Source organism: Xenopus tropicalis, chromosome 1, assembly GCF_000004195.4.
Source record: "Xenopus tropicalis strain Nigerian chromosome 1, UCB_Xtro_10.0, whole genome shotgun sequence".
Lineage (NCBI taxonomy): Eukaryota > Metazoa > Chordata > Amphibia > Anura > Pipidae > Xenopus > Xenopus tropicalis.
The window spans coordinates 17,772,107-17,833,054 of record NC_030677.2 but is presented as its reverse complement, the minus strand read 5'-3'; the positions used below and the strand labels follow the sequence as shown (position 1 = coordinate 17,833,054).

Genomic DNA, 60,948 nt, shown 5'->3' with positions numbered 1-60,948 from the left:
TTAGTACACGACCCCCCCTCTGAGTGGAATGGTTCGGTCCCTGCAACACTTTCTGTGTGGGCTACGCATTTCCCATTATCAGCTGCACAATGTGCTCTTACGCCATTGTTTTTAATTGCTTTGACGTCATGTAAAATAAAATCATTCTCTGTTTATTATTGATAATGTCTCAGGGGGCAGGGATTGCTAAACCGGACGCCTCGGCCTGCTATGTTAGAAGGAGGACTCTTTTTTTTTTTTTATATTTAATTACTTAAACAAGTAGATAACCTTTAAGTTAATGTAACTTAGTATATTGTAGTACAGGTACCTTTTCTCTGTAATAATAAGACAGTACCTGTACTTGATCCCAACTAAGATATAATTACCCCTTATTGGGGGCAGAACAGCCCTATTGGGTTTATTTAATGGTTAAATGATTCCCTTTTCTCTGTAATAATAAGACAGTACCTGTACTTGATCCCAACTAAGATATAATTACCCCTTATTGGGGCAGAACAGCCCTATTCGGTTTATTTAATGGTTAAATGATTCCCTTTTCTCTGTAATAATAAAACAGTACCTGTACTTGATCCCAACTAAGATATAATTACCCCTTATTGGGGCAGAACAGCCCTATTGGGTTTATTTAATGGTTAAATGATTCCCTTTTCTCTAATAATAAAACAGTACCTGTACTTGATCCCAACTAAGATATAATTACCCCTTATTGGGGGCAGAACAGTCCTATTGGGTTTATTTCATGGTTAAATGATTCCCTTTTCTCTGTAATAATAAAACAGTACCTGTACTTGATCCCAACTAAGATATAATTACCCCTTATTGGGGGCAGAACAGTCCTATTGGGTTTATTTCATGGTTAAATGATTCCCTTTTCTCTGTAATAATAAAACAGTACCTGTACTTGATCCCAACTAAGATATAATTACCCCTTATTGGGGGCAGAACAGCCCTATTGGATTTATTTAATGGTTAAATGATTCCCTTTTCTCTAATAATAAAACAGTACCTGTACTTGATCCCAACTAAGATATAATTACCCCTTATTGGGGGCAGAACAGTCCTATTGGGTTTATTTAATGGTTAAATGATTCCCTTTTCTCTAATAATAAAACAGTACCTGTACTTGATCCCAACTAAGATATAATTACCCCTTATTGGGGGCAGAACAGCCCTATTGGATTTATTTCATGGTTAAATGATTCCCTTTTCTCTGTAATAATAAAACAGTACCTGTACTTGATCCCAACTAAGATATAATTACCCCTTATTGGGGGCAGAACAGCCCTATTGGGTTTATTTAATGGTTAAATGATTCCCTTTTCTCTGTAATAATAAAACAGTACCTGTACTTGATCCCAACTAAGATATAATTACCCCTTATTGGGGCAGAACAGCCCTATTGGGTTTATTTAATGGTTAAATGATTCCCTTTTCTCTGTAATAATAAAACAGTACCTGTACTTGATCCCAACTAAGATATAATTACCCCTTATTGGGGGCAGAACAATCCTATTGGGTTTAATTAATGTTTTATTGATTTTTTAGTAGACTTAAGGTAGGAGATCCAAATTATGGAAAGATCCCTTATCCGGAATACCCTTGGTTCCGAGCATTCTGGATAACAGGTCCTATATCTGTATGACCAATTCTTAGCAACTTTTCAACTGGTCTTCATTTTTTTATTTTATATAGTTTTTAAACTCTTCTGCCTCTTTCAAAGAGGGGTCACTCACCCCGGGAGCCAAAAACTATTACTCTGTGAAGCTGCGGTTTTATTGTTACTTTTTATTACTTATATTTCTATTCAGCTCCTCTCCTATTCATATTCCAGCCTCTTATTCAAACTGCTGCCTGGTTACTAGGATCATTTAGGCCATAGCAACCTGATTGGTGTTGAAATTCCAAACTGAAGAGTTGCTGCACAAAAAGCTAATTCAAATAATTAAAAAAATACAAATAATAAAAAATGAAGGGCAATTGCAAATTGTCTCAGAATATCACTCTCTACATCAGATAAAAGTTAATTTTAAGGTGCAAACCCCTTTAAATTGATAGCCAATGTAACCCAAGCATAAAACAGAAAAAATGGCAGATTTTTTAGGGTGGCACAAATCTGGGGGCGACATGCCGCCCAGCCGCACCAAAACGTGGACATTTTGCTCCCAAAAATTGCCCCAGCTGACACTGTCCTGCTAATATAATTACACTGATAGCTTAACTATGAATCTGCCTAGTATTTATACGCTAACCTTACTGAGCCAGCCTAAAGGTGCAACAGGCCTATAACAGTAATGATTCAGGCCTTCACAGTTGTCCAAAGTAGCTCCCCATCTTGTATCCTGTTAGTCCACCTTTTACCATGTCAGTGACTTTGACATGCTCAGTGTGCCCTGGGCGGCTCTTGACAAGCTAAGGTTATCAGGCCATTAAAAATTAAGTAGAGAATGATGTTTATCTGTCATAGAAGCTGATACTCTAGGGTTGGTAATTCAATTAGAGACCAGAATTCACTGTTTTTTGAGGCACCATGTAATTACCATTGTACTGTGATGCCCCTAAGCTCAGGTAAGTGGCAGCAGCCTAAAGTGCATGCTGGGCACAAGCAGAAAAGATGGGGGGCTACTGGGGCATATTAAGAGACACAGATCTTCCCTGCTAAAGGGCTGTTGGTGCCTTGGGCTGGTACAGAACCAACAAAACATAATAAATAGCACGTCTAGCTTTGGGGAAATCCAACAGGTGATGTAGAAGCGATCTTATGTTCTCAATAAACATGCCAGCAGCTTCAAACTGACCTTATCCAGCCACAACCATCACCCCACTTTACTGGAAGCTCCGCCCACCTCTGGCTTATCATTATGAACTGTCACACCAAACCAAGAATTTGCTACCGGCTTTCAGCCACTGCTGTGAATGACAGCCTTACATTTATCGTATATAAGCCGATCCGAATATAAGCCGAGGTACCTAGTTTTACCTAAGAAAACTGGAAAAACCTATTGACTCGAGTATAAGCCTAGGCATCCATTTCTTTTAACACACCTGCACACTAGCTTGTGTCCGAGTAGTAAGGGCAAAGTAGTAAGGGCAAAGTAGTAAGGGCAGCGCCGGATTACTTGTCCAACCGGCCAGCCATCTAAATGTTATCATTTAGATGGTTTGCATGTAGCAATACAGTGATATCCCGGCTCCTGCAATGGCTGCTGTCTGTACCACAAGCACAATCACACACAATCACTAAGAAAAGATAGGAAAGACAACTTATCTGGAAAAGTCCCAATCATTCTGGATAATAGGTCCTATTCCTGTTATGGCTGATTGTCAGTGAAGGAACCACACAACAGAATCTGTTTAGCAAACTGTGGCTTTCAAGTCAGAGCAGTTTCACTGAGGTGCTCCTCGCTCCTCTCACAGGCAGCCTAGTCAGTTGGAGGCAGACACTTTTATAACTAGGGATGCACCAAATCCAGGATTCGGTTCAGTATTCGGCCAGGATTTGGCTGAATCCACAGTCCTGGCTGAACCGAATCCTAATTAGCACATGCTAATTAGAATTTGGATGGGGTAAATGTCCGCGTGAATTTTTTTTTTTTACCCAATGCTAATTAGGATTCGGTTCAGTATTCATCCGAATCTTTTGGAATGGAATTGGGGGGTTCGGCCGAACCCAAAAAACTGGGTTCAGTGCATTAATATTTATAACACAGAAGCGAGGTTAATTAAACAGCATTGACCTTAAGGGCCCCATACACGGGCCGATTCTAGCTGCTGATATGGGTCCCTTAGACACTACCGACAGGACTGCCAGACCGATATCCAGCCTGAAATCAGCCAGATCTCTATCTCGGGTATAGACTTTGCCTATACCCCCAGGGCCAAATGATTGAATTAGCCTGGATTCTCCCAATATCGCTCCCACCCAACATCGCCAAGCGAGCGGTTCTTATGGTGTATAGGCACCTTTAGAGCTGCTGGCAGAAATATTGCTTCTCTTTCCCACAAAATCCCTCATTCTGCCACACTGTATAGAATAGATAGGTTATACAGAGTATATAATAATACAGAGTAGATATAGTTATATAGGTCCATGCCAGATTACCATAAGGGCAGCACAGATAGACGCCCATGGTTTCCAGGGGAAATAGTAATGTGAAGCTGGGGACTGGCCTGGGACAGATCTAGGGCATGAGGCCGGTATGGACTGGGATACAAAATAGTCCCTGGCATTGCAAGTACACAGAGGCACAAACAGCCCCCCCCCAGCCCAATAAATAGTGACTGTCTGTGGCACCTTACAGCCCCCCTGGCATTCCCAGTACCCAGAGGCACAAACAGCCCCCCCAGCCCAATAAATAGTGACTGTCTGTGGCACCTTACAGCCCCCCTGGCATTCCCAGTACCCAGAGGCACAAACAGCCCCCCCCAGCCCAATAAATAGTGACTGTCTGTGGCACCTTACAGCCCCCCTGGCATTCCCAGTACCCAGAGGCACAAACAGCCCCCCCAGCAGCCCAATAAATAGTGAGTGACTATGGCACCTTACAGCAGCCCCTCTGGCATTCCCAGTACCCAGAGGCACAAACAGCCCCCCCAGCCCAATAAATAGTGAGTGTCTGTGGCACCTTACAGCCCCCCTGGCATTCCCAGTACCCAGAGGCACAAACAGCCCCCCCAGCCCAATAAATAGTGACTGTCTGTGGCACCTTACAGCCCCCCTGGCATTCCCAGTACCCAGAGGCACAAACAGCCCCCCCCCAGCCCAATAAATAGTGAGTGTCTGTGGCACCTTACAGCCCCCCTGGCATTCCCAGTACCCAGAGGCACAAACAGCCCCCCCCCAGCCCAATAAATAGTGAGTGTCTGTGGCACCTTACAGCCCCCCTGGCATTCCCAGTACCCAGAGGCACAAACAGCACCCCCAGCCCAATAAATAGTGACTGTCTGTGGCACCTTACAGCCCCCCTGGCATTCCCAGTACCCAGAGGCACAAACAGCCCCCCCAGCCCAATAAATAGTGACTGTCTGTGGCACCTTACAGCAGCCCCTCTGGTATTACAGATTGCCAGTCAGACCTGCCATGATGCACTGCCCCAACCCCACGGCCAACGTTACTCTGCCCCCTGGGTGTGCTCAGGACATAGCTGGGGATTTCTCGTTGGGCAGGACTAAAACCCTTCAGAAAATCACCTCTGTGTCAGTGTGCTGAACCCCTTCTACCACCTTTCTGAAGAGTTACATAGTGCCATTGTGAGTGGATTAGTGGAAGAGTACATATGCTGAGGGCTTCCCATACCAGTCAGTTGAACTGAAGAAGCTGCTCGGATGAGTAGTGAAATGTCTTCAATGATCACCAAACAAGTCCAGTTGCTTTAAATTTATTTATACTAGATAACCCCTTCTAATGTTTTAAAACATGGTTGACAGGTAAAACAAATAAAACTAGTCATTTATTATTATTATTAATAGCATTTATTTATAAAGCGCCAACATATCCCGCAGCGCTGTATAATAAGTGGGTTCCATACATTGGCATACCTCCCAACTGTCCCGCTTTTCGCGGGACAGTCCCGACTTTCATTACTCAGCCCGCTGTCCCGGATTTTTGTTTAAATGTCCCGCTTTTCAATTGCCCGCTTGTGACTGTGACGTCATGATTAGACTGCTCCGGGAAGCACAGAAAGATTGTGATGTGAACGCTGCAACGGAGATTCCAAGCCGACAGGATGGATTTATTGCTGTTGCCCTCTGCTCTTTTATGGCTCCTTCTCCCCTGCTGCCAGTATGTATGTTAGTAGCAGCTCACTACAGAAGCCTCCCTGTCTCCCACTCCTACCAATTCCTCCCCCCTTCCCGGTACCAGGCCCGGATTTGTGGAGAGGCCACAAAGGCCCGGGCCTAGGGCGGCAGAAGTTTAGGGGCGGCATGCCGCCCCGCCGCAAAAAAAAAATTAAATTTGGCTCCCATACGGAGCAGTCGGGACCTCTCCCCACTGCTCCGTATGGCATTTTTAAAGAGCGCATGCGCACTGGTGGGGCCGCTTTCGCGCATGCGCACAGGAGGGCGCGCTTTCGCGCATGCGCACTGGGGGCGCTTTCGCGCATGCGCACGGGTGGGGAGGGGACGACCGACAGGGGTGGCCTCGGGGCGCCCAAAACAGAAATCCGGCCCTGCCCGGTACAAGTTTCACTAAGCTGTTTACCTGCTACCCCCTACACCTCTTTCACTGCTGAGCTCTCTTTAGCTGTCTCCTTCTGATAACCTCCCTACCCAGAGTTATCCTGAACCTTTAGGCCAACATTTCCTTAACCCCAGTCTTCCTTACTGGTACAGGACAAAACCCTGATGGTGGTCAGTGTATCATCTATAATACTACCTGCAGGGTAATTAGCTTAACCATGTTAGTTTGCTACAACTCCCTGCATTCATTAATATCTAAAATACATTTTGCTTTCTATTAAAAGTATTGCTGAAAGGATATTGCCTTATACTTCTCACTGTAATGTATGCCTTATACATACACTGTAATGCTTGTGCAACAATGAGTGTCATGACATGCTGTGCTACTGTGTATGGGGGCACTGTGTATGGGGGGCACCTGTGTATGGGGGGGCAAAACTGGTACATAGTTATAACTCACATATAACTCACTGCCTTCTCTCTATATTTGTATTTATATGTAGGAGTTGCTATAATGTTTCCCTTAGGCAGTACAGTATGAGAGTATAGCACATTTGCGTCTGATCCCGCCATTTTAACTATATAAAAGGAGTATTTTTTTAATGGGGTGTGGTAATTGGGGCGTGGTCACAAAAGAGGGTGTGGTCAAAAAAATTGCCGCGCTGCGCGCACCAAATCTTTTTGTCCCTCTTTTCATTTTTCAAATGTTGGGAGGTATGCATGGGACATACAGAGTAACATATAAAGCAATCAATAACCGATACAAGAGGTGAAGAGGGCCCTGCCCAAAAGAGCTTACACTCTACAAGGAGACATACAGAGTAACATATAAAGCAATCAATAACCGGTACAAGAGGTGAAGAGAGCCCTGCCCAAAAGAGCTTACACTCTACACAAAGTTATTACAGAAACAGCTGTGACTTGTGAAACTATGCAAAGGATAGTTCTCTAGGTGTATCAGCTGCTTCTGCTACATTGCTGTGAGTCAGAACCCGCGGTGCACAGACTGTAACCAGGCAGGCACTGCTTTCAGCCATCACAGAGCTGCACAGAGAGTGTAAAGTTTATTTTAACCACATTTTATTGCGCAAAAGCCAGTTTCATGGTGAAAGTCCCCTTTATTAATACGTAGTGCGAAAAGTCATGTGGTACAAACTCTATAACACTGCGATAAACCACAACACACGATATCCCTGTTAGGAACTACAAGTACCAGCATGCCCCAGCCATGAGACCCGTATTGGATACGCAAATCCCTATCTTGTTCTCAGAAGTGTTATTAATAAAGCTGTTGAATTAAAAAAAAAATCAAGCTGTCATGCCATAGTGGGCGTACCCCGGCGAATGACGTAGGCGGAGCTAGAGGTGCTACACGGACCGCGCCTCCATTCATGCCGTACTGAGAGCGCTCCCGGAGCTTGCCCTCCCCATCACACCGGAGAACATGCTGCGGGTGTGCAGGAAGGCCCAGGCGGCGGTGCTCGCCAAGGTGAGTGGATAGCGCGAAAGAGTACACAGTGTTGCAGTGAGGGAGCTTCTAGTTGGGAGAATGGGCGGGGATGGATTCTGACAGGATATCGCCTAAAGGCCGGGAAACAGCAGTACTGAGCCTTACGAAGTAAGGGACCCCGGCTTCCAAGGCTGGGAGCCGTCAGCGGCGCCTAGGACTTCCTTTCACTCCAGCCAATTACAGGCAACCGCTTTAACAAGCTGCAGGCTGACCGGCCAATCAGATTCCAATGTCCTTGGCACTTTAGCCAATTACCCCTTGGTTAAATATATGACGCTGCTCGGGCGGGGCTAGCGTTAGATTGACGTCTGTTAGACCTATAACGTGGTTAGTTGTTTTGACGGACGTTCTGTGAAGCCAATGAGCGATGTATATTTTGGCAGGTAGAATGGAAAGCTATAGTGGCGAGGGACTGTGAGGCGGCATGGGGCTAGGTCACCGGGGCACACGGCCTGTATACGGCCTAAAGTTTATTTTAGCCTCAGTGGCTAATTGTACCCTCCTGCGAGAGCGCCCCTGTCTGCATAAACCCCACTTGTCTTTTGCCTGTAGGTGTGACCTTGCTTGGTGTCCCATCCCCAGGGCCTAGCTCCTATCTGGTGCCAGGGACAGTACAGAGAGTGGCAAAGAGCTTAGTTAAAGTTATTGGACCACAACTCCCAGCATCCCTTGACAGCCTTTTGCGACAGTTAAGGTTTGCTTTTTGATTGGGAGAAAATATCATCTTTTCATTCTTCCATATAAATTGTATAAAAGCGCTGCTTCACCTTCACCATTGTGTCTTTTTATTACTTATCTTTCTATGTAGGCCCTCTTCTATTCATATTCCCATCTACCTTTTAAACCACTGGCTGGTTGCTAGGTTAAATCGGACCCTAGCAACCATACAGCTGCTAAAATGTAAAATTGGGGAGCTGTTGAACACAAAGAAAAATATATCAAAACCTGCAAGTAATTAAAAATGAAGACCAATTGCAAACTGTTGCAGAATAGCACTCTCTGCATCATACTAAAAGTTCATTTCAATGTAAACTGCCCCTTTATATGTACATTGTGTTGTATGAAGCAGATCTAATGATGTATAGAGCGTTGGCACTCTGCCTTCTACTTTCTAATCTGTATCTGACCCCAGCCCAGGGTAGGAATCCTTATACAGGTGTACTAGGGACCTGGGGAAGGTATATTTCCATTATTTGGATCTCCATACTTAATAATTAAAAGCTGAAATAAACCCAGTAGGATTGTTTTGCCACTCACATGGATCTGTGCTGCTTAGTTACCATCTCATACAAGGTACTGTTCTAATATTTCAGAGAAATAGGAAATCGGAATTATTTGCTTATAATAAAGTCTGCAGAATATTAAAGATGAACTCTGGCTTCTGCGCCAAAATGTGTTACAGAGCCCCACACAGCACAGAAACCCCCCAAATCCCTATCACTGTAATCTGTTCCTTCAAAAAGTAGGAATAAATACCATTTTATATGCTGAAATCCAGCTGCAAAACAGTTCTTCTCTTTCTGCATCATTTGAAATCCTGGCAGGGGAGAAGGGACTAAAACATTGATGTTACAAATTGTAACAACTTCTCCACAGCTTACTGACAGCATGCAGGAACCCACAAATTCTCCGACATGGGGGCAATATCAACAGGAGCCAGTTAACTTTCCCCTATATTGCTGGAGGATGCACAGCAATGGCACAGAGGAACGTTACTCAGATGCCAAGCACACAGTGCCCAATCTGCACGTAATGCTCAGCAATGTGGGGCAGGAATGCTACTTAACGTGCCACCCTGCTCCCATTGATAGCCGTGCCCTTGGATGTTGATATGAATAGGTCACTATGCTATCTTTTTTTACCCACAATGCAGTTTTTATCCCCCCCCCCCAGCAAAATGGCAGGTACCCTCTAAGGCTTATGGCACAAGGGGAGATTTTCTGCCCATGGCTAAATCTGGGCTGCCGCGGGCAAGGAAATAAGCACTGTATATGCTTTCCCACTGTCAACTTACTTTACTGCTGGTTGCAAAGCATTTTGGGGAGATTTGTCACCCACAGTAACCCAGATTTAACCAAGGGTGACAAATCTCCCCTCAGGCCCAAAATGGCAGTCTATGGATTGCTGTAAGGTGCCACAGACAGTCACTATTTATTGGGCTGCTGGGGGGCTGTTTGTGCCTCTGGGTACTGGGAATGCCAGGGGGGCTGTAAGGTGCCACAGACAGTCACTATTTATTGGGCTGGGGGGGCTGTTTGTGCCTCTGGGTACTGGGAATGCCAGGGGGGCTGTAAGGTGCCACAGACAGTCACTATTTATTGGGCTGGGGGGGCTGTTTGTGCCTCTGGGTACTGGGAATGCCAGGGGGGCTGTAAGGTGCCACAGACAGTCACTATTTATTGGGCTGCTGGGGGGCTGTTTGTGCCTCTGGGTACTGGGAATGCCAGGGGGGCTGTAAGGTGCCACAGACAGTCACTATTTATTGGGCTGGGGGGCTGTTTGTGCCTCTGGGTACTGGGAATGCCAGAGGGGCTGCTGTAAGATGCCACAGACAGTCACTATTTATTGGGCTGGGGGGGCTGTTTGGGCCTCTGTGTACTGGGAATGCCAGAGGGGCTGCTGTAAGATGCCACAGACAGTCACTATTTATTGGGCTGCCGGGGGGCTGTTTGGGCCTCTGGGTACTTGTAATGCCAGGGACTATTTTGTATCCTAGTCCGGGCCTGTATCCCTGTGTGTCCTGTGAGCTGCAGCCTGTGTGAGGGGACAGATTATCATCCACTTTGGGAAATTGTGGTGCCGTGTGTGTTGCCAGTTTTTCCTAATTGCTGTGTGTGTGCCTTTATTTGTGCCAGTAATGCAGGGGGGCATCAGCTAGTTTGCAAATGGGTTGCATGTGTGGTTGCGTCAGTACAGCCGGCATGAAGGCTTCTCACTTACCCATGGGCCCTGTACCCTGGGCGCTGTTCCTCAGAGCAGGCTGAACTGCTGCAAAGTACAAGGTGTCGGTGTAAATAAGATTTAAGCACACAGAATTGCATGTGTATATGAGCCTTAATATGTACTATACATTTGTTTCACTAGTTGTACAGGTGCAACGTGGAGCTGTTTGGGTGAGGGGGCTGTTTGCTTTCTGCCCTGATCTGGTGGCTGCACACTTCCTTGTGCTGTATATATGGGGTACCCTTCACAGGGGTTTGTCCGGTTGCCATTGATCATTGGTTGTGTATAAAGGAAATATTTCCATTCATGTTCTACTTATCTTATGTGCAGTGTAACATTCTGCAGTATACTAATAGTATCTAATGATAATGATTTACAGACCGCAAACACACACTCTAAAGGTCCCCATACACGGGCCGATAGTAGCTGCCGATATGGGTCCCTTAGACCGATTCGGTAGCTAATCAGCCCATGTATGGGCGCTACCGACGGGCCTGCCCGACCGATATCTGGCCCGAAATCGGCCGGATCTCGATTGGGCGGGTTAGAAAATCTAGTCAGATCGGGGACTGCATCGGCTCGTTGATGTGGTCCCCAGACCGACTTTGCCTATACCTGTCATTATAATTCGATCATTTGGTCCCAGGGCCAAACAATCGAATTACCCTGGATTCTCCCAATATCACCCACCCGTAGGTGGGGATATCGGGAGAAGATATGTTGCCAAGCGAGCGGATCTTATGGTGTATGGGGACCTTTACTTGCAAATAAAAACTCTTGTGAGTTTATTTATTTACTAACTTTTGCTCCGGGTCTAGTAACTCATGGCAACCAATGATATGATTGCTTTCATGATTCTGACTGCTCTAGACCAGTACAAACTGCTACCCAATGCCCTGTGGGGAAATGCCTAATATGCAGTTGGTTACAAGGACATTCTAAGCACAATATTCCCTAAATTGGGGTTCAGGTAATAACCTTAGGGAAAGAATGGGGTAAAGCAAGAACATGTTATGTAGCTATTTTAAAGACTTTACTGAACTGTAGAGCTGTTCTGTTGTTGGAACTGAGGGGTTAATCATATTTTGTGCCGGCTGGTGTCTCTGCTGGATTTTCCTTTGTAACCTTGGTAACCCATGAATTGGCACCCTGTTAGTGGAACGTATTCCTGCCAGGCATCCTGCTGCAGCACCCTCTGCTCTTGCGGTTGGTCTCGGCCGGGCTGGGCAGGCGCCTTTGAGCCTCCGTGGAACCAGTGAGTCATTAGGAAACCAGGAAATGTATCTGGCTTGTCTGCAGCATCACTTGGCATCATTTACTTGCCGGGGCCTATGAGCAGTACTGATCTCCCATACTGACTGCACTGGTTAATAGGAAATATAATGTCCTGGAATTTCCATTTCAAAGGAAGTGCTAACAGTTACACACAGCCTCTATAATGTATTGGCTTTGATACCAGTGCTCCCAGTGCACCCAGATGTCACTTCCCTGCAAGTTAAACCTATAGTGATTATGCCACCGGGGGGGCTACTGTAAGATGCCATAGACCTGCCCTTTCTATTAGGCCTGAGGGAGGGATGTATGTGCCTCTGTGTATTTGGACTCTCAGGCTGTGCATAATCAATACATTTTCCTTGTTTGTTCTCTATTAGGAATGCCTGTGTAGCAGAGTATCCCTCCGTCCCTTGCGTGCAGCCAGATCCTACTCTACTGCTGAATCATCTGGGTATGTGTGGCTTTTTCTTGCAGCTTGTTTAACTGTTATACCCCAGTTTTTCTTTTAAAACCTCTAGTGGAATGGGAAATAATATACAGTTACACTTTTAGTCAGTGGTTATAGGCCTGCCCATGTAGCGTGCCCAATTTAGCCTCTGATATGTATAAGCAATCTATAGGCCTGTATAAGGCTTTATGGACAGGAGCCTTACTAATGTGCCTATTACTGCCCCATAAGGAAGGGTAGCAAAGCTGCACCGTGTGTTAGTAAATGGGCCCATGTTTGTATATTTTGGCATCAGATGACTTTGCTTTAGGGCACGTGTATTACTGCAGGGTGAATCATGTACATCCATTATCCATGATGGTTCCATTTGTAGCTAATCCTTTATTTACTAAGTCTCAGTAGGCATGCAGTCTGACCAATTTACTACTTTGTTTCTTTTTTCAGTCCCTCTGCTGCAAAGATCATTGGTGCCGGCATCTTGCTCACAGGCGGAGGCATCGGGGGCACTGTCCTGTACGCCAGCTGGGACCCACGATTTCGAGAGAATGTTGAGAAGACTATTCCCTACTCCGACAAGCTGTTTGACTTGGCTCTCGGGCCTCCTGCTCCAGCCAGTCTGCCTGTGCCAAAGAAACCAGTAAGACATATATCCTGCCTCTTATATTAATAATAATAATAAGGCAAATTAGTTTTGCATTTGCCGATTAGAGGCAAATTCACTGTACTCCAGTAGTCCTTCCAAATTCCTTTGCACAAAATAAATGCATTATACTTTTTTTCAGCTAAAATCGGGCCCACTTCAGATTTCCTCTGTGTCTGAAGTGATGAAGGAATCCAAGATGCCTAAGAAAGAGAAGGTCGAGGCTCGTCTACCAACTCCTCCTCCCCCACCTACGGAAAATGTGGATTTGGAAGGTAACGGTGCATATGGTGGAATGGGGGAGCATGGGAGAAACTGCTTTTGCATGTCAGCAAGGGGGGAAATCTATTGTGGGAGATGGGCAGACTAGGGTGAATAGTGGGACACTTGGCATTGGGTAAACCTTCATGTATGGTAAAACCTACCCACATTAATGTGTACATATCTGTTTGTGCAGCATCATCGCATGTAGCCCAAATAATCTCAGCAACTGGGGAAGCTCTGTCTGTTCCGGCTTCAGTCGTTCACGAGGAGGAGTCTTCCAAAGCCTCAGAGCCAGTGGAGCCAGCAGTCACTGCAGGTAGTAACGTTTCAACATAGCGGAAGTTACGGTTTCCAGGGTGGCGACCCAAGCTTCGAGTCTAATGCTATGGTACTTAAAGGCATTCATTTTAAATTAGATATCTTCTAACTTTTTAAAGAGGAGCACTGCAAGGAGTGTGAGCACGAGGCTACGCACAAGTTGAAAGAACGGCCTCCTGAAGAGGTGGCGGCTCGCCTTGTTCAGCAAGATAAGGAAGAACAAGAAAGGATTAAATGTAAGTGTGTGAGTGCTCGTTTGCTGCTATTGGCAGGCACCATTTTACCATGTATTCCCCTCTCTAGCTGTTCTGAATAACCATAAGTAGAAGAAATACAAATCCCCTTCCCAGTTAAACCCCCTGTAACTCCTATATTGGATTCCTTAACTGACTGCCTACGTTGGAATATGCTTATCTTTAGATTCCACTTTCTTATTTGGCCCTAATTAAATACAGAAGTAAGGATGCTGACAATCTAATATACCACAGTACATCACTTTCAGGGGAGACCATCTGACCAATCATTTTCATTCTATAAAGCACAGAGAATGAGCTCTCCATGACTGTATTCCTTATTAACCCATGAGTGGGACAGTGCTGTAGTGTAGCGTGGCCTCACATAAACCATGGGGGGGATTTAAACCAATCTTGTGTGTGTTTCTATATTACCCAAAACCCCTGCGGCAAATATCCATTGCTTCCTCTCCCTTCTTGCCTAGTGACCTGACTGATATTGTCCATCCCCACTGCACTTGCACATTTACGTATCATCAATAAATTGGGCTAGCATAACCTTATATCTGCAATTTCTGTAATGTATCTGCCCCAAAAGGGCCACGGAAATAATGTATGTGCTGTTACTTTTTAGCTATAGCTGCAGCGTTAGAGGATGCGCTGAGCAACACTGCCCGAGTTACACTGCAGGCTATCGGCACCCAGGAGTCAGCAGTGCAGGCTGTCGATTTCCATGCACAGAAGCTCAGAGAAGCCATGGATGAGACCCAGGTAAATACCCTTGACCCCCCTCCCCACACACAACTGAATAGTGACAATCATAATGCCGTGACTGGGTGTGGAAACCATTTACTGCTAAGTGTATTATAGACTCCTTATTCATCTGCTACAGATATCTGCTGACAAAAAGTCGTTGCAGTGGCGCGATTTGGAAGATGCCCTGAAGGTACGAAGCAAGGCTGTTGATGAAGCAGCTGATTCTCTACTGAAAGCAAAGTTAGTACCCATGTTCTTGTGGTTTTTTTCCACTATTACCTGTTACTAGTAAGTTTGTTTATTTTGTGTGTGAGAACTGCTTGAAATTCTGCCTCCTATTTGTGTGAATGTAAGTGCCCAAAAGATGCTCATTCGACCTTTTTCAGCTAAAGAGTAAAGCTGGCTACACGTGGTGATTTTTGATCTTTGTGCAACCATCGGTCGTTCCTACCCTCCAGTGACGTTTAGGGCTGAATTGTCCGATATGGAGGTAGAAACAATAGGATTTTTTACCTCCTTCTGCCGATTCAGCCCTGAACATAGATTTTGCCTTCAGTGGCACCCAATCAAAATCTTCTAACCCGCCCGAGTTGACAGATATCAGCAGCCTCCTGCAATATCTGTTGCCCTGCCGACTTGCCATACACGCACCGAATATCGTATGAAACAAGGTTTTGTACGATATTATCGGTGCGTGTATGGCCAGCTTATCTGTACTGGAGCTATGGTTCTTTAGCTGAAAAGTGCCCTGTGTATTATTTTCAGCCTGAGTTGCTTAATTTTACATTGTGGACTAAAATGTGAAATGTAACTGACCCAGTGTCAATATGTTGGTGCTCCTAGGGAGGAGATTGAGCGGATGCAGAGTATCATCGCTGATTCTAAGAAGAGCCTTATCAGTGGAGCCAAGCCTCACATCATCTCTGCAGAGGAGAACTTGCACCGCATGATTGTTGATCTGGACAACGTTGTTAAAAAAGTAAATATAGATCCCAATAGCTCTATTCTTTTATATGTGCAATGAGAAATCATGGCCTCTGCAGCCACTGACAGATGTATATGCTAGCAAGTAGGGAGGATCTGCAGAGTTCTGTGTCGCTCATGTCACTGGGGCAGCATGGAATTTGTAACCTGAAGCGTATAACCAGTAGTCCCTGCCCCTGTACTTGCATAGCCCACAGTGATAGTGGATATGTGGGAGCAGAAACAGACCCATCAGTCACGCTCTGAGCATCCTACAGCAATATACAACTTTGCTTTATAGGTGCAAGCTGCTCAGTCTGAGGCAAAGATCGTAGCCCAGTACCACGAGTTGGTGTCGCTGGCCAGGGAGGAGTTTCAGCGCGAGTTGGACAGCATCACCCCCGAAGTACAGCCTGGCTGGAAGGGATTAAGTAAGTCTTGTTGTCATGTTGTGCATTGTGGCCTGAGCCAGTGCAAAGAGGCCCATCTGGATTTAGTGTAAACATTCGGTGCCCATTGATACAACTCAAACTGCCACAACCTGCACACAGATCTGTAGGTAATTGCCATCGTCAGCCATAGGCACTTCTTTTAGGATGCCTGCTAATGGGAAGCAATGTCAGCCAAAGAAGAACTATTTGCCTCTAAGTATAATAGCTTTGCAGAAGAGCGAAATATGGCCGCTCCCACGTGTATAAATCTGTACACAAACTCTTGTTGGAAATTACAGGGAAGTTCACAAAGAACGTACATGTACACATTCATTATAGATCAGAGCATCACTCTGTATGTAGAGATTAGCTGTGCTGCGGGGCAGCTGTATTAGCGTAGGTCTCACAGGCGCCCATGAATAAGTACTGGTGCTTTCGCTTATAAAAACATAACCACAGTAGGGGCTGGAGTATGGGGCATACCTGCATATGGGATATAAGGATTCTTCTTTGGCTTCCAAACACCAGGCTGTATATACCTTAGTGCTAGCCTTTACATTCTGTCCTTTCCTATAAATGGCTGGGGGGGTGGGGTGAGTCATTCAGGGCACACTGAGACATCAGGTAAGTCACACGATGGCAAGTGGATTGGTGTTGACGCCTTTGGCTTTTGCAGCCTTTGCCATATGCCTGGGTGCTGGGTATCTGAATATGACTGACGTGGCCCTGCTTCATGTTCCTTTCATAACCGCAACAGAGCTTCCTCCTGTGCCGCTTCACTTGGCCACTTCTGCCTAAGGAGGCTTTGTGCTAATATTACAGCCTTTTTGCTGGAACATTTTTTAAATATGTAACAGATATTTTCATAGGGTGTTCATCTGCCATTACTAATTTGCTTTTCTCAATGCTTGCCGGTTTCCTCCACGCTGTGTAGGACCTTCTCTGCTGGTTAGGTATCAGGCTTTCCCTGTACTCGTCCTTGTACTTCTTTAGGATGATGCCACAATGGGGACTTGCCCATAGCGATTACATTGCTGCAGACTGTCATGCCATGGGCAGCTGTGTCCGTACCTTTCCTGGAACACCAGCTTCTGAAAGGGAAGGGGCTGTCATGTTATTGTGCCACTGGATAATCCCATAATAAAACACTATGTCCAGTACTAAAGGCCTTACCTCTGGCTCATACTAGGCACTTATTGAATCTAAACATTGGCTACATTCTCTTCATTTACCACCGGCATTCTGTGTGTGCCTTGGTGGGAATGCAGCCATAAAGCGGAGTCATGAGTTGGTTCTGTGTGTGCCTTGGTGGGAATGCAGCCATAAAGCGGAGTCGTGAGTCGGTTCTGTGTGTGCCTTGGTGGGAATGCAGCTATAAAGCGGAGTCGTGAGTCGGTTCTGTGTGTGCCTTGGTGGGAATGCAGCCATAAAGCGGAGTCGTGAGTCGGTTCTGTGTGTGCCTTGGTGGGAATGCAGCCATAAAGTGGAGTCGTGAGTCGGTTCTGTGTGTGCCTTGGTGGGAATGCAGCTATAAAGCGGAGTCGTGAGTCGGTTCTGTGTGTGCCTTGGTGGGAATGCAGCTATAAAGCGGAGTCGTGAGTCGGTTCTGTGTGTGCCTTGGTGGGAATGCAGCTATAAAGCGGAGTCGTGAGTCGGTTCTGTGTGTGCCTTGGTGGGAATGCAGCTATAAAGCGGAGTCGTGAGTCGGTTCTGTGTGTGCCTTGGTGGGAATGCAGCTATAAAGCGGAGTCGTGAGTCGGTTCTGTGTGTGCCTTGGTGGGAATGCAGCTATAAAGCGGAGTCGTGAGTCGGTTCTGTGTGTGCCTTGGTGGGAATGCAGCTATAAAGCGGAGTCGTGAGTCGGTTCTGTGTGTGCCTTGGTGGGAATGCAGCTATAAAGCGGAGTCGTGAGTCGGTTCTGTGTGTGCCTTGGTGGGAATGCAGCTATAAAGCGGAGTCGTGAGTCGGTTCTGTGTGTGCCTTGGTGGGAATGCAGCTATAAAGCGGAGTCGTGAGTCGGTTCTGTGTGTGCCTTGGTGGGAATGCAGCTATAAAGCGGAGTCGTGAGTCGGTTCTGTGTGTGCCTTGGTGGGAATGCAGCTATAAAGCGGAGTCGTGAGTCGGTTCTGTGTGTGCCTTGGTGGGAATGCAGCTATAAAGCGGAGTCGTGAGTCGGTTCTGTGTGTGCCTTGGTGGGAATGCAGCTATAAAGCGGAGTCGTGAGTCGGTTCTGTGTGTGCCTTGGTGGGAATGCAGCCATAAAGCGGAGTCGTGAGTCGGTTCTGTGCGTGCCTTGGTGGGAATGCAGCCATAAAGCGGAGTCATGAGTGTGAAAGTGTGAAAGAAAACAACCTGTGTGCCATTATACACAAGCTTGCTGCGCAATCAGATGTTAATCCACACATCGGGCCACATTGGACTGATCCAGTTGGTTGGCCTCTAGGTTTGAATAAGTCACGTGATATAACAACAATAAAAGGAAAACCTGCCTCGATATGAGCAATGTGTGTCCATCTGGACTGGGTGGTTAATAAGGAATCACATTGTAACCTGCTGTGTAGCAAGCAGAAGCCTGTGTGTTACACATCTGTGGTTTATCCCCATGTACTATACTGACATATACAGTCTATACCCTTAAAGCTGTAACCTTACCCTTTGGTGGATGCACCCTGTCGTTGTGTCTGTGTTAACCCTATGTTGTGCATTGGCGCCGGTGCTGCCTGCATTGTATTGCTGCATGTACAATGTCCGTTTGCCCGAGTTGACTTGCATTAACCTTTCCAACCCTTCCTTTTTCTGTTTCAGAAATATCCGATATAGGTGAGTTTTGTTTCTCTTTGACAACAAACATTAATTCACCACTAGGAGGCGCTTGAATGGTCACTTTCCCTAAACCTCTGTGTGTTTGTCTAAACCCACGCATGCCATATGTGTGTACCCTGTGTAACTGTGCTCCTACGTTTCCTCATTATTCTCATCTGCTGTCTCCTCATAGCCGGGCTTCACTTCATAAAATAGGGATAAAGTCTGTGCATTGAAAGATTGGTGTTTAGTAAGGCCGCGAATAGTAAAGGTGCCCATACACCTTCAGATCCGCTCGCTTGGCGATGATGGCAAGTGAGCGGATCTTCTCCCGATATACCCCACCTACGGGTGGGCGATATCGGGAGAATCCAGGTTAATTAGCCCTGGGGCCAAAAGATCGAATTATAACGACGGGTATAGGCAAAGTTGGTCCGGAGACCGTATCAACAAGCCAATGCGGCCCCCGATCCAACTAGATTTTTTAACCTGCCAGATCGAGATCTGTCCGATTTCAGGCCAGATATCGGTCGGGCAGGCCCGTCGGTTGTGCCCATACACGGGCCAATTCGCTGCCAAAACGGTCTAAGGCAGGGGTCCCCAACCGCTGGGCCGTGTACTGCTTGGCACTGGGCCGCCGCCGTTCCCCCGGAGCCCAATGCGGCGCACATAGAGAGGTGGAAATGCAACGCGCTTCACATTGAAAGGCATGAACGAACGCGCCGTAAGCAAGAAAAGCGAACGCGGCGCGTGCATTAAGGCGCAAATAAACGTAAGACCGCGCCTGCAAAACACCACCCCCTAGGGGACTAGGGGCCAAGTTCTGCCATCCAGAGATGAATGCATAGACTTGTAGAATGCTTAACTATTTAATCAAAGCCATAACTAGTAGCAGAGACCCACTGGGCTCTATAGAAGCATATGAAAGCTGCTGGAGTCCCTAAAATGTTATTGCAAATCTTTGCTTAATGTATTTGTTGTGGGCTCTAAACTGGGGTTTTAACTCTGCCTTTTCTGTGCAGCGGGGCGGCTGAGCGCAGACGACCTGAATTCCCTGATAGCCCACGCCCACCGGCGCATCGACCAATTGCACAAGCAGCTGGCAGAGTATAGAGTGAAAGAGCAGCAGCATATCGAGGCCGCCTTGGAGAAGCAAAAACTGGAGGACAAAAAGGCACTGGAGGCTGCCGTTACCAAGGCACTGGAGCACCACCGAGCCGAAATCCACCTGGAGCAGGAAAAAAAGGTCAGCAACGGCCAACTCTTTCTGTAGGTCACAAAGAGACTGTTACGGGAAATGTCATTACCCTTGTGGCTATTGCAGGCGGAGGAAGTGCGAGAGGTGATGGAGGCAGAGATGAGAACCCAGCTGCGCAGACAGGCGGCCGCTCATAGCGATCACCTAAGGGATGTCCTGAATGTCCAGGAGCAGGAACTGAAGGCAGAATTCCAGCAGGTTAGAGGCTGCAACTTACAGTAACAGACCAACTGACTAAGCTGCTGCTATTTATTTATATGCCTTTGTCAGTAGTTTTAAAGGGCCAGGCACAGCAGCGTTTAATCAGCTGTTAATTAGCCGAGCAGCAGTGAGTTATATGGTAACTCAGAGCTTGGCCCATACAGTGATAAATTGCTCTAATCCCATCTGTTTGCTTGGAAGAGTATATTTGCTTGTATACATATATGTAATGTTGGCCACTTAACAGCCATGTGAAATGAGATGGAAAAGGTTTATGTATTTTAGTAGCTTTCTGGGGGGGTATCGGAGAACTTTCTTGCATGCCTCTAAATCATCCCCCGTGTTCTTATTGCATCAGACTCCTGGGATGTAATCCCCAGAGCCTGACAAATTGGCATATAAAAGCCAAGCAGTATCACTAAATTTGCCAACTGAACAGCAGGTGGCGCTGTTTTAAACAGAAAAACTAGAAAAATGAAACAAATCTAAATTGCAGAAGTGCTCAAAAGAGCATTGCCAGCAATTCTACATGAATATGCTCCGAGGGTTAACTTTTCCTTTACAAGAGGGTTACCACATTTATCCTAACAGCTATTGTTTCCCCCAGTCATTATCAGAGAAACTGTCCGATCAAGAGATGCAGTTTAAACGCCTGGCACAGGAACAGCTGGACGGATTCACGTTGGACATGAACACGGCGTATTCCCGACTGAAGGGCATCGAGCAGGCTGTCGAGGGTAAGTGTGGAAAATGTCTGTGTCTATGGCATCTTACAGCAGCCCCTCTGGCATTTGCCTGAACCCACAGATTGCCAGTCCAGGCCTGGTTTGGTACAGTAAGTGTCCAGCTGTATCACAGATCCCCCTCACACATATGGAATTCTGCTCGTGTGTTTCAGGGCACGCAGCTGCTGAGGAAGAAGCCAGGAAAGCCCATCATTTGTGGCTTTCGGTGGAAGCTCTGAAGTTCACCATGAAGACAGCCGCCGGCGATAGCCCCACGGAACCACTTGAAACTGCGGTCCAGGGCATCCGTTCCAGCTGCTCCAACAATGAATTCACCGAAGCCTTGACTGGGGCAATTCCCCACGAATCCTTACACCGCGGCGTGTACAGCGAGGAGTCCCTGAGAGCCCGCTTCTATTCCGTCCGTAAATTAGCCCGTAGGGTTGCCTTGATCGATGAAACCAGAAACAGTTTGTACCAATATTTTCTATCTTACCTGCAATCCCTTCTTGTTTTTGAGCCAAAGGAGCTGAAACCACCAACCGAACTCAGCCCCGACGACCTCGACACCTTCAAATTACTTTGTTATGCCTCTTTCTGCGTGGAACGTGGGGATCTAGAATTGGCAGCAAAGTTCATCAATCAGCTGAAAGGAGAGTCCAGAAGGGTGGTGCACGACTGGCTGAACGAGGCCAGATTAACGCTAGAAACGAGACAAGTTATAGACATCCTGTCTGCTTACGCCAGTGCCGTGGGCTTGGGCACAACACAAGTGCAGTAGTGACATCACAGAAAACTACAAAATTTGACATTTTGTTGCAGTGTTGAAATTCATGATCCCGTCCCCCATAAACAGTCACCTCATTTAAGTTCTGAGTTGTTAAAATTATTTACCCAATCAAAGTACCACTTAGTTGCACTCGGCTCCCCGGTACCGAGATACCACGGCATTGTATTATTCTTTGTTATCATGAAGCCCTCAGTATCATACCATACGTCTTTATGTTCCCGGCTTCCACTGATCCAACCCAAACGGTACCATCTACTGCTGTCAAACTTGCTCCCTCCCAGTGCACTCAAATAAACAGAGATGAAGACTAAACTATATATTTTTGCCTTAATAAATTGGATCTTATTTGTGTTAAGTGCTTTGTTTGATAGCCTGCCATATGGGAAATATTGCCCTTATTATAATAGAATTCAGACCAATAGGCCATACAGAGGCTGATTCTAGCTGCCGCTATGGGTCCTTTAGACCAATTGGGCAGCTTATTGGCCCATGTATGGGCACGAATGACGGGCCTGCCCGACCAACATCCTGAAATTGGCCAGATCGGGCAGGTTTGCCGTCAGCTCAGGGCCGTACCAGCTTCTTGATGTGGTCCCCCAACAGATGGTTGTTTGGCCCCAGGGCCAGGGCAGAACATGCTCACATTTTAGAAACTTGATTATAGCAGCCACAAGCAATATGTGGGGCATAAATATACATTGGAAAATTCATTTCCAGCAATCACAAGGGAGGGCTGTGGAGTCAGAAGCAATTTTGAGTACCTGGAGTTGGAAGTACCAAAAAAGAGTCGAAGGATTTATGTACAGACTCCGTAACCCTGGCTACAAGTTAAATGTTAAACCGCCCCCCATGTCAGTTCTTTAGGATGTATGGAAGTACTTATACATGGTCAGTAAAGAAATAAGGGACTCCCCAGTGCCCGTTTACACAGGAAAGCAGAGATTCCACATAAACAACCTACAATTAGTTATAATGACCAAGAAGCAGTTGGCTTCCAAGACTTATATACACATCCCCATAGAGGGACACTGCCAGGAAAGTGCCCTCCCCTACGGGCTTTCTACTGAGCAGGAGCCTGACTCTTCAGAATGAGCATTGTTTGTATACTCTCCCTCTATAACAGTGGTGCCTGAATTTTTTTTTTTTTTTTTAACTCATGACCCACACTCATATGTATCCGCACAAGCATGAAAAAAGTTCTTTGGAGATGCCAAATAAGAATTGTGATTTGGTGGCCCCTTGTGGACTGCTAGGCTGAAGGAGGCTCTTCTTGGAGTAAAACGTCTCCGAGCCAGAAATGTAAAAATGGCGCCTAATGGTTGGGGATCACTGCTCTATAATATCCTAGTTTGCACCAAGAAAAAGCCAAAGGCAATAAACAATGTGCCACTAACCCAGCATGGATGGGTGACAAACTGCAAGAGGACCCGGCGCATTAGGGTTGTTCTTTAGCTTGAAGACACCACAGAAGATTCAAAGGATACACAAGAGCCTAGGAGTACTGGGCTACATGCTAGCCACCCCTATTCCAGAATTGCTTCCTCTGATACTGGAATAGAAACCATTCCAATCTATATCATAGCAATTTAAACCCACAGTATCCCTAAGGGTTGGGCACTCCCCCCAACACAAGCTCATGTGTATTGGAACCAATAGGCTTTACATAGTTGTTTACACAACAGGAAACCCTCCATTTGAAAACCTCCAAGATCATTTTTTTTTTTTTTACTGGAGATGTAGCACAAAGGCAAATCCATGGGGAGCTTACTCTTTTCTGCTTGACTCAATATCACTTCATACCAGTCTGAACTGATTCTAAAGGTGGCCATACACAGGCTGATTCAGGTCCTTTAGACAGATTTAACCATGGATGGGCACCAACGACGGGCCACCCTGACCGACATCTGGGCTGAAATTGGCCAGATCTTGATTGGGAAGGTTTGATTTGTCCTTCGGATCAGGAACTGTATCAGCTTCTTGATACGGTTCCCTGAACCGATGGTGCCTATGCCCCCGTGTTAATTCGATCATTAGGTCCTAGGGCCAAATGATAGAATTAGCCAGATATCTCCCACCCGTAGGTGGGCATATTGGGAGAAGATCCGCTCGCTTGGCAACCTCATCAAACACGAATCTCTTAATGTATGGCCACCTTAACAGTCTCCCTCTTATGGGATCTATGAAATGCACTCTCAATTCTAATCCGATGATTTATGCCTCATGCAGCGGTCTGTCACTTGTTGGTGAATAATCGCTGATGTGGCATCGCTTATAGGGATTGTTTACCTAAAGACTTACTTTGAATGTAGAGATTGATCTTCTGAGATCATTTTTAATTGGTTTCATTCATTATTTTTGATTATTTTTTTGCTCAGCAGCTGTCTAGTTGCTGGCATCCAATTTACCCTAGCAACCAGGCAGTGGTTTGAATGCAAGAGTGGAATATGAATAGGGGAGGGCCCAAGTAGAAAGATAAATAACAAAAAGTAGCAATAACAATAAAACTGTAGCCTCACAGAGCAATAGTTTTCATGCAATTGGCCTATGCTTTATATAAACGAGGCTGATCTTTATCCATCTCTGCAGCAGTGTACTTCAGCTTGCTAAGTTTTCTCCACCCTACTTGTTTTTTGTGCCACAACCCCAACCAGATGCTCTTTGCAGTGAACTCCCAAGACCCATCTCTGCCCAAAAAAAAAATGGCATCTTCAAACCCTGGAAAGATATTACATTTAATACAATTTTTACATAATAATGTTCTGCAGTGGTGTCTGTAACAGAAACATTCCTAGCAATCCGCCTTCTGCAGTTACAGTCTGTTTGTGAGTTCAGACTCTGGACACAGTCAGCGAGACGAGGTCAGTAGCCCAGGATTGGATCCCAGTTGCCCGCAGGAATAAACTGAATGATAATCCTCTTGGAAGCGATTGGCTCATCTCACTCGCGGTCACTGTCGCTGCTCTCGCTGCTGCTACTACTGCTGCTGCTGCTGCTGTGAGATTTCTGCAAGTCTTCCAGGGTCAGCCTGAATGGATAACTTCATTAGAGTCAGAATTTTCTTTCCCAGTGTAAAAGTACATTAAAAGCAGCAGTGAAATCGTCCGACCAGCCACGGCAGAAAAACAAGTTAGTGAGAAAAGGGGAAAAGGCTTGTGATGTTGCTGTGCCAAGAACTGACCAAAGAGACATTGAGTGTCTCAGTCTCTGCTCACTGACAAGACTCTCCTTTTCCCACTAACATCGTTCTCTACTGTGTCCAAGAGGCGGAAATAAACAGCAGGTGGGAACATTGTCTCAAACTCATTCTATCATTAGTGTAAAAACTATAACTAAAACTAATATCCTTAAAACTAGAGATGGATGCCTCTACCAGTATTTTGATCTTTGTTCCTGGAGAACATATTAACAAAACATATAAAAGTAGTGGTTTCTCACCTCTGCTCCTCAGAGACGGTGAATTCCTCCATGACGCGCTGTGCCAGCTTTGCTGTGTTGGGGAGGCAGAACCCAACTGCCAGCTGCACCAGACTAATGGCCAGGTTGGTATTGGCATCCACCTTGGCTCTGCTCAAGAACTCGTCGAGGACCTCGGTGCTGACAAAACAAACATATACAATGAGTCCACAAATAGTCATAGCCCCAGAGTTGTTATACCATTAGCCACACTGATGCCATTGGGAAACAGGATATACCATTGGGTAATGGACATTGGGTTGGACTGGGGGGGCCCTAGCGTACCTGGGCACTCGGTGGCTTTTTTTGAAAAGCTGTAGCATCTTCCTGCAAAGACAATAAATACGGAATCAGCTCGTGGTACTGACAGTGTCATATACCAGAACTTTCAGTTGGGTTGGAGAATGTTCAGAAAGGGAATATGAAGACGTTTTTTGAAAGAAGCGGCTCAGATTAAGGCTCTGTTCTCATATGAACGCCCCCCCGGGTATCCCACCACATGCAGGAACCTCAGGGGGAAGTTCACATTCAGCTCCCATGATCCAGCTGAGGTCCGTACCCCTGTGCCAATCATCACAGTCGTTTAATATTTATTATGCACAGCGATATAGAGCTCAGCATTCTGTGTGTGTGTTGGGTGCTGATGCAGAAGACCCCTCTCCTGCAGAATGGTTAATAATAGCAATGGGCAAAATTCCAGAAGCAAAGGGCTTTGTATTTGGGCTGAATAAATCACCCTCACAACTCACAACTACTGGATTCTTTCCCATTGCTTAATAGTTGCTATACTGCGCACGGATCCTTACCAAGCCTCCACTGTTTTCCCAGCCCTTGCCAGCAGGGCTGATACGTTTCCCAGGGAGCCAGCAGACCACTCCAAGGCTACCCGTACGCGGTCCTTCACTTCATACAAAGACTTTATATCCAGAGCGGTGTCACCAAAGGCTGCCTGAAGCTAAGTGTGGGAGGGAGGAAGGGGAGGAGTTATATCACATGAGCTATTGAGATACGAAGTCCAATTTAAAACTGCAAAATAAAGAAGCATGAAGGCTCAGGGTTAGTGCAAGATAGAGGATACGGGGGCCTGAGCAACACTGCAGGGTCCTCCAGGTAACACTGTCATGGATTCCCAGACAGGAACATGTTCAGGTCTCACCTCTGGTGGCTGTATGTCTCTGGCCATCAAGTTCAACACTTCCTCCACCAATTCAACTTTGTTACTGTGTCCGATCTGTTTTATATCTGATGAAAGAAAGATCACATCATAATCATGTACGGCTCAGGCTCCCGAACTGTAAGAAAGCCACGCCCTTGAGGAGCTCCAAACGACCGATCAGGGTAACATTTGGGAATGGATTCTGACTTTCTCTTCTGGATGCTCACTGTGTGCTCATCATGGCAAATAAACCACAGTGACCAAGAGTGTTTGTACTTACCTTTCCAGATCTGAGGAATCAAGTCCAAGCGATTGTCCATGTCAAGTGCCTGCAGAAGGTCCAGCATGCCTCTGGAGTTTGGGTAATACAGCTAGAAAGGAACATGTTATCATTACTAACAAAAGAGGATTTGAGGCAATTTTATTCAAAATGGTGAGCGGTACTAGTCATAACATGGACCTACCGAGGGGATAAGCTCTCGGTACCACTTCAGGATGATATCGATGCTCTCCATCATGCACAGGAGGTTAAAGAACCTGCCACTGTAAAACAGAATGAGTGTTAGAAGCATCATTGTTGCACTAAGCAGGGAGCGCACCGGGTGAGCAGCAGTACAGTCTGCACCAAGCTCACAAAGCACAATGGGAGATGCTATTAAAGAAGCCAGGAAAGCCCGCTGAATGCCAGAAAAAAATCCCTGTGGGCCTGGTCCTGCTGGCTTCCCTCCCACCAACTTGTCCTGCCTGCAGCGGAAGTGGAAGGCCTGTGCTGGATTGATCAGTGGCCGGGGGGCTGTTAGCCACCAATGGTGGTGGCCCCGAGTACACATAGATATAAACTGTAGCCTTTTAGCAAGTAGCCGCCATACAATGCTAAAAAATCCACTAATGCAATTAGACCACTGGAGCTTCTCAGGAAAAGAACCTGCACCTGGTAGACACTAATCAGTCCTATTTTTACCTAATGGGCTATTAAGCGGAACAGACAAGGGCCAAAATAACTGGCTGACTCTGCACATCTATCTATCTAACTATGGATATTGGTACTTTATAGCTACGGGCATCTTACAGATTATGCACAACCTGGGGACATACAGACAATGCAACTCACTAGTATGTGCTCTGCAGGTAGAAGTCTCCCATTAGCCCTCTGTTATCAGCAGTCTGTTGCAGTGTGTGCAGCCGGTAGGCCAGCTCAATGTCCTTCAGGTCCAAACACTGAATTTAAAAAAAACAAACAAAAGGGTCACTTAATTTTCACTGCTCTGCTCTTTTCTATGCATCTACCAGCCACAACACAGTAATTATACCCTACTCCACAGCGTGCAAGGAAATTATTATGTGTATGCCCAGCAATAAGCCTTCCTGCCCCCTCTCATGCCCCTCGTGCCACCTTACTAAAGTGGATATTGCTCAGTAACAGTATTTCTCACCCTATGGTTATATCAGCACCCACAATCATTCATACAAGGCGTCAATGCTACTCCAGAAAAGCAACCAGCCTGGGCAACCTGTCCGACTCTGTAAGGAACTATGATAACCACATAATGTGACTAATTGTGCCTTATCTCTACTTACCACTCTCATCGCATTTGTGAAAAAATACACTGGAAAGAAAAAAAGAGAAACATAGCATTGGTGACCAGGAATGTACAGTAAGTGCAGGGGTTAAATGCACCAATCAATGGATAGGAAAGATACAGTGGGTATTCCCAAGGATTGCAGGGAGCCATTTCAATTGGGCCCCCTACTGCTGGGGACAAGGTCGGCAGAACACTGGGAAAAAACCTGGGGGGCTCTACGGGCAGTGCCAGCCCAGCTGGCTCCCCCCGCACCCTGGCAGTCCAGAACTATGTACTCCTGTGGGGGGGAGAGCTTGTGAATGAGGTGTGGGGGCCACCAGGCAGCAGCCAACGCTGGCTGGGGATCATAGTTTATTAAAACACATAGTAAGAAAGTTGCCTACATGAGCTACAGACATTGTATTCAGGGCTCTGGAGTCGGAACATATCAGACTCCACAGCTCTAAATCGTATTGGTGGCATTCTGACACAGTCAACTATAAGGCTGAAGACACACAGAGCTACATGTCATGGCTACAAATATAGGCACTGCTGATAATTTACTGATAATTGTCTGTGTTTTAGCAGAGGCAATTCTCAGTACTGTCTATGGCCAGGGCCGGATTTCCAAACTGGCCGCCCCCGGTCGCAACCCCACCCCCCTGGAGTGCGCATGCGCGGAAGGCCACACTTGCATACGGAGCAGTGGGGAGACGTTCCTATTGCTCCGTATGGGAACAAAAAGATTTGGGTGCAGCGGGGCGCCCCCAGATTTGTGCTGCCCTAGGCCCAGGCCTTTGTGGCCTCTCCACAAATCCGGGCCTGTCTATGGGCAGGGACTGATGGGAAAAATGTATAATCTGTACAGTGCTGTCCTACGTATATTAATAATAACGGGGCCAATCAGAAGCCACACTGGGCTTATAGGAATGCAGTTAGTTAGTGTAGTACCAAGAGAGGCACAGGGGTTCCATACAATGGGGAAATATCAGGTCACATTACAGTAGACACAAAAGGGTCAGTATTTACCATCATCCGGGTCCCGCAGGGTAAAGCTTCTGCCTTCGATCTCATCCAGCACCTCAGAAAGGATTTCAGTCTGGCCCCTTGGAGATAAAGCTGAAAAACAACAAAGGCCGGTAGATTGTAGGTGTGTGGCAGATCTGTGCCCATTATTTCCCTTCTCTCCTATACAAACCAGTGCATGTAGATGGTCTCACAGCTGAGGGATACTACACACAGCACCTTGCTCAGGGGCAATAAAAAAAACGAAGACCAACTGTCTCGGGATAGCACTCTCTACATCATACTATAAGGTAACTCATACATGTAATAGCTTTCATGTAGTCTGGCCTGGGCAGGAGCTACTGCCCCTTTCATGGCCCTTGGATAGTTATTAGAATATTTATTATGATTTGTATTTATTACAAGTACATACAGTCACAAGATTGCTTATAATTAAATACAACTTTGGCAATCTATACATGTAATAAACTCAGAAGAGGTGGAGCTATTGCAGTTCTCAAGTCCCCAATAGAACTCGTATTATTCCCTATTTATAGTACAAAGTAGGCGGAGTCAGTTAGTGGCTATTGCTATAGCAGCACATACACAGATGGAACACTGCTTTATATGGATTCCTGCCTCACTTCCCTATTGGCTCATAACTATTATGTGACAAGGAGAGGGGACTGATACCCTGGGTGCAATAGGACCCGTCAGCTTGTGTTGGCCCCACAGATATTCAATATGAATTCAAAACATGGCTGATAATAGCTTTATATACAGGTATATTGTATTGGCCCCAGGGGGACTAGTTCTTATGGCAGCTGAGTAAGGGTTGTTCACCTTAACTTTTACGATGATATAGACAAGAATATTCTAAGACTATTTGCAACTGTTTTGTTTCAGTAATTTGGCTTTTTGATCAGCAGCTCTCCGGTTTGGAATTTCAGCAACTCTCAGGTTGCTAGGGTCTTAGCAACCAGGAAGTGGTTTGAATGAGAGACTGGAATATGAATAGGAGAGGGACTGAACAGCAAGGAACAAAAAGTAACAATAAAACTATAGCCTCACAGAGCAATAGTTTTTCAGCTGCCGGGGTCAGTGACCCCCATTTGATAGCTGGAAAGATGTATATCATGAAAAACTATAAAGACTAATTGCAAAGTTGTTAGGAATAGCACTTTCTATAACATACTTCCCATTTAACCTATGCCCGCCCAAAGCATTTTTCTATAGAAGACAGCTTCTTCAGGGCATGGCTTTCCAGCACCATCATTGTTTTATGTGTATTGAACATTGCCCTCCCACACAAGCCAACACTTCCAGGTCCAAATAAAAACATTTCTATTTTGCCTACATGCGCTGCCTTTTGTTACAGTTCCTTTCATTTGAATCTAACTTTGCTAATGAATCAAAAGGGTTACCCCAATGTACATATGCATGGAAGCAATGTCCTACACAAACAATAAGCTACACCCTCGGGGTCTGCAGCACCGAGAGGAGAGGCTGAATGCCCGGTGCCCCTCTAAGCGAATCAGAACCATCGCAGGAATCCATGTCGGCTGCTTTAGGAGCAAAACATGGCTTCATCAAACTGAGCACAACCCCAGAACACAAGGGGCAGTTGGATAAAACCATGGGTGCTCCTGCATTTCAGCAAATTGTTGCATGGAAAAAAAAAAAAAAAAAAAAAACTTACCTCCTTTGTAAAAGACTCCCAGGAGGTGGTTGTAAGTGGCCAGACTTGGTTCTAAGGATAAATAAAAAGCACCCCTGTTATACATGGCAGTAGCTATTGGGCAATAGCCACTAATAAAGGGAATACAAATATATACAGGAGTAATGTAGTACAGGGGCCACCTTCAGTGACCAATCGTTAGCTTTTACAGTCTATTGCAGGTAAAAAAAAAATAAAAGCTGCCATCACATTGGATAAGAACCTGTAGAAATCAGATTCCCAGCCTGAGGAAAAATGTAACTTAGCTATTGTTTTATGTTGGTATCATAATTAAACATTGATGATATCAAAAGATAAGTTTTTTTTTTCTCAGATTGTTGCTCAGTATGGCGGCTGTATCATGCAGAGAGTCTCCTGGCCACCAACCACACGTCGGATAACCAGACAGACACGGCTCTGCACTCAGCTCCCATTATCCAGCTGAGGTCGGTACCCCTGCGCCAATCATCATTGCAAAGAGAGATTGATGTATGAAGAACCAGTGGGACTTGAACCCTTGCCGCACTGTTTGCAGCACGCCTGCCTATCCACTCAGCCACTGGAACAGCTGCACATTTCAGGTCAGAGCTGTTTACTTATGGTGTACTCATTACTGCCACCAATGGTCCAAAGGGGAATTGCACAATAGCAATACAAACATATATACACTGTAGATACTCACTCACTCACTAACTCAAATATAGCTTATGTTAGGAAATGGGAAATTAATGAACAAGACCCCCTAACCCCCTCACCTATGTTAAGTGCTTTCATTTCATTTATAGTCTGCAGCGCCAACCCTTTGGCCATTGGGCCGCACTTCCGTAAGCTCTTCAGGACAGAGTTGAAGGTCAGCAGGTTTGGCCGGACGTTTTGCTGCACCATGTGCTTCAGCAGCTCCTGGAGGGAAGACACAGAATCAGTCTAAGGAATCCCTCGCACTTCTATTTTTACTGTGGTGTCTGTCCATCTACATTTACCCAACACCCCCCCCCCCCAAACTGTCATTGTAGGGAAACGTACCACAATCAGATCCCACTTCTCATTGTACTTCTCTTTTATATCAGGAGCCGCCAGAATCAGGGCATTGAACGTCTGCACATCCGCTGCGGGGAAAAGAGCAAGAAACAAATGAAATCACTGGAATTAAAGATAATGTTATCATATATCTAGCATGGATGGTTCAGTTGGATTTGCCTCTAGCATCATATTGGAGTGTAGGCGCCATCTCAGTGCAGTGTGCCTGAGTCTGATCTTTCAGAAGGAGCCAGCGCTACACATTAGAACTGCTTTCATCTAACCTATTGTTTCTCCTACTCCCATGTAACTGGAGGAGTCCCAAGCCGGACTTGGATTTCTTACTATTGAGTGCTATTCTGATACCTACTGGGAGCTGCTACCTTGTTCCCTTCCCATTGTTCTGCTGATCGGCTGCTGGGGGGGGGGGGGGGGGGAGCACAAGTCACATAATTGAGGGCACCTGGGAAACTTAGGTTATGTCTAGCCCCATATGAAATTTCAAACTTATGTTAAAATGAAAAACAGATTTCAATGCAGGGTTCTGCTGGAGGAGTGCTATTAACTGATCCATTATTTAAAAAAACATGCTCTCCCCTAACCCTTTAAAGCTGAACAACCCCATTAACAATAGTAATACTACCAGGCCATATTCTTTATATCTTTCAATCTGTATTTGAAATCCTTGCCTGTGACTGGTTAGAATTGCACACTGTTATAATACTTTGGTCCTCCTAATGTTAAACAAAATGATAAGTGTACATTCCTTTTACAGGGGATGTAAAGTCTTTCCATAAAGTTAAGGAATTATGTTTGAATTTCTAAAAACAAATAAGTTTCTGTATATATACACACACACACACACACACACACATTATCTATTTCTTGTGCATTGAAACATAAACGTCTGCTGGCCGTCCTGTTCCCTCAGCACAGCAGGACCCTGTAGCATCAGGGCACACACATCCAGCGGCAATCACACTTCTATCTGATTGGCTCCTACTGCAGACAGAGGACTGTGCACTAGGAGACCAATCAGATTACTTCACAATCAAAGCTGGAGCTGGCTAAAGGTGGCCATACACGGGCTGATTGTAGCTGCCGATATCTGTCCCTTGGACCAATTTGGCAGCTTATTGTCCCGTGTAGGGGCAGGAACGAGGGGAATGCCCGACCCATATCTGACCTGAAATTGGCCAGATATCAATCAGGCAGGTTAAAAGATTTAGTCGGATCGGGGACCGCATTGGCTCGTTGATGCGGTCCCCGAACCGACTGCCCCGTTGCCGCCATTATAATTCGATCGTTTGGCCCTACAAAGCCTACATGTTCCCCGATATCGCCCACCTGTAGGTGGGGATATCGTGTGAAGATCCGCTCGCTTGGCGACCTCGCCAAGCTAGTGGATCTTCACGTGTATGGGCACCTTAAGGCTGCCTATTAGATTGGAGGAGACCGGATCCTTTATCTTTGCAACAGTAAGAAAAAGATAGATAATGAGTGTATATGGTAAACTTACAGTAAGCAAAGGCTTCCTAAGATGTTTCTATTAGAATGCATTGTTATTGTAATGTTGAGTATATAATGGCTCAAGTGCTCCCAGCCCCAACTAATTGATTTCTAGAGAATCAAAGAAGCCCTTGTGCCTGCAATGAAGGCAGTGGCAGCTTTGGCTGCAGAGGAAACAGAGTGACCAATTTCTAGAGGATTGGATTAGGGTCCTCATTTGGGAGCACTGCAGCCATGATCTTCTAAACTGTACATGATAGATACAAACTGGAAATTTGTCGGACCTGTAGACTTACCTGTCAATCTATTGTTCATCAGGTCAGTGTAAATGTTAAAGGCTTTGCTAGAAGATCCATACTGGAAAGTAGAGAGATGGTTAAAGGTTGTGTGTCCAACAGCAGCTGCTGGGTAATTCTCTGCAAGCAACTCTGTGTTACCTTCGCCATGCCCTGGATCAGGGTGCAGAATGAATGAGCGTTCCTCTCAGGCATCAAATTGAATATCCTCTCAGCATTGTTGTTCTCTCTGGGAGGAAGAACAATGAAACACACAAGTCTAACACTCTGCTCAAGTGCAAAGGTACAGACATGACATTAAGGACAGACGTTACAAGCTCTGCGTTCCATACTGCTGAAGATGGCCTAACATGATCCCATTTGGTTGGACGGTTTGGCTGACCATTCTGCCTAACCATCAGGACATGTACGCCAACCTTGGGGGGTCAGTTCTGACAGACCATTCTGTTAAATAGTTGATCTCTCTCTAAATTGAAAATTAGCCACCTTTGAAATCTTATTATGAGATACTGAAGACACCCATTTAGAATACAGGGAAGGAAATTTCACCATCAGCAAAGGAAGGGTTACAGTCTGACAATCGAGAGAAATGGTTATGAATGACGATTGGATGCCTTTTTACCACAAAAGTCAGTATTCCCAAATAGCACTTTAGAGTTATAACACTAAGCAGTTTTGTAAAGGCTTTTGAAAGGGTTATTGTCTCTTTCATCATCACTCAGTATGGAGCCGAGGACTACACACAAACACAAATGGTCATTAGACATGAAAATGGCGCCATCTGAAGTAAAATGTTTTACCTCCAAGAACCAAGAATTTCAGAGGCTTTTCGGTACTGCCTTGGTCTCTTCTTGGGGTCTTCGGTTTCCTACAGCGTAACGGAATGGTTAGTTGTAATAAGTAGGGACAAAAATGGCCCCTGTGACACTAGGACAACACCGTAACACTGAGGGGTTTTTCCTCCTCAAGAATTAGCCAGGTTACATGGGGGAGGGAAAAAGGCAGAGACTCACTTGCTGATCTTGAACTTCTTGCTGCTCTTGTTCTGATGTCTGAATGTCCCGAACAGGCTCTCGGTCCCCATAGAACGAAATGAGATCCAGGAGCTTGTTTGTTGTCTCTAGGGAAGGTGCTGTTCCTTTGGGCGGGCAAAATAAAGAAACATTTTTTTATTCCACTATAAATGGCAACAATTTGCAGGATCAGCAGATTGTAGTTCATGGAAAGCGACTTCAGGCAGCCAGCTCCATGTTATCTGTAAATACCCAAATCCCATCTGTAAATACCCAATCCCATTCCCATAATAACAAATCTATGCACTTTAAAAGATCAACTGAAAGCAGATAGACAAAGGGTGGGCATAGAGGGGTTTTGGAAATATAATACTCATTTGGATAAAAGCTTCCATTTACTAAAATCTAAGAAATGCAAGAAGAGAGAATTAACCCCATTTGGTACAAAAATACTACAGAGAGGTGGCAGTCAGGTGACATTACAGGTAAGTTTTTGCTGGAAGGATTCCTTATTCTAGGAGACACAATACCTACCTGCAATCCCAGTAAATGTGGAACCGGTGTGTGAAATGAAGGAATCAAATATAATATATCAATATACCTCCTTGTAGGAGCTGGTCAAACAGATCCACAGACTCCTTGACCCTCCTCAGCTGAATGCGCTCCTTTAATGCCTCCTCGCTAACACCTTCAACCTGGGGCTGGAGATTCTCAGGCATCAAACACTGAAAAGATAGCATGGGGGTTTTACCAAGGAAAAATGGAGAAACTCAAAAGTAAACAAGCTTTATTTAGATGAAGCAGGGTTTTACATACGAGCTTGTTTATGCAATATACTTTTTATAGAGACCTACATTGTTTGGGGTATGGTTTTCCTTCCTACCTAGTTTAAAGGTACAGAGTGGCTTGTAATTCACTCACCGGAATGTGCGGCTCGGCTACGTCATTCTGAAAGAGGTTGGGGTAAGTGCCGATTATGTACTTGGCTGCATTTCGGCCAGACTCCTTGGATAATGAATATAAACGCTACCCAGGAGGAGAGAAGAAAAAAACGGTTCAGACATAAGAAGCGGCTTCCGTTATAACTATGGGAGCTCAGCTTTACAACCCCTTTACCATATGATTTTAGTAGGAGACATTCATATAATCGGGGGTTACATTTAGCAAATATGTCAGGCATTCAGCATTTATACATGTAAGCAGAAAACTGCACTTTTTGCATTCTACAGATCACAGAATCTATCAGGGCTGTGGAGTCAGTTCATAAAGCCTTCGACTCCAACTCCTCAGTTTATGGTACCGCCAACTCAGACTCCAGGTACCCAAAATTGCTTCCGACTCCACAGCCCTGGAATCTATAGCCCTGGCACTCTCAGTTACACGATGTCAGAGCTTTAGGGCTGTGACAGACGGGGAGATTAGTCGTCCGCGACAAATCTCTTGTCGCGGGCGACTAATCTCCCCGAAATGCCATCCCACCGGCCAGAATGTAAATTGCCGGTGGGATGGCATATGCAGCGATTTGCCAAAATCGCCTTGAGAAGGATACTTCGGCGCCGTGTATGCCATCCCACCGACGATTTACAATCTCGCTGGTGGGATGGCATTTCGGGGACATTAGTTGCCCGCGACTAATCTCCCTGTCTGCCACGGCCCTTAGCTTTTTCATGGTTCCTGTTTATTTAATGTGAAATCCCACTTGGCAGAAATCAGCTGGCATGCAAAGGGTAAAAGGTGGTTTATGGTGCCCCATGTTAAACAGTGACCAATCACACCCATAGCTTAAAGACCCCTGAAACAAAACAATGGGAGCCCCACCACACTTTACTCTTCCCCCAATGTGTTAAAAGACAAAAGCAGAAATACGCAAGATCAAATACCACAATAGATTTTATATAGGAAGTGCTTACAAACTCGGAGGATGTTTTCGGCGCCAGAAAGGGTTCATCTTGAAACATGTAATGCGCAGCTGTAGGGTCCTATAAAAGGAAATACTGATTGATAAAAAGCTAATCCAGACCCACACAGGGTACTTTTAAAGCTGCGGGAAAAAATGTCACTTACATGGCTGACTGTGTAGGCTAGAGCTTGCAGGACAGCGGTTTTGTCCCTAGACACGAAGGATAAAATAATATTGAAGTAGTAAATATCATCCAGAATTGGAAGTGAATCATTTTCAAATGTAAACAGGAACAGGACATTATATTATGGTACCCCTCATGGGCCTCTATAGGTACCAACAACATAGGTAACACCAAACAGGCCAGTACTTTGCTAGGGACCACAACTGCGCCATTTTTCTCCTGCCCTTAGGTGGGCACATAAGCGTATAGCAATTCTTGGAAGATGCAGAGTACTGCCCACCCCTAACCTGTGCAAGGAACCCCTCTGAGCAGAATTAAAATGGCTCACACTCCCCCCATTGTCATTCAGTGAAGTTGCGGTTTCCATGCCAGTTTAAATAAGTGGTAGATGCTGATGGTACAACTTGACTGGAAGTCTGGGCATCTCTACATTAGAAGAATGACCCTAAGGGAAATGTATAGACTTTATGTAACAGAACCGATACAGCCGCACATCAACCATGAAACCCACCAGGATTTTCTTCTTGGAATGTCTATTTCTTCATGACCTTAAAACAAACAATGACACACTGATATTAGTAAGAGCCAATCAAAGGGCTGAAATAAATATGTAACTACACTGAGTATGCCGGGATTATACAACACACATTACAAATACAATACTATAAATATTTCCTGCTGAATTGTATTTAGTAAAAAGTTAGGCAGAAGCTCTGTGGGCCATCATTTACAGCAATTAGATACAGACCAAATGGTATAGGTTTCTATATGTATGTATATCTTTATTTATAAAGAGCTACTTATGTACGCATCGCTGTTCAGTAGAATACATTAATACACACAGGGGGTTATTAAGATAATAATAGATAAATACAAAGTATAACAATAAATACAAATAAATACAAGATACAGTTGCAATAAGTTAAGAGTCAAAGACACAAGAGGATGGAGGTCCCTGCCCCGTAGAGCTTACAATCTATATGGGAGGGGTAACTAACAGACACAAATAGGCAAATATAAGTGCTGTAGGACACAGTGGGTGACATTACAATATAAGTGCCAGTTCCCAGATCAGGTGCTGGGTGAGGGCCCCAATAGGGAGTCTTTACGTTTAGTTTTATAAAGACTGAGGGAGGATTCTCTCCGGAGGAAATCAGGGAGGGCATTCCCAATGTCAGGGGCAGCAAGGCTTAAAGGGTTAAGGCGGGAAACAGCAGTAGTAGTGGGGGGCGCAACCAAACGCTTGCTCTGTGAGGAACGAAGGAGTCGGCCAGGAACATACGGAGACACAAGGGAAGAGATGTAGTGAGGAGAAGAGGAATGAGGAGCTTTGAAGGTTAAGAGAAGGAGTTTGTAAAATATTCTTTGTTTAAAGGAACAGTAACACCAAAAAATGAAAGTGTATAAAATATTATGTACTGTTGCCCTGCACTGGTACAGCTGGGGTGTTTGCCTCAGAAAGCCTACTATAATTTATATAAATAAGCTGCTATGTAGCCATGGGGGCAGCCATTCAAAAGAGAAAAGGCACAGGCACATAGCAGATAACCGATAAAGCCCCATTGTATTCTACAGAGCTTATCTGTTATCTGCTATGTAACCTGTGCCTTTTCTCCTTTTTTCCAGGTTGCATGGCTGCCCCCGGGGCTACACAGCAGCTTATTTATATAAGCTATAGTAATGTTACTCTAGCAAATACACAACTTTACCTGTGCAGGGTAACAGTACATTATATTTTTAAATACTTTAATACACTTTAATTTTTGGCGTTACGGTTCCTTTAATAGGAAGCCATGATAAGGACTTTATAGGCCCTTGGTGAAATCGAGGATGGGCTGATGGGAATTCTCCTATAATGTGATAATAGTAATATAATGAGGAGGTATCAGCAAGGGAAGCCACACTTACTAGCAGCAGCAGCTCGGTGTCTGGCACTTCCACAGAAATACCTGAATGGGAAAGGGGGGGAAAAAAGATGTTTCACCAGTTATACACTAACTCTTTGGTACAACATGTCTAGTACATAGTACAACCCCCCCCTGTTCTGCATCAGTGAATGTCTGAGCTATAAAACCCAGTGAGAGGCTTAGCCTCAAGCCTACACCATGTGAATGGGAAATTTAGTTCCTTCTCAGAATTCCTTCTACCACCAGAAGGGTTTAATCTGCTCACTGAGTAAATCACACGGAACACAGACACTGAGACTTGTAGTTCAGCAGCATCAGTCTCCCAAGGCAGGACATTGTGCTATGTGCAAAGGAGCCATTGGGCGCAGGGCTTGGGAGCCACAAGAACCAGCTGCAGAACTACAACTCTATGAAACCCTCCCCCTGCACCCTGTGCCAACACTCCCTGCTACCTGAGAAGCGTCCCTGTACAGCGCACCGAGCCCAGCCGCACACAGGGCGCCGCCATGACAGCCAGAAGCTTCAGCGCCAGGACCGAACCATTCGCAAACACAGCCGCTATGTGCCTCGGTGCCATAACCGCTTTCCTGCTGCCTTTTAGTTACTTCTGTGTATGGCATGACAGGACAAACGCCATATTACGGTAGTACTAGATGCACAGGGCAATGGGTATTTTTTAAGTGTATAAACATTTCCCCCACTTGATGGAGGCCGAATGGTACGTTCCATTTCCAGTTCCGCGTACTGCCCTTGGGAGGGTAAAGTGGTACCACGTGACAAGGTTGTCTCATTCTTCCCTGTTCAGAGGGGGGGATCCTGGGGTTGGGCCGAACCATTCTGTGCAGCACCAATAAACAAGAATTGTTTCACTGAAACACTCTCCTGTCAGTGAGGCCCACGTCGCAGCACTTTGGGTGCAAGGGAAATAGGCGGCCGAATTTTAAGACAAATTGCAGGAATGATTGTTATGTGTTGATTTATATACATTTGTGTTCTGCTGCTCTCAGGCTTGGAATTTAAACTGCAAACTGGTTACTAAGGTTTAATTATCCTAGCAACCAAGGAGCAGATTTGAGAAGAGAAATAAACAAAAACAAAACAAAACACAGAATCCAGAAATAGACCCTTTTCCATTAAACTTTACCAGGGGGGGGGGAGGAGGGAGGGACGGGTGAAGCAGGAGAATCCAAATCAAACTCCTATGATCCCCTAGCTCATTTTGGGGGTGCAAATAGGTTCTTATACCACATACACTGGTGCCTGAGGTACATTACTATTACACTTACATGATATGAGCAGTTAATGACTTCTCAGCAGAATAACAGCCATTTTATCCCACAACATCACTGCCTGTTCTGGCCCCTCGGCAGGTTAAACTGCGACTCTATGCGCCGCAAGGGGGTGAGGGAGCCAATGTTGCCCCTTTCTGCCCTGTCACCTCAGTGTTAATTGTACTTTCTAACTCAGCGCAGTGAGTGATTTCTGTGCCCAAAGCCTTCTCAGGTGGCCTTGCCAATGCCGCTCTCCCCCTGCGCTTACGCTTTATGCGCTTTGGCTGGGGCAAGGGTAGGGGCCCATTGCTCTTTGCGCCAGGCAGAACGTACAATTAGAAAAATAGAATTGTCAGCCTCTGACAAACTGCCGCCTTGTGGGAAGGGTCTCACTGGCAGGAGCAGCGCTGGGCCCATTATTTCTCTGCATGTTCAGGGCCTGATCAGAATAAAATGATGGTGATAATGATTGTATTGAATAATAAATGTCTTTCTGCCTTTAGCTCTGTGTCACCGTTAATGGGGCAGATAAAGTAAATTCAGAACTTTACCTTATAAAAGGAGGAGGGTAAGGTGTATATTTTATATGGAATAACAATAAGCTGGAAACAGGCGCACAAAGGGTTTTCAGTTTGTGTTAGAATTTTGACTCATAGTTACAAAGTGGTTTAATTTATCTTTATATCTCGGTGTAGTACAACTGTTTCATTATCACTAGGCGGCACCTTTGTGGGTTCTTAGTGGATTGTGGGTCCATCTTTGATTCTGGGCAAAGAGCTGAGGTTTTTCCTTTGGAATGCTGGACAGACCGGTCTCTGTGAGTGAAGGTATTTTCACTATTCTTTAGTTGTATGTACACTGAATAGAGGAAACCTGAGAAACCAGTGTCTGTTTATTCCTTTCCCAGGGCCCAGCGGATACAGATAATGGGAACTTGCTGTTAGACTGGAAGTGTGATGGTTCCAGACTGGAAAGCTGTGGATACAGAAATAAAGGTGATACAGGGTGATGTCTAGAGCGCTCACTCCAGGGCTGTACCAATCAGTTCAGTAAATGGGTTACAGGATGGGGAGTTACTATGCAGATTTATCCATATACTTGTAGATTGTAAGCTCTTTTGGGCAGGGCTCTCTTCACCTCTTGTATCGGTTATTGATTGCTTTATATGTTACTCTGTATGTCCAGTGTATGTAACCCACTTATTGTACAGCGCTGCGGAATATGTTGGAGTTTTATAAATAAACTTTATTAATAATATTAATAATAATAATAATAACAATATACCCTCCAATGGTCCGGGACCAATTAATATCAAATTAAGAAAGCAAACCATTGCTGAAAGTAATGCAATAAGTGGCCAGCAGATGGCAGCAACGTTCCATCCTTCATTATTGCACCGGCATCTCCAATTGGCTGCACTTCAGTCCTGGTCTCTCATGATCTTTTTAGCAGAAACAACTACAGTTTGCTCCATGAGAGATCTTGGTACCTGAATGTGCATCACCTACTGTGAATAGATTGTATCCCATCCCTACACTCTGTGTTAGACTCACAGGGATTTGCTGCATCAGTTATCCTGGCACATTTGCTGCTCCTGCAGTTGCTTTATCTGGCGCAACTGTTTGTAGCTGCTGATCAGTGTAACTGGGCACAGACACATGTGGCATAGTGCCACGTCACATACTGTAGGGGCAGCTCTCTCACCCCCTCCCTGCCAGCAGATGGATCAGACTTTGTTGGTGCTTGAGTGATGGCCGTAGGCACCCCTATGGCAGACTATTTTGGCCTCCTCTCTATTACAGTTTCACATATCCACAACTTCTTTAGCAAAGTGCCACTCAGTCTCCCAGCTGCCTTTGTATCTTTCTCTATTTCCTTTTTGCATGAAAGAAATCGCACCAGTGTAGAACAGAACAAGATAAACATGTATTTTTAAAGGGGAAGTATATTCCTTTACTCAACATGAGTCCAACAAATACAAAAGCATTTTGCCTATTGATGTAATAAGTATGGTTTGTGTTCAACCGAACAGTGTAGAACAGTGACATTGCAGAGAACGTTCCCTTATGCACTGGGTACAAGGGCTTTTCACAGCAATTGTGGGGAGTGGAAGCCCATAGCTCTCACAACCCCTATTCCTATACAGATAAAGGGTAAATAACTGTTTTGCTGACAGACATTTAAGGGGTTGTATTGTTTGACATCCCCCCGACACCCTGAGACCCCCACGTGCCGGGCAGCTTTGGGTTTGCCTGGGGCAGGGCATTTCTGGTATTTAATGGTTACTGTTTCCTTTCTGATACAATAAACTGTGGTCCCACCTTGCACCCGAGTGTCTGACACAGAGCAGGATCAGCCATTAGCTCTATTTACATTTAAGGAAAATAAGATACATGGAAATATGGGTCATTATGTGAGTCTCTTTCAATAACCTGATAAAAAGGCACTATCAATACGGCTCCACTGTATAAAGTGTAAAGAAAATAATAAAGTGTCCTTATTTGATGAAAAGAAAAGAGTTTTTGGGTGGAGTTGCCCTTTAACTCCTTGTTTTGCCCATGAGCAATGGAGCACACGTTCCTGCACTAGAACCTATAGAACCTAGCTGGTATCCAGTGAGTTGCACGGGGGGGGGGGAGGGGTGCACCTGTTGGGGGTGAGTAAAATGAAGGCCATTGCAGGCTGCAGCTCCCCCATGTCCTCACCTGCATTTAACCCATAACTTGCTGCTCTGCTGGGGTTTCTCTGCACAGTGTTGTTCTGGGCTCCTAATTCTACTGTAAGGTCATATTTTATAGGCAATTATTTACCCCAAATGTAAAATATAAGTACACTATGTAGGCACCCAATCATAGAGCAGGCAGTACATTCAGGGGCCCATTACACCCTGCGCCCCCTGCTGCTCCCCAAAATCAAGCAGCTGCCGAGTCCTCTCTTGCAAAGGAAACCCCCTAACTATGATGTTTTTGTCCCTTTTATGATCCTGTAGGTGTGGGGGGACAGCGGCCTTTTCATTAACACGGCGGAGCGAGTTTATTTCAGAATGGAAGAGGGGACGTTAGACAGCGACAAGCCAGGGCCTTACTGCCAGCGCCTCCTGCTGAGCCCACAAATCCCTGTGCCAATCCCCTGCTGCCTGCAGCCCCTTATATTCCCCATTGTCTCTTTCCTGGCACTGCCCTCTGTGGTTCAAGTTGACTCTTTCTGTGCCAGATCATCAGTATCACAGGGGGCTCATTCTAAGCAAAATGTCCATAATACTTTTTTCCCAGCATGCATCACAGTCTGAGCCTCCACAAGGTGCTGATCTGACAATGCACAAATTGCTGTAAATATAAAGCGCTGTTTATTAATCCTGTACTGATCCCAGATGTAGGTTTAGTAAATAGCGAACACACTGTACCCCCTTAATAAATGACTCCTCGTGCCGTTACGCGACTCCCACAGCCAATGGGCCCCACTTTCCCAGTACAGTCCTATTCTGAGCAGCCACAGTTCAAGCTGGCAATTGCTTCTGCCTTTGTTTTACTGAGTCGCACGTTTAGCCATTGCCCGCAATAAAGCAAAGAAATACATTTGCCAAGTTCTAAGCAAGATTCCCTTTATATATGGAATTTGCCAAATAAATTGCAAGATGCACTGTATGAGATGTTTCATGGGATACTACAGCACTGGCTTCCTGAATGTAAAGGATAACTCAGTGCTTACACGTTACATTTATAGCCCAGGGCTGGTGTATAGATTCCCAGGTACAGCAGTTCTGTGCAGACAAAGGTTCGCCGCTCACCCCGTCACCCACATAAAAACAGGGTGCAGTGCTGGGCACCACCTCCCCCTCCCCACTGAATGCCCAGCTTCAGGCTGCAGGTCCCTGTGTTTGTGCCAATCTGGCCATTCACACTGTGTCACTGGGGGGGGGACAGATTACTTGGCAGCTGCTGGAGGGCAGCAATACTTGGGAATCAGCAAATATTGCCTGAAGCTTTAGTTTGCCTTTACACTGCACAGCGCCTTTATATACACAGCCCTGTGGCTGTGGTAACCAACTGTTATTGGCTGATGGCCCTACAGTTCCCTTTCACCAGCTGATAGTGCCCCTGCTACAAAATGGCATTGCCAGAGGAAACTTTGTCAGGATCCCAGTGGGACTGGGCCATTGCATGAAAAGATCCTCATTCCATATGATTAAGTTGGCAAAACCATCCAGCAATGGGTATGGGCACCTATAGAGTGGTCGGGAATAGCCCATGCAATGCAGAGCTTTGGTGAGATGGCCTTTCCCAGTCCCTCTGCTGGGTGGGACTGGCCTGGATTTTCCCAGTGGGCCTTGGCCTTAACGAGCCCTTTGCACTTTCTGGAACACAAAGCATTAACTCTTTTCTACCTTTTCCAGGTTCCGCTTGTGTTTCATTTATTCCCAGCAGTGAAAGATGGGATAGAGTTAGTTTAGTACTCAATGGGGGTCATAATTTTATTGCCACAGATAAACAGAAGAATGCAGGGAGGCTGTTAATTATATAGAGCTGGGGGGGGGGTCTCAGAAACAATTTGCACAGTGTAGATGGAGTAAAAGAGTTAATAGATTCCTCAAACAACCATATAATCTGGGCTGTAACAGCACGGGGATAGGGAGGTTCTGCCTGCACTCACGTCTCTCAGGTTCAACCCTAACCAGTTAGTTCCTCTCCAAGACACCTCTCCCCCCCAAACTAGTTACTAGTAACCCTCTAAGGCATAAATCACACTCACAGATAATTAGCTCTGTTCCTTATTTACAGATTTACAGAGTAGCAATAATATTCTATATTTGTATAATTAGATAAACATTAATATACTGCATAATAACTAGCTTAAAGATGTGCAACGTTTCTCTCCAAAAACCATTATGGCTGATAAGACTCATTTCTTTTGCCCTACAATTCACAGGCTTATAAAACTGATTATTGTAACTTATTGTTAGCCGGTAGCGAAGGCTGGAATAAGGCAGTTGACCATCAAATTCAACCTTTTTGCCCCAAATAATTCCAAACCAAGTCCTACCTGATCCAGAAGGGAAAAGGTTTTTGATTTACTTGAAACCTCCTTTATTTTAACCTCAAGGAAAACCACGGTGTCTTATGGGCCCCCAGCCAAGAACAAGTTCCACCAGCCCTTTTATTAATTTTCCCCAGTTGTTATGAGAGTGGGCCCTTAATGCCTAGGGGGCCCTCAAGCTTGTGAATAGGGCCCCAGATTTTATTGGATGGCCTCCTTGTACAGTACCAGCTTGGGGACTCCTAAAGGCTAAACTCCCGGGAGATTTTGTAGGACAGTGTAGGATCAACAGAATGCCCCCTTCAAGTCGGATGGGGCAAAATATAATAGGACTGATGGAAAAATCTGATGAGTAAACAACATGGAACATTCACCATCTAATGCGACGTACCTTGGGAAGGGAACGCTGCATCTGCATCTGATGAGATAAAATCTGATGGTGTTGGGAAGACTTGTTCTTCTCATTGAAATACATTGACACTTGGATAGAGACACAGGAACAAAACTCACCATCCATCTTTATTTTATCCAACTTGCATTACAACCTATGGAGATCAAGTTTTGTAGGATCCCACATAATGTAGTACTGTCACGTGACAACATTTTGTGGATCAGGTAAAATCTACTCCATAAATTTTGTTCAAAATCCCCCATGTAGGTGAGCCCTTAGACTTTTCTAGCTGAGCAGATAAACTACAAGTAGAGCCAACTAAACTCCATCTCCAGTAATATCGCATTGTGAGTTATATGGCTGCAGGGATCCACCAACAGGGACTGATTCTTTTATTGCTATCTGGCTTTGGTTAGGGTTCCCAAATCTGCCCTCTGGGGTATATATAGTTACATAGTTACATAGGGTTGAAAAAAGACCAGTGTCCATCAAGTTCAACCCATCCAAGTAAACCCAGCACACTTAACCCACACCTACCAATCTATACACTCACATACATACACTATATATACAACCACTAGTACTAACTGTAGATATTAGTATCACAATAGCCTTGGATATTCTGATTGATCAAGAACTCATCCAGGCCCCTCTTAAAGGCATTAACAGAATCTGCCATTACCACATCACTAGGAAGGGCATTCCCCAACCTCACTGCCCTCACCGTGAGGAACCCCCTACGCTGCTTCAAATGGAAGCTCCGTTCCTCTAATCTAAAGGGGTGACCTCTGGTGCGCTGATTGTTTTTATGGGAAAAAAGAACATCCCCCAACTGCCTATAATCCCCTCTAATGTACTTGTACAGAGTAATCATGTCCCCTCGCAAGCGCCTCTTTTCCAGAGAAAACAACCCCAACCCTGACAGTCTCACCTCATAGTTTAACCCTTCCATCCCCTTAACCAGTTTAGTTGCAGTCTCTGCACTCTCTCCAGCTCATTAATATCCTTCTTAAGGACTGGAGCCCAAAACTGCCCCCATACTCAGGGTGAGGCCTTACCAGGGACCTATAAAGGGGCAAAATGATGTTCTCATCCCTTGAGTCAATGCCCTTTTTATACAAGACAGCACTTTATTAGCTTTAGTAGCCACAGAATGACACTGCCTGGAATTAGACAACTTGTTATCAACAAAAACCCCTAGATCCTTCTCCATTAAGGATGCCCCCAACACACTACCATTCAGTAGATAGTTTGCGTTTATATTATTTCTACCAAAATGCATAACTTTGCACTTATCAACATTGAACCTCATTTTCCAGTTTGCTGCCCAGTTATCTAATTTTGTCAAATCGCTCTGCAAAGCGGCAGCATCCTGCATGGAACTTATAGATTGTAAGCTCTTTAGGGCAGGGCTCTCCTCACCTCTTGTATCTGTTATATGCTTTCCAACAATTGGATTTGAGACCCGCGCCAGATATCTGGGGCACTTCCACATCACTACTGACCAGTCGCAACTGTGTGTGTGGGAATTACTTTATATATAGGCACCAGAGAGGTATCAGCCTATGGAAATCTACCCCCAGAGGTAAATAGCCAGGAAGCACCATATGGGGCTTACACTGATGTGGGTGTGTTGTTCTGGCCATTGTATCATCATAAACCTGTGGCTAAATACCCAGTCTGAAAATGTATATACCGTACTTGCATAGAGTACATTCCCAGATATATTTATAGGGGGGAAACAAAAGGAAGTTTGGGCAGTTACATCTCCTGTTACTGAGCGTCTGTATGTAAGGTCCCTAGAAGTGAGCTGAAAGGGACAGAGAGTTGGGTGTCACTTACTTACTGTCACTTGTTCTGTTTATTGCTGCCCACAGCCTTCCCCTCCCAATAACCCATTCCTACCCCATATTGATGGTTTATATTCATCCTCCTTACAGCAATCCTTTGTGCAATGCCCCCCCCCCCACACCAAGTAATGCAACCAGCCTGGGACCAGTGAAGCCTCTGCTGCCATTTGTACTGGTACCACTGGTATCACCACTGCTTTATCTGCCTCTCTCATTGGCTGCTCAGCCATTGATTTGCTTGCAGGTAAATACATTATTTGTTCCATTCTAGCGCCACACTATGTGCCCTTTCATCTCCCCTCAGTGGCCTCCCTGTTACCAACCTGTGGGCATCTCATACCCTCCCATCCTCTCATCAGCACTTTCCTCTCCCTCTCTATGGCTCAGGCTTACGCACTAATGTAGCTAGAATTCCAATAACATAAAGACAGCCGAGAAATATTGTAATAAGATAATCTTTTTATTTTTATTATTAAGTATTAAAGGTTTGACATTTGTGAATAAATAGAATTAATAGAATAGTACAAAACAATATTCATTTTTAAGTTGTTTTACAAGAGTATTTTATATGAATGAAAATAAATTTGGTTTTAGTAAATTTGCCTCTATGTAATATATAGATATCCTGGACCTAAATAAAAGTAACCTAAATATTAATACTACTTTACACATAACTAAAGATAAGTTACTAAACTAAACTAAAGTGTTAATATCCAATGTTTATCGAATAGGGGTATCCATCATAACTAGTAGAACTGCAAACCAAGTGATAAGACAGGGGGTTTATCTTTTTTAAAAAGATAGCTGGCAAGGAGCCAAGCACACCTACAGATAACAAGTACCGTCCCTAGGAAGCCAGGTTGCAGGTGATGGAACCAGTTTACTTACCTAGAGGACCTCTCATCACTAGAGAAGACTAAACCCCCCCCGAGCCTCTCTGGTTGGCCGAGCACTGGCACCCACAGTGTGTGGGGAATGCAATCGTGTTGGCTGTTCTGCTTGGGCCCAACCCTTACAGACCCCAGAAGGGGCACCCAGTGTGGGGGTTTTAGTGTGTAGGATTGGCCCTAAATCTGGTTGTGCCCCGAGTGTCATGAAAACCAGTGTTTTAGGTGGTGAATTGTCGGATTCGTATGTCTAGCCATTTTGTTGTATAGTAAATCTCATAAAAGTCACAAGTTTTTTTTTCTATGACTTTTAGCGCTAAATATTCAAGAAAATAAAAACTTTTGGTTAGTAAATGGATAGTAGGATAGTATTATGCTATTGTTGCTAAGGTGTTGTTTAGTTATTAGCAACTAAGTACTATTGCTTTTTCTAAGTTGTAGTTATGGCTAAGAAAGGCTGTTGGTTACGTGGAGGCAGATTTGCTCATTTTTTAATTTTAAAAACTTTGAATAAACTCATTTCCACAAATGTCTGACTTTTTCGAGGAGGAAAGGAAAGGTGCAACTTGGAGGATGGGAGTAAATAATATTTTGTTTGTCTGGAGAAACGGGGGCAAGCAGGGCCCTGTAGGTGGGGCCCAAAGGATGGGGGACCCAAGTCCTATAACTGCACAAGGGCCCATAGCACCCTAGTTAGGCCACTGATTAATATTGTATAATATATAGTACAAATACAATATTGTATTTGTGTTTAAAACATGCTGAAGTGAAGGTTGTTATAGGTTTATAAATATTGACTGGATTTGGTTTTACAATAGTTTAAAAATGTTTATCACTGTTATAATATTGATTCAGACTTTTATTATTAGCATGTAAGAACTTTGGGTTCATTTACTAGTTGGTCATGCCTGCTATGTATATATATATTTATTATTATTTAGGACTATTAGCACAGGCTTCCAGTTATTGCTGATACCGTTGCATATTATTGGCTTATAAGGCCAGGTTACTGTTTACTGATCTTTGGGTGCTAAAAATCATTGTATTATTATTTTGTAATGATTTACTATTATGTTTACTACTATTATTAGTTGTATTATAACTATTAGTATTATTTCTGGTTAGCACTGGAAGGTTTAAGTTATTTTTTTATATTCCTGGTTATTTCAAAAAGGCAGATTTAATGGTTATTATAATTCTATATATGGCTATGTACAATGGAACTGGTTTTGAAACTGTATATATGTAATAGATTTTCTTGGCATATAAGTTTTACTAAATAATATTTAGTATTTTAATGTTTTTTTAAATGAGCAATTAGAAAAATATGTATTATTTGAAAATGATCTGTATTGATATGTATTTGATGATTATTAAATATTCATAATGGTGCTGACTAGTGGCTATGTGTGTATAGGTATCTGCTTTAGTTTTTTTAGGTTTTCAGTTATTACAATAGATGTGTAGCTGGCATTTATTCCTATTAGCATGGATAGGTTTATGTTATTCAGTTATTAAGTTTAGTATAGAAGGTTTTGGTTATGGTTTTGTTTTATACGTCATTACTGCAGCATTATATCTCAGAACTGTTATTGTTATAGCTTGTTTAGTTGGAGTTAAAGTTTTATTGCTTTATTAGCAGGTAAGGATGTTAGTATCCATACATCTGACAGGCAGTGTTGGGGATCTAAACTGTGTGAGGAAGTTCTGTTAAGGCCACAGATGACAATTCCATCTGTGAGTTTAAGCAGACTCATGGATAGGAAAGGCAGACATACACCCCACACTCAGGAGATTCCCTTCAAAGGACCTGGTCCTCCGGACTCTGGCCTACTCATTCATACTTGTAACATTTTTTAGAAAAGTAGGTTTATAATTATTACAATAGACGTGTAGCTGGCTTTTATTCCTATTAGGATGGACAGATTTCAGTTACTTAATTATTAAGTTTAGTAGAGGTTTTGGTTATGGTTCTGTTTAATAAGTTGTATTTATTGCAGTATTATATCTCAGAACGGTTATTGTTATGGATGGTTTAGTTGGAGTTATTAGAGGTTAATTGCTTTATATATTAGCGGGTAAGGATGTTAGTCTCTATAAATCTGACAGGCAGTGTTGGGGATCTAAACTGTGTGAGGAAGTTCTGTTAAGGCCACAGATGACAATTCCATCTGTGAGTTTAAGCAGACTCATGGATAGGAAAGGCAGTCATACACCCGACACTTAGGAGATTCCCTTCAGAGGACCTGGTCCTCCGGACTCTGGCCTGCTCGGTCGCCCGATAAACAAACCGCAGAGTAATCCTGAACGCACACAAACTCCATGAAGAGGTTACGAGCCCCTAATAGATGGTTCATACATCATACTTCTAACATTCATACTTGAATGGATAGATTCAGGTTATTTAGTTATCAAGTTTAGTAGAGAAGATTTTGGTTATGGCTGTTTTATAAGTTGTTATTATTGTATTTGTTATTAGAAAGTAATTCATATGTTTTTAGTTTTTACAGTTTTCTTTAACTTAAAGTGGGATTGTTTAAGGAGGGCTGACATATATTTATTTTACTAAGAAAGGCAGTGATAACTGGTTATAATGAATGCACAGTAACCAATCATTATAGAGTTTATTTTAGTAATTAGGATATTTAATTATTATTTCTAGCAGGGAAACAATGTGATTAGTTTCAGTAGGGGCATTGCTATATGCATATGCTTAGTTATTTGCTCTTTACTCTTTATTTCTATTTAAATATTAGTCTTGGTGTTGTGTTATGGTTTTCTATGTACTAGGAAAGGTCTGTTTTGTCACTGCCTATTATTTGGTTATTCTATGGGCAGGGGAATTCACAAAAGTGGAGCCATTTTTAGTAAAACTGGTGTAAAACACTTTCTCCATATCTGGTGGGTGAACCCCCTAATTATTGGTTATCACTTCTAGTACGGTTATTAATTATTGGTTTTATAACTACTATTGGTTATTCCTACTTTGGTAAAACTGATAAACTGCATGGGTGGTTAATAATTGTCTGCATGTAAGTATTCTTGACTAATTTATACTGGTTTTATTAGAAATGTTTCAGAAATAATTAAGTATTTTTGTTATTATTGGTTTTATGAGGTTTTTTTTTCCATTGTTTGGTTTATCGTTATTTTAATGGGGGAATAGTTTTAGATATTTATAGCACAGTAGCAAAGCGATATTAACCCTTAGGTTATTGTTTGTTATACAAGGATATTTATTATTTGAAGGTAATTTAAATATTATTGATTTATTGTCATTTATTCATTATTATTTCTAGAGTAATATTGGAGGTTTAAGATTATTACTATTTAAGGATATTTGGTTAATTACTATTAGTTTTATTAGGAAAGGTTTTGGTTATAGTTATTATTATGCTTTTTACGTTGTTTTAGATATCAGCTTTCAAGTATTTTTAGTAGGGAAGGTTTTGGTTATGGTTAATTAATCATTTTTTCTAGTAACGAGCCCCTAATAGATGGTTCATACGTCATACTTCTAACATTCATACTTGTAACATTTTTTAGAAAAGTAGGTTTATAATTATTACAATAGATGTGTAGCTGGCTTTTATTCCTATTAGGATGGATAGATTTGGGTTATTTAGTTATTAAGTTTAGTAGAGGTTTTGGTTATGGCTCTGTTTAATAAGTTGTATTTATTGCAGAATTATATCTCAGAACGGTTATTGTTATGGCTGTTTTAGTTGGAGTTATTAGAGGTTAATTGCTTTATATATTAGCGGGTAAGGATGTTAGTCTCTATAAATCTGACAGGCAGTGTTGGGGATCTAAACTGTGTGAGGAAGTTCTGTTAAGGCCACCGATGTCAATTCCATCTGTGAGTTTAAGCAGACTCATGGATAGGAAAGGCAGTCATACACCCCACACTCAGGAGATTCCCTTCAAAGGACCTGGTCCTCCGGACTCTGGCCTGCTCGGTCGCCCGATAAACAAACCGCAGAGTAATCCTGAACGCACACAAACTCCATGAAGGGGTTACGAGCCCCTAATAGATGGTTCATACATCATACTTCTAACATTCATACTTGTAATATTTATATTTGTAACATTTTAAAACATTAGAAGTCTTTTGCTATTAATACTCAAGCAGTATTGTTATTTTACAAGGGTTTCTATTAACTAATGGTGATTTAAATATGATTTATTTTATGGTTATTTCTAGCGCAATATTCAATGTTTATGATTATTACTATTTTATATCCTTCGGTTTATTCTCTACAACTTTAGTAAAACAGAAGATAGTTTGTGGAAGCGATATATCCATGGCAGCTTGTTTATTAAGATCTTTGGTTATCCTTAGTAGGAATGGTTCTTTTTTTCACTATTATTGGTCATAAAATAGAATGGTATATTGTTACGTACAGATTCTTATTATTACTAGTCACAGCTATAATTGGTAATTATTAGTAATTGAATTGATTGGGCACTTTTAATTGTTTTTAAAACTCAGGTGCTTTTGTTACAGGAAAGTATTATTATATGGCTATATATAATGGAACTGGCTGTGAAACTGTACTGTATATGTGTAATAGATTATCTTGGCATTTAAGCATCATGGTTATTTAGTATTTTAATTTTTTTTTCATGAGCTATTAGAAAAATATTTCTAATTTGACAGTGATTTGTATTTATCTGTATTTGATGACAATTAAGTATTGATAGTGATGCTGATTAACGTCTGTGTATGTATCGGTAGTTTTTATTACATATTAAATATTATTAGTTATTTTATTATTTTTAGCATGGGAGAATTCTGGTTATGGTTTTAGGTATGGTTTAGGATTTTGCTACTTTTGGTTATTTGGTTATGATGTTTTTTAGCAAAGTAGGTTTTTAATTATTACAATAGATGTGTAGCTGGCTTTTATTCCTATTAGGATGGATAGATTCAGGTTATTTAGTTATCAAGTTTAGTAGAGAAGGTTTTGGTTATGGTTAATTAATCATTTTTTCTAGTAACGAGCCCCTAATAGATGGTTCATACGCCATACTTCTAACATTCATACTTGTAACATTTTTTAGAAAAGTAGGTTTATAATTATTACAATAGATGTGTAGCTGGCTTTTAATCCTATTAGGATGGATAGATTTGGGTTATTTAGTTATTAAGTTTAGTAGAGGTTTTGGTTATGGCTCTGTTTAATAAGTTGTTATTATTGCAGCATTATATCTCAGAACTGTTATTGTTATGGCTGGTTTAGTTGGAGTTATTAGAGGTTAATTGCTTTATATATTAGCGGGTAAGGATGTTAGTCTCTATAAATCTGACAGGCAGTGTTGGGGATCTAAACTGTGTGAGGAAGTTCTGTTAAGGCCACAGATGACAATTCCATCTGTGAGTTTAAGCAGACTCATGGATAGGAAAGGCAGTCATACACCCCACACTCAGGAGATTCCCTTCAAAGGACCTGGTCCTCCGGACTCTGGCCTGCTCGGTCGCCCGATAAACAATCAGCAGAGTAATCCTGAACGCACACAAACTCCATGAAGGGGTTACGAGCCCCTAATAGATGGTTCATACGTCATACTTCTAACATTCATACATGAATGGATAGATTTGGTTTATTTAGTTATCAAGTTTAGTAGAGAAGATTTTGGTTATGGCTCTGTTTTATAAGTTGTTATTATTGTATTTGTTATTAGAAAGTAATTCATATGTTTTTAGTTTTTACAGTTTTCTTCAACTTAAAGTGGGATTGTTTAAGGAGGGCTGACATATATTTATTTTACTAAGAAAGGCAGTGATAACTGGTTATAATGAATGCACAGTAACCAATCATTATAGAGTTTATTTTAGTAATTAGGATATTTAATTATTATTTCTAGCAGGGAAACAATGTGATTAGTTTCAGTAGGGGCATTGCTATATGCATATGCTTAGTTATTTGCTCTTTACTCTTTATTTCTATTTAAATATTAGTCTTGGTGTTGTGTTATGGTTTTCTATGTACTAGGAAAGGTCTGTTTTGTCACTGCCTATTATTTGGTTATTCTATGGGCAGGGGAATTCACAAAAGTGGAGCCATTTTTAGTAAAACTGGTGTAAAACACTTTCTCCATATCTGGTGGGTGAACCCCCTAATTATTGGTTATCACTTCTAGTACGGTTATTAATTATTGGTTTTATAACTACTATTGGTTATTCCTACTTTGGTAAAACTGATAAACTGCATGGGTGGTTAATAATTGTCTGCATGTAAGTATTCTTGACTAATTTATACTGGTTTTATTAGAAATGTTTTAGAAATAATTAAGTATTTTTGTTATTATTGGTTTTATGAGGTTTTTTTTCCATTGTTTGGTTTATCGTTATTTTAATGGGGGAATAGTTTTAGATATTTATAGCACAGTAGCAAAGCAATATTAACCCTTAGGTTATTGTTTGTTATACAAGGATATTTATTATTTGAAGGTAATTTAAATATTATTGATTTATTGTCATTTATTCATTGTTATTTCTAGAGTAATATTGGAGGTTTAAGATTATTACTATTTAAGGATATTTGGTTAATTACTATTAGTTTTATTAGGAAAGGTTTTGGTTATAGTTATTATTATGCTTTTTACGTTGTTTTAGATATCAGCTTTCAAGTATTTTTAGTAGGGAAGGTTTTGGTTATGGTTAATTAATCATTTTTTCTAGTAACGAGCCCCTAATAGATGGTTCATACGTCATACTTCTAACATTCATACTTGTAACATTTTTTAGAAAAGTAGGTTTATAATTATTACAATAGATGTTTAGCTGGCTTTTATCCCTATTAGGATGGATAGATTTGGGTTATTTTGTTATTAACTTTAGTAGAGGTTTTGGTTATGGCTCTGTTTAATAAGTTGTATTTATTGCAGCATTATATCTCAGAACGGTTATTGTTATGGCTGGTTTAGTTGGAGTTATTAGAGGTTAATTGCTTTATATATTAGCGGGTAAGGATGTTAGTCTCTATAAATCTGACAGGCAGTGTTGGGGATCTAAACTGTGTGAGGAAGTTCTGTTAAGGCCACAGATGACAATTCCATCTGTGAGTTTAAGCAGACTCATGGATAGGAAAGGCAGTCATACACCCCACACTCAGGAGATTCCCTTCAGAGGACCTGGTCCTCCGGACTCTGGCCTGCTCGGTCGCCCGATAAACAAACCGCAGAGTAATCCTGAACGCACACAAACTCCATGAAGGGGTTACGAGCCCCTAATAGATGGTTCATACATCATACTTCTAACATTCATACTTGTAATATTTATAATTCTAACATTTTGAAACATTAGAAGTTTTTTGCTATTAATACTCAAGCAGTATTGTTATTTTACAAGGGTTTCTATTAACTAATGGTGATTTAAATATGATTTATTTTATGGTTATTTCTAGCGCAATATTCAATGTTTATGATTATTACTATTTTATATCCTTCGGTTTATTCTCTACAACTTTAGTAAAACAGAAGATAGTTTGTGGAAGCGATATATCCATGGCAGCTTGTTTATTAAGATCTTTGGTTATCCTTAGTAGGAATGGTTCTTTTTTTCACTATTTTTGGTCATAAAATACAATGGTATATCGTTACGTACAGATTCTTATTATTACTAGTCACAGCTATAATTGGTAATTATTAGTAATTGAATTGATTGGGCACTTTTAATTGTTTTTAAAACTCAGGTGCTTTTGTTACAGGAAAGTATTATTATATGGCTATATATAATGGAACTGGCTGTGAAACTGTACTGTATATGTGTAATAGATTATCTTGGCATTTAAGCATCATGGTTATTTAGTATTTTAATTTTTTTTTCATGAGCTATTAGAAAAATATTTCTAATTTGACAGTGATTTGTATTTATCTGTATTTGATGACAATTAAGTATTGATAGTGATGCTGATTAACGTCTGTGTATGTATCGGTAGTTTTTATTACATATTAAATTTTATTAGTTATTTTATTATTTTTAGCATGGGAGAATTCTGGTTATGGTTTTAGGTATGGTTTAGGATTTTGCTTGTTTTGGTTATTTGGTTATGATGTTTTTTTAGCAAAGTAGGTTTATAATTATTACAATAGATGTGTAGCTGGCTTTTATTCCTATTAGGATGGATAGATTCAGGTTATTTAGTTATCAAGTTTAGTAGAGAAGGTTTTGGTTATTGTTAATTAATCATTTTTTCTAGTAACGAGCCCCTAATAGATGGTTCATATGTCATACTTCTAACATTATACTTGTAAAATTTTTTAGAAAAGTAGGTTTATAATTATTACAATAGATGTGTAGCTGGCTTTTATCCCTATTAGGATGGACAGATTTCAGTTACTTAGTTATTAAGTTTAGTAGAGGTTTTGGTTATGGCTCTGTTTAATGAGTTGTTATTATTGCAGCATTATATCTCAGAACGGTTATTGTTATGGATGTTTCAGTTAGAGTTTTTAGAGGTTAATTGCTTTATATATTAGCGGGTAAGGATGTTAGTCTCCTTAAATCTGACAGGCAGTGTTGGGGATCTAAACTGTGTGAGGAAGTTCTGTTAAGGCCACAGATGTCAATTCCATCTGTGAGTTTAAGCAGACTCATGGATAGGAAAGGCAGTCATACACCCCACACTCAGGAGATTCCCTTCAAAGGAAACTCCATGAAGGGGTTACGAGCCCCTAATAGATGGTTCATACGTCATACTTCTAACATTCATACTTGAATGGATAGATTCGGGTTATTTAGTTATCAAGTTTAGTAGAGAAGATTTTGGTTATGGCTGTTTTATAAGTTGTTATTATTGTATTTGTTATTAGAAAGTAATTCATATGTCTTTAGTGTTTACAGTTTTCTTCAACTTAAAGTGGGATTGTTTAAGGAGGGCTGACATATATTTATTTTACTAAGAAAGGCAGTGATAACTGGTTATAATGAATGCACAGTAACCAATCATTATAGAGTTTATTTTAGTAATTAGGATATTTAATTATTATTTCTAGCAGGGAAACAATGTGATTAGTTTCAGTAGGGGCATTGCTATATGCATATGCTTAGTTATTTGCTCTTTACTCTTTATTTCTATTTAAATATTAGTCTTGGTGTCGTGTTATGGTTTTCTATGTACTAGGAAAGGTCTGTTTTGTCACTGCCTATTATTTGGTTATTCTATGGGCAGGGGAATTCACAAAAGTGGAGCCATTTTTAGTAAAACTGGTGTAAAACACTTTCTCCATATCTGGTGGGTGAACCCCCTAATTATTGGTTATCACTTCTAGTACGGTTATTAATTATTGGTTTTATAACTACTATTGGTTATTCCTACTTTGGTAAAACTGATAAACTGCATGGGTGGTTAATAATTGTCTGCATGTAAGTATTCTTGACTAATTTATACTGGTTTTATTAGAAATGTTTCAGAAATAATTAAGTATTTTTGTTATTATTGGTTTTATGAGGTTTTTTTTTCCATTGTTTGGTTTATCGTTATTTTAATGGGGGAATAGTTTTAGATATTTATAGCACAGTAGCAAAGCAATATTAACCCTTAGGTTATTGTTTGTTATACAAGGATATTTATTATTTGAAGGTTATTTAAATATTATTGATTTATTGTCATTTATTCATTGTTATTTCTAGAGTAATATTGGAGGTTTAAGATTATTACTATTTAAGGATATTTGGTTAATTACTATTAGTTTTATTAGGAAAGGTTTTGGTTATAGTTATTATTATGCTTTTTACGTTGTTTAAGATATCAGCTTTCAAGTATTTTTAGTAGGGAAGGTCTTGATTATGGTTAATTAATCATTTTTTCTAGTAACGAGCCCCTAATAGATGGTTCATACGCCATACTTCTAACATTCATACTTGTAACATTTTTTAGAAAAGTAGGTTTATAATTATTACAATAGATGTGTAGCTGGCTTTTATTCCTATTAGGATGGATAGATTTGGGTTATTTAGTTATTAAGTTTAGTAGAGGTTTTGGTTATGGCTCTGTCTAATAAGTTGATATTATTGCAGCATTATATCTATAACGGTTATTGTTATGGCTGTTTTAGTTGGAGTTATTAGAGGTTAATTGCGTTATATATTAGCGGGTAAGGATGTTAATCTCCTTAAATCTGACAGGTAGTGTTGGGGATCTAAACTATGTGATGAAGTTCTGTTAAGGCCACAAATGCAATTCCATCTGTGAGTTTAAGCAGACTCATGGATAGGAAAGGCAGTCATACACCCCACACTCAGGAGATTCCCTTCAAAGGACCTGGTCCTCCGGACTCTGGCCTACTCATTCATACTTGTAACATTTTTTAGAAAAGTAGGTTTATAATTATTACAATAGATGTGTAGCTGGCTTTTATTCCTATTAGGATGGACAGATTTCGGTCGCCCGATAAACAAACTGCAGAGTAATCCTGAACGCACACAAACTCCATGAAGGGGTTACGAGCCCCTAATAGATGGTTCATACGTCATACTTCTAACATTCATACTTGAATGGATAGATTTGGGTTATTTAGTTATCAAGTTTAGTAGAGAAGATTTTGGTTATGGCTCTGTTTTATAAGTTGTTATTATTGTATTTGTTATTAGAAAGTAATTCATATGTTTTTAGTTTTTACAGTTTTCTTCAACTTAAAGTGGGATTGTTTAAGGAGGGCTGACATATATTTATTTTACTAAGAAAGGCAGTGATAACTGGTTATAATGAATGCACAGTAACCAATCATTATAAAGTTTATTTTAGTAATTAGGATATTTAATTATTATTTCCAGCAGGGAAACAATGTGATTAGTTTCAGTAGGGGCATTGCTATATGCATATGCTTAGTTATTTGCTCTTTACTCTTTATTTCTATTTAAATATTAGTCTTGGTGTTGTGTTATGGTTTTCTATGTACTAGGAAAGGTCTGTTTTGTCACTGCCTATTATTTGGTTATTCTATGGGCAGGGGAATTCACAAAAGTGGAGCCATTTTTAGTAAAACTGGTGTAAAACACTTTCTCCATATCTGGTGGGTGAACCCCTAATTATTGGTTATTACTTCTAGTACGGTTATTAATTATTGGTTTTATAACTACTATTGGTTATTCCTACTTTGGTAAAACTGATAAACTGCATGGGTGGTTAATAATTGTCTGCATGTAAGTATTCTTGACTAATTTATACTGGTTTTATTAGAAATGTTTCAGAAATAATTAAGTATTTTTGTTATTATTGGTTTTATGAGGTTTTTTTTTCCATTGTTTGGTTTATCGTTATTTTAATGGGGGAATAGTTTTAGATATTTATAGCACAGTAGCAAAGCGATATTAACCCTTAGGTTATTGTTTGTTATACAAGGATATTTATTATTTGAAGGTAATTTAAATATTATTGATTTATTGTCATTTATTCATTATTATTTCTAGAGTAATATTGGAGGTTTAAGATTATTACTATTTAAGGATATTTGGTTAATTACTATTAGTTTTATTAGGAAAGGTTTTGGTTATAGTTATTATTATGCTTTTTACGTTGTTTTAGATATCAGCTTTCAAGTATTTTTAGTAGGGAAGGTTTTGGTTATGGTTAATTAATCATTTTTTCTAGTAACGAGCCCCTAATAGATGGTTCATACGTCATACTTCTAACATTCATACTTGTAACATTTTTTAGAAAAGTAGGTTTATAATTATTACAATAGATGTGTAGCTGGCTTTTATTCCTATTAGGATGGATAGATTTGGGTTATTTAGTTATTAAGTTTAGTAGAGGTTTTGGTTATGGCTCTGTTTAATAAGTTGTATTTATTGCAGAATTATATCTCAGAACGGTTATTGTTATGGCTGTTTTAGTTGGAGTTATTAGAGGTTAATTGCTTTATATATTAGCGGGTAAGGATGTTAGTCTCTATAAATCTGACAGGCAGTGTTGGGGATCTAAACTGTGTGAGGAAGTTCTGTTAAGGCCACCGATGTCAATTCCATCTGTGAGTTTAAGCAGACTCATGGATAGGAAAGGCAGTCATACACCCCACACTCAGGAGATTCCCTTCAAAGGACCTGGTCCTCCGGACTCTGGCCTGCTCGGTCGCCCGATAAACAAACCGCAGAGTAATCCTGAACGCACACAAACTCCATGAAGGGGTTACGAGCCCCTAATAGATGGTTCATACATCATACTTCTAACATTCATACTTGTAATATTTATATTTGTAACATTTTAAAACATTAGAAGTCTTTTGCTATTAATACTCAAGCAGTATTGTTATTTTACAAGGGTTTCTATTAACTAATGGTGATTTAAATATGATTTATTTTATGGTTATTTCTAGCGCAATATTCAATGTTTATGATTATTACTATTTTATATCCTTCGGTTTATTCTCTACAACTTTAGTAAAACAGAAGATAGTTTGTGGAAGCGATATATCCATGGCAGCTTGTTTATTAAGATCTTTGGTTATCCTTAGTAGGAATGGTTCTTTTTTTCACTATTATTGGTCATAAAATAGAATGGTATATTGTTACCTACAGATTCTTATTATTACTAGTCACAGCTATAATTGGTAATTATTAGTAATTGAATTGATTGGGCACTTTTAATTGTTTTTAAAACTCAGGTGCTTTTGTTACAGGAAAGTATTATTATATGGCTATATATAATGGAACTGGCTGTGAAACTGTACTGTATATGTGTAATAGATTATCTTGGCATTTAAGCATCATGGTTATTTAGTATTTTAATTTTTTTTTCATGAGCTATTAGAAAAATATTTCTAATTTGACAGTGATTTGTATTTATCTGTATTTGATGACAATTAAGTATTGATAGTGATGCTGATTAACGTCTGTGTATGTATCGGTAGTTTTTATTACATATTAAATATTATTAGTTATTTTATTATTTTTAGCATGGGAGAATTCTGGTTATGGTTTTAGGTATGGTTTAGGATTTTGCTACTTTTGGTTATTTGGTTATGATGTTTTTTAGCAAAGTAGGTTTTTAATTATTACAATAGATGTGTAGCTGGCTTTTATTCCTATTAGGATGGATAGATTCAGGTTATTTA

The 60,948-nt window shown here is 42.4% G+C and overlaps 2 protein-coding genes and 2 non-coding genes across 5 annotated transcripts; 1 reads left to right on the top strand and 3 right to left on the bottom strand.

Moving 5' to 3' along the window:
- The first annotated feature begins 7,496 nt into the window (after positions 1-7,496).
- On the top strand, positions 7,497-22,092 carry immt (inner membrane protein, mitochondrial). 2 transcript variants are annotated; one of them, XM_002937276.5, is made up of 15 exons: positions 7,497-7,669; positions 12,286-12,359; positions 12,801-12,993; positions 13,139-13,271; positions 13,454-13,576; positions 13,698-13,814; positions 14,446-14,582; positions 14,704-14,807; positions 15,411-15,546; positions 15,832-15,961; positions 18,767-18,781; positions 19,786-20,009; positions 20,088-20,219; positions 20,830-20,959; positions 21,121-22,092. In XM_002937276.5, exons 1-15 carry the CDS (start codon positions 7,625-7,627, stop codon positions 21,726-21,728), a joined length of 2,301 nt encoding a protein of 766 aa, XP_002937322.2. In that variant the 5' UTR covers positions 7,497-7,624; the 3' UTR covers positions 21,729-22,092. The 2 variants fall into 2 exon arrangements, with proteins under 2 accessions (XP_002937322.2, XP_004911341.1); XM_004911284.4 differs by lacking the exon at positions 18,767-18,781.
- A 2,356-nt stretch (positions 22,093-24,448) lies between these two features.
- Positions 24,449-39,181, bottom strand: ptcd3 (pentatricopeptide repeat domain 3). The gene is made up of 24 exons (NM_001078697.2): positions 38,909-39,181; positions 38,458-38,498; positions 37,061-37,097; positions 36,530-36,575; positions 36,376-36,444; positions 35,387-35,491; positions 35,067-35,190; positions 34,466-34,590; positions 34,253-34,320; positions 33,594-33,681; positions 33,453-33,513; positions 31,654-31,736; positions 31,386-31,530; positions 30,613-30,663; positions 28,938-29,027; positions 27,925-27,953; positions 27,458-27,564; positions 26,811-26,889; positions 26,627-26,717; positions 26,347-26,432; positions 25,997-26,145; positions 25,476-25,517; positions 25,173-25,331; positions 24,449-24,762 (listed from the first exon to the last, which is right to left on the bottom strand). Exons 1-24 carry the CDS (start codon positions 39,031-39,033, stop codon positions 24,675-24,677), a joined length of 2,088 nt encoding a protein of 695 aa, NP_001072165.2. The 5' UTR covers positions 39,034-39,181; the 3' UTR covers positions 24,449-24,674.
- Positions 25,634-25,773, bottom strand: LOC116408514. Its single transcript, XR_004221017.1, has one exon. It is a non-coding gene; the product is annotated as a small nucleolar RNA SNORD94 (small nucleolar RNA).
- On the bottom strand, positions 30,968-31,108 carry LOC116408515. The gene has a single exon (XR_004221018.1). It is a non-coding gene; the product is annotated as a small nucleolar RNA SNORD94 (small nucleolar RNA).
- Positions 39,182-60,948: the final 21,767 nt, after the last annotated feature.

What these genes read in the sequence shown, in the direction of transcription:
- immt (XM_002937276.5), top strand. Translation starts at nt 7,625, where the DNA reads ATGCTGCGGGTGTGCAGGAAGGCCCAGGCGGCGGTGCTCGCCAAG. An exon ending in AGGCGGCGGTGCTCGCCAAG is followed by an intron (nt 7,670 to 12,285) that starts GTGAGTGGATAG and finishes GTTCTCTATTAG; the next exon opens with GAATGCCTGTGTAGCAGAGT. An exon ending in TGAAGGCAGAATTCCAGCAG is followed by an intron (nt 20,220 to 20,829) that starts GTTAGAGGCTGC and finishes TGTTTCCCCCAG; the next exon opens with TCATTATCAGAGAAACTGTC.
- ptcd3 (NM_001078697.2), bottom strand. Translation starts at nt 39,033, where the DNA reads ATGGCACCGAGGCACATAGCGGCTGTGTTTGCGAATGGTTCGGTCCTG. An exon ending in TACCTGCAGAGCACATACTA is followed by an intron (nt 26,890 to 27,457) that starts GTGAGTTGCATT and finishes TCTGTTTTACAG; the next exon opens with TGGCAGGTTCTTTAACCTCC. An exon ending in GAGACATACAGCCACCAGAG is followed by an intron (nt 26,146 to 26,346) that starts GTGAGACCTGAA and finishes TCCCACACTTAG; the next exon opens with CTTCAGGCAGCCTTTGGTGA.